Below are 65,083 nucleotides of genomic sequence, written 5' to 3'. Positions count from 1 at the left end.
AATGTATTTGTAGGAGCTATTTCTCCATTATTTTCAGTTTTAAAGTTTAGAATGTAGATTATTTAGTTTATTTTTTGTTTTATAGTTGATTTATAATTAGAATGTTTATTTTGTTGTTTCTAAATAAGTTTTTGGTTAGTAATTCACTTAATTAGTTAATTGATTTCAGTTTGGGAAGTGGGTGTGTTTCACAGTATAAATACGTAGAGTTTAGATGAGTCTTTAGGCACATGGGTGGTCATATGGTTTTTTACCTGTCTGTCCGTCAGTCATAGTCAGTGTTATCAGTGAGAACAGGTGCAGGAGTTAGGATAGGTTTATCCGAAGCCTGTAACTTGTTTTAGCAAAAGATTGAATAAAAGTAAACTAAGAGCATTTTGACTGTTTGACCTTTGTTGGACTGCGTAAACCAGAACCCATGATGCCCAGTATTGACTGTTTGAGTTTATTTCATTTTGTTTTGATCACTTTTGAGATTTGAATTTTTTCGATTTTGGAATTAAGTTTTCGGGACAAATAGTCAATACACTTCAAGTAAAAAACCCGACCTTGGCATTTTTGATACGACAACAAGTAAGAAAGACGATCCTGGAGTTTAATCAACCGTCTCAAGTTGGGCGGATGGCTCCGTAAAGTTTGGAGGAACCACTTCCTTTGTTCTCTGGACGCCGAAAGCTGGAGGGGAAGCGGCCACGCCCACAAGCCATGAAGGTGCTTCACCTCCAAGCTCTAAACGCTCACGTCTTTCTTCAGTGACAGCGGTATGTACAATGATTGCTAATGCTGTAAAGGAAAACGGCCAAACGACAGGAGTTTGATGATAGCGATCAACGTTACCGTACAAGTTTGTCAACATGATGAATGAAAGACTGAGTTAAAGCGCTGCACCTTTACGCACAGCCAGTGACTTTAAAGAAAAAGGAAAGTTATAGACAAAACTGCAAGCAGTTCAAAGTGTTTGGCTAAAATGTCTGATGTATTGAAAGCACAGTCAACCAAGAGTGATTCGGAGATTTCATCTAAACGAAGTATTAAAATGACTGAGAAAGGCTTGATGTCTTATAAAAATGTGCCAAGATAAAAGAATGCTAAATTGAAGCAAGCAAGACGAATAATGGACGATTTAAATTTTGATGGAGTCAAATGATAAAGCTGACTCAGTGAATTCTCTTCTTGCTACATTTATTCAATGTTCTCAGGATGCAGAGGCGTCTCATAAAACTTAGCAAGTTTGCCACTCCCCTATGATGAACTCATGAAACAAAACGAACATTTCCAGAATAAAATGAGTTCTTACCACGAGTTTACTGAGCTTGTCAGGGGCTGGTTATGTGAACGGGAGAAGCCCTTTGTGCAGCCCAGTGCAGATGATTACGATCAAGACAAGAATGATGTTAACGCAATTAATCCTGAAGACAGCGCTTCCAATGTGCGCTCTGTAAAGTCTAAGTCAGGCTCTCAGGTGTCCCGTGTCTCCTCTACATCTTCGGCTCGCATTAAAGCGGAGGCCGAGAGAGCGGCGCTGCTGGAGCGCGCTGCAGGACTCAAAAAGAAACATCAGTTGGAAGCGCAGGAGGAAAAGCTAAAACAAGAAAAAGAGCAACTAGAACTTGAGACTGAGTTAGCGGCTGCTAACGCGAAACTTCGTGTGTTGGAAATAAATTCACAGTGTGGCTCAAAATGTTCTGATGGCATGAATTCGTATATTGAAAAGCGCAATTCCAACAGCGCTTGATCCTTGTGCCAAAGTATTCGTTCCAGAGAGAAATATGGACGATTTTAAAATGGCTTCTGCCATCGCTGAGAAACCAGTTGTTAGGCTGAAACAAAAGCCACCAATTCAAAGTGTTGATAAGCCACAAAGTGTCTGTGATGAATTAACTGTTCAACAAATCAGTATTATTGACATCATGCAGCGGCAAAATGACATCACTGCCATGTTGGTTCAGCAAAACCAAAACTCTGTCTTGCCACCAAGAAACATCCCTGTTTTCGATGGTGATCCTCTTCAATATGATCATTTATAAGAGCGTTTGAGAACAGCGTGGAGGCCAAAACGTCTAATTTGAGTGACTGTTTGCACTTTTTAGAACAATACACTAGGGGGCAGCCTAGAGACCTTGTGCATAGTTGCCAGCATTTGCCGTCAGAACTGGGCTATCCTAGAGCTAAAAGTCTTCTTTCTGAACATTTTGGAAACGAATATAAAATTGCGCAGGCCTACATGGACAAAATTAACAACTGGCCAGCTATTAAAAATGAGGACATTAAATCACTGCAAGCATTTTCTCTGTTTCTTAAGGGATGCTCAAATTTAACAGAATATGTTACTCATTTGAAAGAATTGGACTTGCCATCAAATATGAGGAGCATAATCCTAAAGCTTCCCTATAAAATGAGAGAGAGCTGGAGAAATGTAGCCTGTGACCTGCAGGAACACAGGGGTCAGAGGGCATTATTCATTGATTTGGTTGTTTTTATTGAAAAACAAGTTAAAGTTGTATCTGATCCACTGTTTGGTAACATTATAGATCTTCAACAGCTCAACTCTAAAAACACCCACAGCAGCTTTACCAAACAGAAGAAAAGGGGGAATAGTTTTGCTACAAATGTTCTTGCAGTAAAAAATGAAGATCCATCTGAAAATAAGAACAAGTCCTCAAAGGGTTATAGCTGTTTGTATTGTCTCCTAAGTAATCATACAATTGACAAATGCTTTAAGTTTAAAGACAAGTCACATAAAGATAAAGTGAACTTTATTAAGGAAAAGGGAATGTGTTTTGGCTGCTTAAAGGTGGGTCACATAAGCAGAGAATGCAGAGGTCGCTTGGTCTGTTCTGTTTGTCACCAGCAGCATCCCAGTGTCCTGCACATCGACAAGGAGAGTACAGAGGTTTTCTCCAGACATCACAGAATCCTCCAAGTACCACCTCCACAATGACTCAGACTGTGGTCATGTCAGGGTCTGTGATGAAGATAACTCAAACCTTTCTATTGTTGCAGTTCAAGTCAGGAGTCCAAAAACGAACATCACTGTGCAGACATATGCATTTTTGGACCCAGGAAGCACAGGAACATTCTGCACTGAAAGTTTGGCCTGGAAGCTGCAACTGAAAGGTAAAAGAACAAGCATCCAACTGCAAACAATGGGACATAAAGATATTGTGAGTACAAACATATCTCTGGACTTCAAGTGGCAGCACTTGATAGAAATGATTTCATTGACCTTCCAGATGTCATGACACAGAAATTAATGCCTGTTTCAAAGCAAAATGTTCCACAACAGGAGGACATCGACAAGTGGCCATACCTGCAAAGCATCAAGCTCCATGACATAGATGCTGATGTAGATCTGCTCATTGGCACAGACGCACCTAAAGTAATGGAGCCATGGGAGCTGATCAACAGTCAGGAGGAAGGCCCATATGCAGTTTGGACCCGAGTTGGATGGGTCATCAATGGTCCACTCCGGAGTGAAGGAACAAAACAGGCTATCATGCTTTCACTGTAAACAAGATTTCTGTTAAACATCTGGAAACAATGTTGATTGAACAATACAATCATGATTTCAATGAAAAAACATCCCAAGAGCAAATTGAAATGTCTAGAGAAGACATCAAGTTCATGAATATCATGAATAATTCGGCACAATTAAAAAATGGACATTATTGTTGATTTGCCTTTTAAGTCTGAAAGTTCCGTCTTGCCTATTAATCGTTGTGTTGCAGAACAACGTCTTCTGAGCCTGAAAAGAAAGTTTAACATGAACAGCACCTTTAAGAAAGATTACATTGCATTTATGAATGACATGCTATGTAATGGATATGCTGAAATTGTACCTGATGATCAATTAATGGGCAATGAGGGCAAGGTGTGGTACATACCCCACCACGGTGTTTATCACCCCCGAAAAGGCAAATTAAGAGTTGTTTTTGACTGTGCCGCAACATTCAAGGGAACCTCACTGAACTGCCAGCTGCTACAAGGACCTGATCTGACTAACTCAGTTGTGGGAGTTCTTCTGCGTTTCAGACAAGAGCCAATAGCAGTTATGGCAGATATTCAAGCTATGTTCCACCAGGTTCATGTTCCAGAGAAACACAGAGACTGTCTTCGCTTCCTCTGGTGGCCCAATGGTGACACATCGCAAGTTCCACAGGAATATCGGATGACAGTACATCTGTTTGGAGCAGTGTCCTCCCCAAGCTGTGCAAATTATGCATTAAGAAGAACAGCAGAAGATAATGCTCAGCAGTTTCCAGCTGAAGTGGTCAGTACAATCAAGCATAATTTTTATGTGGATGACTGCTTAAAATCTTTGCCTACAGAAGTGGAAGCAATAAAGTTTGTTCAAGATTTGACATCTCTTTGCAATAAAGGAGGATTTAAGCTCTCAAAGTGGCTCAGTAACAGTCCCGCCATTCTGCAAATGGTTTCGGGCAACACCAAAGCAAAAGAAATGTTAGAAATGGATTTGGAGCTTCCAATGGAACGTGCACTTGGATTGCAGTGGTGCCTTCAAAGTGACTCCTTTAAATTTAAAGCTTCCCTTCCAGACGGTCTCGCACAAGAAGAGGAATACTGTCAGTGGTGAGTTCACTGTACGATCCCTTGGGGTTTCTTGCTCCCTTCATCATCACTGCTAAATTTCTTTTACAAGAGCTCTGCAGGAGAAACTTGGGCTGGGATGATGCAGTTCACCATCATTTTTCCAAACAATGGACGACTGGCTGGATGACCTGAAGAGGATCTCAAAGTTTGAAGTGAGTCGCTGCATTAAACCTAAAAATTTTTGTCCTGTTACAGCACAACTCCACCATTTCTCCGATGCCAGCCAAGTGGGGTATGGTACAGTGTCGTATATAAGATTTCAAAGTGAGCATCATGTGCATCTGGCATTCCTCCTAGGAAAGGCCAGAGTGCTCCCCTCAAGCAGACAACCATCCCTCGACTGGAGCTCACTGCAGCCGTCCTTGCTGTACGACTGGACCAACTGCTTCATAGAGAACTGCATCTTCTCTGTGAAGATGTAATTCTGGAGGCATCTGTTTTTTGGACAGACAGCACCACTGTCCTAAAATACATTTGTAGTGAAGCAAAGAGGTTTCATACTTTGTTGCAAACAGAGTGTCAATCATTAGAGAAGCTACATTAGCTAACCAGTGGAGATATGTGAGTTCCAAAGACAATCCAGCAGATGAAGCATCAAGAGGGATGAGAGCAGAGGACTTCTTGGAGCACAGCAAGTGGATTGATGGTCCTGAGTTTCTGTACGACTCTGAAAACAAATGGCCTAAGTTGGGTGTAAAGTATGACTCACTTCCTGTTGCTGATGCTGAAATAAAAAAGGATGTGACTGTTAATGCTGTTGTTGAGGAGGCTAAAAACCCTACCAGTTTTTTCATCTCCTACTTCTCATCCTGGATGAAGCTAAAAACATCTGTAGCCTGGGTTTTAAAGCTTAAAGAACTCCTTCTTCAACTGTCTCAGAAAAGAAAAGAGTTTTCTGACATGATGCATGAGTCTGCAGAAGACGCAAACATTAAAGAGCAAAAGGTGTTGCAAAAGATGCAGCAGTTTAAAACTATGCTAAAAATCCAGTGTTTAACATCTGAAGATTTGACTGCAGCAGAGCATTTCATTATTCTCTTCGAACAACATCACAGGTTTGAGCCAGAGATCAGCGCACTCAGAGCCAACAAGACAGTCTCCAAAGACAGCCAGCTGTATCGACTCGATCCAGTGATCGATGATGGAGTCCTCAGAGTGGGCGGACGTCTTAAAAAAGCTGCTATGCCATTTGAAATTAAGCATCCAGTCATCCTGTGTAAAAACATGCATGTGGCAACGTTAATTCTGCGTTACATTCACCATCTGCATGAAAGACAAAAATGGATGAGACGGAAAAGAAACATCTCTCCTGGAGACATTGTCCTGATCGCAGATGCTACTGCACCTCGAGGATGTTGGCAGATGGGGAGAGTCCTGGCAGTCAAAGCTGATGGAGGAGGACTGGTTCGTTCAGTGCAACTGCAGACCAAAACCAGTGTGTTGGAGAGGCCAGTGACGAAGCTCTGTCTGCTCCTGGAGGCATCTGCAGACTAAAGACATTCTTATTCTTTCTACTCTATCCTATTCTATTCTTTCTTTTTTCTCTTGCAGGTTCGTCATTATGGAAATGAAGGATAAAGAAGAATTTATGTCTTTGCATTAATGTAGGACAATATTGAGGTTGTTAGAATAGCTCCTTTAATTAGAGATTTAATTGTGATTTAATGCACAATTAGGGGCTGGAGTGTAGGAGCTATTTCTCCATTATTTTCAGTTAAAGTTTAGAATGTAGATTATTTAGTTTATTTTTTTGTTTTATAGTTGATTTATAATTAGAATGTTTATTTTGTTGTTTCTAAATAAGTTTTGGTTAGTAATTCACTTAATTAGTTAATTGATTTCAGTTTGGGAAGTGGGTGTGTTTCACAGTATAAATACGTAGAGTTTAGATGAGTCTTTAGGCACATGGGTGGTCATATGGTTTTTTACCTGTCTGTCCGTCAGTCAGTTAGTCAGTGTTATCAGTGAGAACAGGTGCAGGAGTTAGGATAGGTTTATCCGAAGCCTGTAACTTGTTTTAGCAAAAGATTGAATAAAAGTAAACTAAGAGCATTTTGACTGTTTGACCTTTGTTGACTGCGTAAACCAGAACCCATGATGCCCAGTATTGACTGTTTGAGTTTATTTCATTTTGTTTTGATCACTTTTGAGATTTGAATTTTTTCGATTTTGGAATTAAGTTTTCGGGACAAATAGTCAATACAGTATTTATTGAACTGCACTTTATAGAAAACTTTGAAAATCTACTTAAGGTTTTTATGATTTATTTAAAGTAGAAGGGAGACATTTGCAGTTGTATATTTGCACTACTGCGTATAAGGGGCCATTGTAGATGGAGAGTAAATTACTGCTGAGGAAATGGGGAAAATTTCCTGAGTTTCAAGCGCAGAAGGAAAGAAAACCAACTTTTGAAACTTGGAAATCTCTAAATTGTAATTTTTTGTAGAAAATTTGAGAATAATTGCAAAATTTCTGGGGGTTTTTTGGTAGTTTTTGTATTCCTCATTTTAATTTTTTTTTTCTAAATGCAGTTGTTAATAGTTTTGCTGGAGGTGGAGGAAACTGAGAGGATGAAGACCGCAGTTTTGTCTGAAGCAGAAGAAATAAGATTAATGGAAAAAACTCAGAGGAAAGTGGAGCACATCTACTCTCAGCTGCAGCAACACAACGCTCCGTAAGTCTTTTAACAATGCAACACCAGAAAAAATTATTTTTTTGTTTATTAAACTTATAAATTTGTGTTTTAGAGATTCAGGAGACGAGTTTCTTCCTTTCTTGAGTGTCTCGAAGGGCCAAAAGCTTCTCGCTCGTCTGCTGCCCTTCCTGAAGAACGATTCAGCGCTGAAGATCTTGCACATCGTCACCATCCAACCTTCCTACGTCTGATAAGCAGAGACACCGAGGAGGTGAGTCGGGGTTAAAGGTTACAGGCATCTGAGAGTTACTGAGGGGGTTTTTTCCCTAAAATTTTTGGTTTTTGAAGATTTAATTTTTGAAAAATCTGGATTTTCTTTTTTCTTTTGCCATTAAACTCTTTGGGTTGCCATAGTTTAGTTGATGTCAGCACACTCAAGGTGGCCATCTTGGTTTTGCAGCTATTTATTTGGACTTTGAATTCAAGTAAACAAAAGAAATATTAGGGCTAAGATTTTTTTTATTTTACTATATGTTTAAATTGGTTCTAAAATTAAAAAATAATCATCTGAAAATGGTTGCAATATAAGAATAAAGTGTTAATATTACCAGAATAGGTTGTAATTTCAATCATCTTGTGAAGTTCTGACAAGTTTTACTTAATCTAAATATTAATCAGATTTTTAATAGCAGGACTTTGAAACAATATTTCCAAAGATCCACACAAACTGAGGTGCTGATTTCCTTTAAAAGACTTCATTTTTTTTTGATTAATCTGAAATTTTCTTGAGGAAACTTGGAAATTTCTGCATTTCAAAAGTAAAATATTGTCAACTTTTGAAACAGAAATGTCAAATTTTCTTCTAGAAAATGTCCCAAATATTTTACGTTTGGAGCTCAAATGTCTTTTTTTTTTTTTCTCAAATAATTTTGAGATCTCAAATCTTTTTTTTAACTGCCCTGATGTTCTGTTGTAGGTCATGTAAATATCCTGAGCACCAAGCTTTTTTAATAGCATTTTTAATCTGCTATGTTCACGTAGTTAAAAAAATGTTGTAGCTGGGCCCTAATTCTCCATTTCACAAGTCAGAGAAGGGATGATTGAAGTTTCTGAAGACCTTTCAGACAAGAAAACGGGCAAAAAAAAATCAGAAGTTTTATTTTTAAGGCGCATCGCCCGGCACTAGCTGAAGGTCTAATTTTAGTCTTTAAACTCAATGAGATATCAAAAGTTTTGTTTATGTTTTGAAAATTTCAGTTTCTTGTGTTTCAGGAGCCTTCCAGTTCTTTACCCGTCACTTCCGAAATGTGATCGGCGTTCTGACGTTCAGTCAGCTCATCAACGTTCTCAAAGACCTGACGTCTTCAGAGTCTCTGTCGACCTTCGAGTGGCCTCTCCCTGACCTGTCAGAACAAGGTTTGTAGCATCAATGATGAGTAACGGACGCTGACGTTTCATTACGCTTTGAGTGTCTTCAGAGCAATTTTCTGTGCTGAACACACTATAAGTGTTATTTAAAAAAAGAATCTGTTTGCTACGACTGGCGTGTTAGGATCACTGTACATAGAATGACATTGAGAGGAATCTAAAAACTTGGAAATTTTTGTAGGAAAGAAATGTGGAATTTTCTTCAAAAGTTGAAAATTTGACTTTTGGAGCTTAGAAATCCCGTTCTGGAAATTTTCTATCTCAATTTGTTTTTTTGTTTTTCTCTAGCAAATTTTAAAAAAACTTTTGAAACTAAGAACTTGAGATTGCAAAAAAAAATCCCACTTTTGTTTTCCCCCAATATTTTTTTTTTTTTTGGCAATAACTTATTTATATTTTTATTTGAAAAAATGTTTATGAAGCTCAGAAACTTTCTGTTTTTGGAAAACTTTTGAATCTCCATTTGAGTCATTTCTTCCACTTTTAAAAATAAAATTTTCAGTTTTTTTAAATTTTGTTTTCCTAGAAAGTTTCTGAGATTAATCTCAACATTTAAGGCTTTTCTTTCTAGCAAATTTGACTTCTCAAGCTCACATTTTGAGATTCATCACAAATGTTCCAGAAAAAAATATATAATTTTTTTAAAACTAGTATAGTGGCTCCAATACTCAGTCACAGAATTTATTTCTTCTAAAGGTAATACTACCAAAATAAGAGCCCAGATGTTGAAATAAAACACAGGTACTACAAATATTAAATAAGCAACCATAAAAAAACTATTTAAATGCTTTTGGATGTATTATTGGTCCTTTACAGTTTGTTGTTGCTCTTCAGCTGGAACTGATTTGTTTCGGATTATTTTTCGTTGCGTTCAGTTTGGACTCAGCTTGCTGTACCGCTCTTCTTTCCCCGGAGAGAAACTTCTTTCTTCAGGCGTTCCTCTTGAGCCCAGCATTGGCGACTTTGAGACCTGGTGAGGAAAACAAAGTTTAATTCCTCTAAGTCAGAGTTGTTTAGGCATGTTCTGACATTTCCTCATCCCCGTTTTCATTAATTTTTTTTAGGACTGACATGATTTTCCAGGTAGGCGGGACAGCTGTCCAGTGTTCGCTGGTGGAGCCGCTCCTCCTCCCATCAAACCTGCTGACGCTCTTTTGCGAGATACCTCAGACAAGCGTACTGTGCATCAACTAAAAAGCAACTGGGAGTAAGTCCTGTTAAATATACCAACAGGTTTTAGCTTTAAATGCACGCAAATAAATACTTTTTAATTTCCAAACTTCTCTGTTAGGTCTGCAACCAGCTGCCTGGTTCTACCATCTTAAGGAAACTGGCTAAAGAGATGCCAGTTTAAACTCCAGGTTGTTGGAGGACCCGAAATGGAGGAAGCAGAGTCTTCAGTACCAAGTATAACAGAAGTTGTGTAATAGATTTGTTTTTTGTTTATAATCCTCACCCTCACTTAATCACATTTTGCATCTTAAACTGTTTCCCTTTTTTATTCCTTTGTTTGCTTTTTCCTCCCTTTAGCCTCCACAAAGCAGCTTAAACCCCATTTCTTTAACGTTTCTAACATTATCAGAACGATCAATTTAAGATGAGTTTCATAATTTATAATACTGGAACTATGTTAATTATATTGACCATATATACATATGGCCCACATTAGGTAATGCAGTTTTGTAAAATTGTAAAAAATGTGTTGTGTATGCATGTGTAATGCTAAATGGGATTTGTTTGACACAATTTTCAATCTTAAGTTTCATCTGTAAAAAATGTATTTATTTATTGTATTAATTTGGAAACTGAAACGATTTAAATTTCACACCTGTAGAGCACTTGCAATATGAATAAAAAAATTCTCAAATTTGATTAAGAGAACATGAAATATATTTTATTTGGTCACTGCACGTGTTGCTGCATCAAGTGAAACGGAAACAGGCCTGTTGGCCCAAAATGTTTTTGTTTTTAGTTCCGTCAGTTTAAGGGTTGACTCTGAGACTGGGTCAAGATTTACCTTTTTTTGTCTTTATTTTAGTGCCATTTTGGTTCCGTTGACTCCATTACAACCGTATATTTTTGGGGCTGTAATCCTGTGACTTTTAATTTTACAATGAGCACCAAAATGATGAAAGCCTCCATCTTTAAAAATGCAAGAAAACTAGTTTTAAATGGAATAATTGGCCATAAGTTACAACAGGCCCAATCATTTCAATGGGGATGAGATTCTATCATCTCTCAAATGCATAGAAATGAAGATATTAACCACCATCTCAACTATTCAGTAAAACTGATATGACGGCTGAGCTTGGTGCCAATTCAGGATAATTTAGAGTTTCTGGACATTGATTGCTTAAATGGATGAAAACAGAGACGTAGAGGCAAAAAATATTCATGTTTTTTTTTTCTGAAACTAGAAACTTCACTGCATATTCACAAAATTTAAGTATTTTTAGGTGGTTTCTAGTGCAAATATCTTGGTACACTTGAAATAAAACTTAAAAGCTTGTTTTAAAGTCAGTGATTCCTTAATATTGATAAATGATCAGTTCCACTAGATGATTCTTCTCTTTTTTCACCTAATGTGGAAAAATTTTCAAATCTGCGCAGTGGAAGCTAGTACTTTTATTGATCATTAAGAATTATTCACCTAAAACAAGCTCCTACAGTATATCTTGCTGAAAAGTTAAGTTTTATTTAAAGTGTACCAAGATATTTGCACTAGAAATGAGAAAACTTTGCTTCTCATGTGTAAAATTGAGTCTGGGCACAAAGTGCATCTCCAATGTGGAGATGAAGGTACTATTTTATAAATAAGCAAAAATCTCAAACTACTTAATGGAGTATTTGTGTGTAGAATATTGAGGACAGATTAATACAACTTGAGATGAGAATGAAACGCAGCACAAAATTGGGGGGAAAAGTGAAACCTTGTTCACTGAAAAAGTTTGAAATCACATCTTAAAGTTTAAAAGTTTGTATTACAGCGACTGAAGTATGTCCATGTTTACTATCAAATCAAAATTAAATGTAATATTTGTACCACTATCCATGTCCATACAAGTTAATTAGCTCAAAAGTGCCTTACATTCAACCAACTGCTCTCTTACAAACTGACCAGATGGTCGGGTCTGGTTAGATGCCAAGTAAGTGAGAGGTCCAGTTGGACAGGGAAGTGAGACATTGACCCCTGCTTGACCTCATAAGAACAGGATTTGGACTTCAGGTGAGGAATGTATGGTGAAAGGTGAGACATCTTTCTCTTTTATACCCACTTTTAGCTTTAAATGCACCAAAGGAAACTCAGTCTGTGTATTAAGCACCACAGAAAACCTACAGTCTGAAATAAATTGCTCTTTCCATCTGGTTTCATACATCACTGCCATGATTTGGTGACAAAAATACATAAATTTAGACTTTATTGGGTTCCGATAGGGTGCATGTTCAACTCGACATATTTGCTACATAATTGGTTTTCATGCATCTATTAAATTACCAATACTGGATCTAAACATATCAATATCAATGGTATTTAACTCAACTTCAAGTCCAATATAGAAAATATTTCTCAAATGTGTATAAATGTATCACAAGCATATGAGATTTTAATTTGTAAGCTAATATTAGCCTTATAGCACAGCTACCTGCTCCAGGAAACTAGAAAAGCACAGTTGAGATAAGTTTACATAAGCTACAATTAAGGTTTTATTGAGGGCAATATGACAAATGACAATTAGCTGCAAGCATTGTAGCATATTGTGGGTTTTCTCTGACCCATATTTAGCCTTTATGGGTCAAAATTATACATAAAGGCTAAAATATGCTTAATATTTGGCTAAATGTCCCTCAGCAATTTGCAGTGAAAGATGCTTTTTGTACTCATAAGGTGAGGTCTTGTAATTCTGACAGGATTTTTGACAGCTCCCCTTATTAGAATGGTAACATCCATTTAAACTAATTAGTTTAATGGCAAATATTAAACTTTTAAAACATAAGCAATATTTATATGTAGTCAACATCAGGGTGTTGTAGACAATGTTTGGTTTATTCTTTCCTCAATATCGTCTTTGTCACCATCAAGTATCAGTCATGCAGTTGCTATTGATGTTGCATTAAACACTGCAAAAACACAATCCTATCAAGAATTTTTGTCTAGTTTTCATGCACAAAAATAAAAGGTACACCAGAAGTAATACACAACTTAATGACTTTTTGGGAACATATAAGCTTTATAAATGAAAGAAATAAGGTTAGAATTATGCCGTAAGTTTGGATGACTAAATGTTTGGATGCCATAGAGTTTGCAAAAGATCCTTGTTCTGAGATACACTGGAGGCCAGAGAGCCCAGCAACCTTGCCTGCTGCTGGGTAGCATGGCAGCCTGATTGCAGGCAGCCCTCTAGGATGGTATCCAGGTGATACTGGTCTAGAACTAATTAGCAGTGGATGTAGTTTTATGCAGCCTTCCAGTTGTATTCAGAACTGGGAAATTTCTTACTTCCCAGACAGAAAAATCAACTTCTGGAATCTGATTCTCACTGGGAGCAACACTGACTGTCCCAGTTAAAACTTGTACAGCCGACTTCCGTTTCAATATGGCCGCCCTCTCGCTACAAACAGAACTACAGAATTAGTGAAAATGCGTATTTACATAGTACATGTAAGAGTTTGGTCTAAAATCAACGTCACATTTAGCGCTTGTGATTACAAATAAATTAAAAGTGGCGTTTGCTCACTGAAAGTAAAACTTGATGCTTGTAGAACTAATGCAAACAAGATCTATCGAAGTAGCCATCGGCTGCAGGAAATACGGCTGCCATCTTGGGAGCGGTCGTCCTAACCCACTTGGCTAAGCTAACAGCTGAAGATGCCTCAGCACTCTGCGGGATATTTTTTGTTCAAAATCGACGGACTATTGACGTGAGGGGCTCGGCGGATAACTTTCACAAGTGAGATGAATATATTATTGTATTTTATGAATAGAATATTACTGATAGCTGGTATTTTGTCCGCTAGCAACATACCAGCTAATATTTGCTACAAGCTATATTAGCTGGTATCTAACATTACATAATGTTTGGTGTAATTCCGATGTTCGGGACCCGGTTATAAAAGCTAACCGAAATTCTGTAAATCTTAAAAGAAATGTTGTTCCCTAACATCAGAGGTGAGTAGAGTACCTAAACATTGTACTCAAGTAGGAAGTCTTTGCACTCAAAAATAAAAAATAGTCGTCCAAGAAATTACTGTAGTAAAAAATGTATTTGGTAAAACGTCTACTCAATACTGAGTAACTGATCAAATTATCAATAATTTAATATTAAAAATGACATAATCAGATGGACCAAAAATCTAAAGTCAAGTGGAAATTTTGGTATTTTAAGAACTAAAATTACAATAATTCATTTAAGTTAAAATATAACAAAATCAGGCAAAAGAAAATTTTTCAGTTTCTTATAATTTGAAACTTGCTGACCTTTAACAAAAATTGCAGATCTGTGTCTGGTGAATTAGTTTTTCATTCAGTGGGGAGAGAATCCAGAAATTTTACTCTAGTAAGACGAGCAAATACTTCATAACTAAATTACTCAAGTAAAAGTGAAAAGTACAGCGTAGTAAAAATACTCCTACAAGTTCATTTTTTCCTAAATGTTAACTGGGATTATGAGAGTTGGGCAGCAACTCTGACACTACCCAACACAAAATGCAAACATTATGAAAATTTACAGAACACAATTACGCTACTGTAAAAATAAAACAAATATGATTCATAACATTCACCAGCAAGTTTTACACAAGTTCTCAAATACTTTATTATTGACATGTAATTCTTTCAAACTAATACAGCAAACAATCAGTCCTCAGTTCTTCAGTGAAGTGGGTGACGGATTTGAAGTAGAGTAATTACCCAATGTCTGTTCTCCTTGGATGCATCTCACAACAAGCAGGGGAGGATCTGGAGAGGACGGACTCCCCAGACTGAATACTAGCCGCTAACCGACCCGGGAACCTCTCCCACTTTTCCTCCACCTTTAATCTCCTGCTGGGGTCTAAACCCGGGTTTCTTTTCCAGGTCCAACATGGTGGGACGGCTTGTCCCTTCAGGGAGTTCTGGTTCTTTGTTTGGTGGCAGGCGGCACACACAGGCGGTGAGTTTCTAAAGATTGCACTTATGAAAATCTGTTTTTATCAACTAACCAGACAATAGAAATAACATTTGTTTCTCAATGGGGAAATTTAGGTTATCGGCTTCATCTACAACGGTTTAGTAGGGCACATTGTAGGTAGAAAAAACGGGAGTAAAGTTCCACTAAAACACTCAAAAAGTTTCAGATTGATTTCAGAAATTTTCTATAAAAAACAAGGACATTTCTGAGGTCCAAAAGTAAAAAAAATGGCGAGGAAAAAAACTCATAAATTTTGAGATTAATTTCAGAATTTTTCTAGAAAAAAACAACTGAGCTCAAAGATGAACATTTTTGACTACTGGAACTTTTCAGTTTCCAAAGTAGAAAATTTGCAACTTTTGAAGTTCAGAAATCTTTGGGTTTTTTCAAGAAAATTTTAGATCAATTAGTATTATTTTGTTGAAATTTACTTTTCCTTGTTTTTATTTGTAGATTCACATGTTTTGCCTATGACTTAGTTTTTGAGAAATGCAATAAAATTCTAATTTATATATATATAAATATACAATAATTACATTGAATTTAATTGCACTTTCCTAAAAAATTAAGTCTTCTGAAGATTATTTCCAAATGTTTTGACTAAAAAAACCTTGTAATTCAGTCACATATATTTTTCAGTTTCTTCAGTCATTCTGACAATTTGTTTGTCTCGTGATATTTTACAGGTAGTTTTCTAAGAATGTCTTTTTGCTTTTTAATTCTTCAAAACCTCTTGCTACCTTCTAATTTTAACACGTTTTTAAACATATTGATTTAAAAACTATGCCTTGTTACATTTCTGTGTTTTTCTTGTGAATTAAAACGGAGATTTAATGTTTTTGGATGGTTTTTTAACCCTTCGATTCACTCTTCTGTTAGTTTCACCATCAAATTATACAACAAAACTATTGTCTAAATTGCTTAAGATGTAGTAAAAGTAGCATTTAATGTCCAACTTTATGCATTCAGTGACATTTTTGTATATAAATTCACTGGTTTTATGAGTTTACTAACAATGCTGTTAGTTTTTTTTAAATAATGCCAAGGTGACAAATGAAAACCACGAAACCTGAAGCTGTTTGCTCAGATGTTCAGCAGAGGAACTGGGGTCAGATTTTCACCAGCCTGTCAAAGTAACTGGGAAATTTCCAGCTGAATGGATTATAGTCTGAGGGTGAAATATGTCTGCAGATGTTTTTACACGTCTGCTCCGCTGTAGCGGGAAGGTGAAATCCTCAGAGCGAGTTAAGAGGTTGGAGGCTGATGGGGTCGATGGTTCTGTTGGACTTTGTGTTGGTTTGTCAAGTAAAATCCCAGTAAAATAAATCAGAATATGAAATATGATTTACAAAAAGTAAAAAATCTGACTTTTAAGTCAGAATTCAGACTTTTTTTGTAAAATTCAGATTTTTTGATAAAATTTTGACTTTTTCTTAGAATTTTGTCGTAGAATTCTGACTTTTCCTCAGAACTCTAATTTTTTTGTAAAATTCTGACTTTTTGGGGGGGAATTCTGACTTATCACATGCTTTCACCTATAACATGGGAAAAATTTCTTAGTGAAATAATCTGCCATTGGAACTAGTATTTTTTTTATCAGTCTTAAGGACTTGTTTACTTAAAACAAGTTCTTATTTCTTGCTGAAAAGTTACTTTTAGTTTTGCATTAATTCAAGTGTTCTAAGTTATTTGCACTAGAAACTAGACAAAAATACTTGGTAAATTTTGTGTTTTTGCAGTGAGCTGGTCGAGTTTGTCTGTCAAATTTCAAACAGCCGTGTGAAATTGAAATCTCAGAACGACGATGTGCAAATGAACCAACCTCTGTACGGTTCCTGCGTTAGTCGTGACAGTGGGGAGTGGCCGTAAATCTTCCGGGTTTAGTTTGTGCAATCAAAGCCAGTTTTCAGGTGGCAGCAAGCGGTCTAAATGTAGCATCTGTTTGTGAGAGGAGGACGGTTTTACTGCACTTAGACAGTCACTCCAATACTTTCAAGGATTCCTAAAAATCTTAGACAAAGAAATGACTCTAGAACGTAAATTTAACTTAATTTTTCACTAATCAGCAAATTCCTTAAAAGGGGAAACTGCAAGCTTTGGTTTTTAATCACAAACTGGATATGCAAATTTAGGCCTTTAACTGTAAATCCTGTTATTTAAAAGCACAAGCAGATAAGAAAACATGTAATTTTTACAGAGAAAGATCCTCACCAGCATTATTGCAGTTAATATTTGGGTTCCCGCAAATATTGGTGCTTTTCCAGAATAAATTTCCAGGTTGTTTTGTCAGTTTTGGACACTTTAGTACAAAACATTTTAAATTGGAGAAATTGTTGTGCATAATTCCTCCAATTATATATTCTCTAAGGCATATGTAAAATTACTTAAAGAGATAATGAATGTTTGCTAGAATAAAGTGTTAAAATAATAGATGTTTAAAAGAATTATTCAGAAATATTGGTGAGAAAGGACTTTTTGTATTATAATGAAAGTTTATTGAAACTTTACACTAAAAAGGCAAAATTTGTTTGACAACCCAAAATATTTGTATTTTTATTTCTACATGTATTAATTTTATGTCACTCGGCCTGTAATATTTGGCTTGGGGACAAACAATGGAAATCAACTTTGGCTGGAATTTTTATTGATGATTTTCAAAACTGTTCTTAATGCACAATGTCCCAAATCAAATAAATGAAATTAAATAAAATGTGAGAGAAAAATGTAGCTTTTTTGTCGACAGTAAAAACACATCAATGCACATCGACATTCTAAATGACTGAAAAGTGAATAAAATAGAAGAGGTTAAAATGTTCGTTCATCTCTAGAAATCATAAATTTTTAGGTACATTCTCAAACATTTATATCCATCTATCTTCGCTACATCAGGCTGAACTTGTAAATTTTATTAAATATCAGATTTTAACAGATTTATTTTGTGATGTTGAAGGTTATAGTTCTTCTTATGGACCTTCTATGGGACAAGGACCTCGACCTAATGGTGATCCCTTCAGATTCTTTGATGTTAAAATAGATAATCTCTTCTTTTGATTTGTTTTGGAACAGATCACAGCTTCTTTTCAGTTAATTATGATTCCTAACTCTTCCAGGAAATGTACTTCAGAATGGCGGCAGGGCTGCATCATTCCTGATCCCATCGAAAGGTAAAGCAAAACCACTTGATTCAGCTTCAAACTCATATTTTTCACTTATTTAAGACATTTTGTTTTGAATAAGGCGTTGGCCAGTCATTGGGACAAAGGAATGGGTCAGTGTGAAAACTAAATAACACTGCAGGTTGAAATGCTCATATTTTATTTGAAGTTTAAACCTGAAAAATCAAAGTATAGACAAAAAAATAATAATTGTAATTTATTTCCCTTGCTAATTTTAGCATCAATTGTCTCACCACATTTTTTTTTTTTTTCAATTAAAAGGTTATGGAGCTGGGATGAACAAAGGAGTAGGAATAAATGGTAAGTTTATTTTTGTTCATTTTGTAAGCAAATTTGGAGAAATCGACTCGCTCGCCTCGCTCTTTGGTTGCCTAGCAACTCACTCATTCTTCGGTTACCTAGCAACAACCTGTTGCGTAACTGGTAGCAGTTTAAGATTCCGCTACTGAGCGAAGTGAAAACTGGATAACATGGGAAAGGCCACACCTGTAGTTTGGCAGTATTTCAGATGTTTAAAACAAAAATCTAATTAATTATTGATATCCACCAATTTGAAAGTTCGATCCAAGACTTGGACTGACTAGTTATGACAACTTTATCCATTACTTTTAACAAATAAGGCTGTTTTGTCTCTTAAAATGGAAAAATACGACCTTAGTGAATCAAATTCAAATGTATTTTTATACACATTTCAGCAGTTGAAAGTTCTTTACATCATAAAAACATTATACAATCACAAGTTATGAAACAAGAAATAAACATTACATCTGTTGATCAATGTTTTACTTACTAAAAGGTGGGTTTTCAGCCTTGATTTAAAGAAATTCAGTGTTTCGGCAGTTTTGTGGTTTGCTAAAGAAACTCTTGAATCTTTCATGGAAATGACTAAACTAGATTAAATGATGTTGATTTTTTATAATTCAAATGAGAAGCACTGCTTTTTTGTGTTATTTGGATTTGTTTTCACTCCAGGAGGAAGAACCGGAGCCGCTAACGGTAATACAGATTGTGTCTCTTCTTGTGAAAATAGTTAGTTTAGTTTTCAATATTCTCTTATTGTTTCTGCAGGATATGGAGCTGGACCAGCAAATCTACAAAAAATGAAAGGTGGTGCGACTCGCTTTAACAAAGTCGCATTTTAACAGAAAAACATTGATTTAAATGTTTTGTTTCTATCTCAGGTTTTGGTGCTCAAGCTGGTGGATACGGCAGACAAGCATCTAAAGGTAAGGGTATTTTTGGAAAGACAGTTGGTTAAATGTTGGGTCTTAAAAGTGAATTCTAGTGTTTATAACATTCATGAGTGATGAGTAGTTGTCTGTTTTAGGCAATGGTGCTGCAGCTGCTTCACGAAGTGGATTTGGAAGTAAAGGCAATGGTACGGCAAACACTTGAATTATAAATAACTAAATATGAGTTAGAAAAGTGTTAAAGTATATTTGGGCTTTAACAATTTTGAGTGCAAGAGGTTGCAAGTATCAGCAGAGACAAATATTTCAAGCAAAAATACTTTTGGAAAAGTACTTCCTAAGATTTCTGTGGGATTTTTTCTTTTTAATCGGGTCAGTTGAGATAACTCAAGACTTGTTTTAGGACAACTTTACCAGAATTAGTTTTACTTCTGTAAATGCTGCAGATTAAACTTGTCATTCCAAACAGTAAAGCCGTTTGTCTTGTGGTAGTTATTTCCTTACCAAGGAACAAATATTTTGTGTTATTCTCTGTTTCATTTGTTTCTACTATAAGAGGAAATGTTATTGGATACATATTTCAGCTTTTTATTGTTTTGACTGTATTCAGACATTAAAATCATTGTGTTTTTTGTTGCAGGGTATGGAGTTATATCTGGACCAACCACTCTACAACAAATCAAAGGTTGTATAACTTATTAAATTCACACACAGAGGCATTAAGGAACCTCTATTTAATTAGTTGTTACTCCTGTTGCAGGCTTCCAGGCTCCAGCTGGTCGATATTTAGGACAAGCAACCAAAGGCAACGGTATTTCAACTTGTGTTGATGCATAATCCAAGATTTATTAAGAGTAGACATAATTTTTGCACAATTTTTTTTGCCTCTTTTTCTGAGAATAGAAAACACATTTCTTTCTTCCACTCATATTTACTTGCGTTTGTTCTTTTTAAATCATGATACAAACAGAAACGTTCAATGACATGGAGGTCAGGAGACCGAGAAACTCCATGGAAACATTTTCCTAATTTATTTGATGTATTTTGGATTGTTGTTTTCTTGAAAACGCACGTCCCACCCCTTAGCTCAGCTTCCAGGTTAATGAGCAAAAGCATAAACCATCCATGTCAATGTTTAGGTTGGGTTGGTAAACGGTAAATCTACCTTTTATGATTGAGGTTACATTTTGGTTTAATTATTCTGAATAAATTTACCGTTTTTAAACCTGATATTTTTTTTTCTTTTCTTTTTTATATTTATTTATATTATATAGTTTTCTCTTCTTGGTTAGAGTTTGGATGTGGTTGGTTGGCATTTTTAAAGAGTTGGAAATATTTGTTTTAACAGGTTATGATGCTCATGCTGCAGCGTATGGTGAGCAAGGAGATAAAGGCAATGGTATAAAATATGTATTTGATTGTATTTAAATGTTTTTGTAATAATAAAAAGCACCAAATGTCCTCTTACATTGAAGAATGCGACTGTTTCAGGTTACGGAGCTCAAGCCGGTGGATATGGAGGGCAAGGCACTAAAGGCAATGGTATTTTAGTTAGCACTGAGTATAAATATAACCTTTACAGTATTGAGAGTGTTTGTATTACAAAAGTTTAAAATAGTTTGGAAGTTAAATATAAATACTGTTAAATGTTAAATACACCAATCATTCCTCAGGTCAAAGACTTACAGGTGGAGCGTCGAGTAGCAATGAAGGAAGGCCAAATGGTAAGAAAAATACATAAAATGTGGTCATAAACATGTTTTTATGGAGCTGAAATGATTAATCGTGATTAATTGATTCTTGAAATAATCGTTAATTAATGTAACAATCAATTAACTATTAACTGATTCAAATTCAGACTCAAAAAAGGTAATTTTCTGAAAGAACAACGCATTCAGTGGAGTAATTGAGCCACAGCTAAAAAAAAACAAAAAACATTCAATGTGCATTTAAGATAAAAAAAAAAACACCTTTGTGCCAGTTTTAGCTTTACCAGGTCCAAACTCTGTAAAAAATAGATTAAAAAAAGCACCTATTGTTATCCAGTCATTAATTGGTTAATCTAAAAGTAATCACCAGATCAGCCCTACACTTCACTTTTCACATGTTGATATTAGGATTATCTTTTTAGACAATTTGTACCTTTTGCTACAAATGATGAAGCCTACACTAAAGGAGTGCTGAGTTTTTGCCTTTTAGGAAGTAAAATGTTTTTTCTTATTTATGAAAGGAATTCTTCACATGTTTTGATGTATTTCCAATGTTTAAAAAAAGGCTTACATGAAAAATCTGAAGAATGTGCCAGTTTGTTTATCCGATTAATCATCAGAATAATTGATTATTCATCAGAATAATTGATTAATCTATAGCTCAGTTGCAGCCCTCGTTCATTTTGTCTGCCATGTGTTTACCTTCATCTTTGACCCTTGTTTCACAGGTCAGAGACATGGAGGGAACCACCTGAAGGGATTTGGCCGCCCTCATTATATTCCAGGTAATGTTGTCTAATTCTTTGTCCAAGAACTCAAAACTCTTTGACTAAACCTTTACATATGTTTGTTCCTCTGCCCAGCTGTGGGAATGGGACAATTCAGAGGCCCCCATCCTGCCAGAGACCAAGGGAATGGTGAATAGTTAATTACTAAGTGCTGAGTCAACCAAAATAACACACTTATTAAAATGTTTGTTTCTTTTTGCAGTGTATGGTGGTAATGGTTACAGAACTCATCCAACTAAAGGTGCATATTGATCCTTCACCTAGAATCCCAATGAAATCCCAATAAAATCCATAACAATATGTGAAAAACAAGGAGTATAAATCATTCACTAAGGTACTTTTTGTGTCTAAAACATGTTTAAAGGTTTCAATGGAGGTTATGGTGGAGCCGGTTTGAGTCTGGGATCTCTGTATGGAAATGGCGTAAAGGGACCAATGAAAGGTTGTTGATTCTGTTGAGCAAAAACTATTTTTTTCAACTGTTTACATGTTTTTCTAAACAGCACAGTTTAAAAATGTTAATATTGTAGGTTACAGTGCTTCAGCTGGTGTATCCAATGGACAAGGTTCACAATCCAATGGTAAATATCATTTATAGCAAAACAATTACAAACAGTGACACATTTTCAACACTTTAATCGTTATCTTGCAAAAGGTCGTGCTGGAGTCAGATCACCAAATGGTGAGTTACTTTATTTACTAGTATTATTAGATATACGCGGTGAATTTAATAACACTTATTGTTGGTTTGTAACTATTTAGGGTTTGGAAAGTCAAGAACTGGACCTGCCAAGGCTGCGAAAGCAGGTGATTATTCAGCCACAGTGAAATATATGCAGTTTTATTTATACAAAGAAGCAGTACAGCTGTAAATTAAGAATTTCTTTCATAATTTTTATTTGACTCGTTTTTCATGTGTTTCACTCATGATTATTTATATTTTTCTTTTTAAAGGATTTTGTTACCCAATAGTAACAACATTCCTTATATATCACAATAATATCAACTTGAATTAAGATATTTTCACAAACTATAAATTTAATTCTTCAGTGCCTGATGTTAGAACATAATAGACTTTTCCTGTTTTAGATTATATTACCAAATTTTACCAAAATAAGATTTATGTGCAAATAGATTGTTTGTTACCACTTTACAAAAAGGCTCCCCTTATAGATGGTTAATAAATAGTTTCTATTTATATAGTTTCTAATTTAATAATTCATTTATAAACGCTTTATAAATCACAATCTGTTTATTATGCATTAAATAAGGATCAGAAGGAGACTATGTGCTAAATAATTACATTTACAAATGCCTATTTTGCTTACAAAGTAGCCTGAAATGCTAAATATAACAACTCTAAATATAATATATAGGCCTTCTCACTCTTAATTAATGTATAATAAACAGTTATTAATGATTCATAAAGTGCTTAGAGATTAATTGATAACATATCTATTAACTATTGAGCAAAGTTGTTTTTTTAAATCAATCATACTGTAATTTGATTTCATTTGATAATTGAAGGATATGGAAGTATCAGAGGAGCTGCTTTAGGACCCCAAATAGGTAACTCAAGTTTCAAACATTTAATGAAAGTTAAAACTATTTTGAGTGTTGCTTTATTTATGCGTTTGATCTTTAGGGTATGCAAATGGAGCAACTCCCAATGGGTTTGGATCCAACCGTGAAGGTACCAGATTTTGTTTTAATCCAATTGAGACCTAAACATTCATGTTTTACAGTGTCGTACATTTACTAACTGTGTGTGTTTAACCCAAGGTTATGGAGCTTTGAAAGGATTTGGTCCTCAAATGAATGGTAATTACCACCAAAAATACATTTTTTGAACATTTTTACACTTCAATTTGGGTCTTAATTGGTTCTAAAAACATTCTAGGTGCTTAAAAAAATAACACCCAGCAAAAATTATTAGCTTTTTTTTTTTTTTTTGCAAATAATTACAAAAAATAAATAAATTGCAATTATTTTTGCTATTTTTTTAATAGCAAAAATAAAAATTTATTGCCAATTTTTTTTTTATTGGCAATAAAAAATTATTGCCAGTTTTTTTTGGCAATAAATTAATGTTTTTTGTTGTCTGGAAAATGAGCTGTTTCTAAAACCCCCCAAACAGTAAGTCACAGTGGACAGGCACTGCACCGTTGCCTAGCAACCTCAGCCAAGCCCAGCCGTCACCTAGCAACCCCAGCGGAACTCTAGAAGATTTAGTCACCAGGTTTTACTGCTACTGGATTTAAAGTGACAGAGTCCTAAAACCATCTCATTCTAAAAGGGAAGCAATGCCCCCTTAGGATCCTCACAGTTTACCTCTTTTTTTTGTTTTTGTAAAATAATTTTTGACAATAATAATAATTTTTTTAACCTTACTGCGTGTTAATTTCTTCCATGAGGCCGTGGAGTTGGACGTGTTGCTGCGCTGGGGGGTTACCAACACCAACCTGAGGGTACGTCTTCTTTATCCAATAGCAAATGAGGTAATTCAGGTAAATCCCACTGAGATAAGTATGCAGAAACTACAGCCATCTGTAAAAATATTTTTCTGACTGAAATTGTTGTTTTCTGGTTTAAATTTTGTACATAATCCATGACAAGCAAAAAAAAAATGGAGTCATTAGACAGCTAAAATTATTCTACTGCATTCCCACCACTGTCTTTGTATAGAACAAAATTGGTGTCAATCGTTTATGGAGCAAAATGTTTTGTTTGTGCCACTATTGTTTTAAAGATATTAATAAATGCTTAAATGTTTTCCAGAACAAAAGCAGCACAAATGAAAATTGTTGCTGCACACACACAGCAAACATTTGATGCCGATCTGTTTTGATTTGGGTAATGCGGGAGGGGCCTTGTTGACCTTTAAACTTTTATTAATATATTCAAAACAAAAGCAGCACAAACATAGAGTTGATTGACATAAATTTAGTTTCATTTGAAGAGCGTGTGGCGGCTGATTGACCTTTCATCACCTCTTGAAACATTTGATGCCGATCTGTTTTGATTTGGGTAATGCGGGAGGGGCCTTGTTGACCTTTAAACTTTTATTAATATATTCAAAACAAAAGCAGCACAAACATAGAGTTGATTGACATAAATTTAGTTTGATTTGAAGAGCGTGTGGCGGCTGATTGACCTTTCATCACCTCTTGAAACATTTCGTAATCTTTTAAAATTATTGCTGCACAAACACAACAAACGTTTGACACCAATTTAATTAGATTTGACGGTGGGAAGGCCAACATCTCACCTCTTATTCACATCAAATATCATCAGTAAAGTGGCTCTATTGCTTATTTCTGGTTTCCAGGTTTCGGGTCGGTGACTGGAAAAGGTCAAGCTGCAAGAGGAGCAGCTTCATCGGGTGGAAACGGCCTGAAAGGCGGAGTCCTGCCGACTCAGCAACAGGCTGCAGCTTCCAGTCCCACCGCTGGCTTTCACTACCTGGGGCCAAACGAGAAGCACCAGAACCTGGCTTCACCTGCGTCACAAGATAAAACGTACAAACAGAACCGGCTGCACCTGGGCTCCGGTCCAGAATCGGCTCCAGCTTTACACAGATACCCAGAGCCTCAGCACGGACTCGAACCGGCAACTTTGGGTCAAAAAAGAACCAAATATGAAACAGAACCAGGAGCAGTTCTTTCTCCAGGCAAGCACCTTTAATTTAATTTATTTCATCATTAATGTCTTCTTTAATGCTGGAGTATTTGGGTGGATAATTTTTATTTTGCAGTTTTTTGGCAATAAAGTGATTATTTTTCCCCTCTCAATAATCCTTTTCTCCTGGATTTTTATTTTATATAAAATATACATATATATATTTTTGCAATACATATATTAATGTATATAACATGGAATTATTTTTTTACATCTTTCAAATAAAAATAATCCCTTTAAAGGATATCTAAACCTTGATATGGAAGTATAACAATTTCTACATGTTCAGTTTTAGATATTAATAGTTTTAAATATATTTTTAAAGAAAAAAATATGTATATTAAAAATAGCAAAAATATAAGATTAAGTTAAAATTTTCTGATTTTATTATTTTAAATCTTTTTCTTAAAAAAAACAATTTACATTCAAAATATATTAGTCTGATTTTAAAAAAAATCAAGATATAAAATTTATGAAAAAAATTCCCATTTTTATTCCTAAATATTTTATGCATTATTTTTTATTTTAAAAAATATATTGAAGTTTAAGATTAAAAATTTGAAAATATTATTGATAGTATATAAAAAAGATAATGCCTTTTGAAGTAATTTACATGAAAAATATAGAAAACTCTTAAAATGTTTACAATATGATTAAAGATTTTCACACATTGAATTGCAAATGTTATTCTAAATAAATATTTGTATTCCCTTAATTAATATTTTAAAAATCAAATTTCTGTTAAAATGGAAAAAATGTTGAAAATAATAGTTTTCTTTTATAAACTGAAAACTTCCCCGTCATTGATTTTATTGTTACTTTTCAAAGATTGAAAGCACTAATGTGACTAGATTCTGAAGCTGCATATTGAACATTTTAACTCGTATAAATCACTTTTTTTAATTCTAACTTTTTATTAACAGCTAAACAAATTATACTTTTTAACTTCCCATAAAAATTTAAATTGTTAAATGATATGCTGATGACTTTGTGGTGACGTTTACATGTTTGCAGTGCATCATAAGACATAATGTCTCGTTTTCTTCTTAAATTTGGAATAATGAAAGTTAAAAAATACTTTTGTTTTAAGCTCAATCTACCCACGGACTGTTAACTCACTGAGTTTGAGGCTTTTACAGTAATTTATACTTTTTTAAAGAAGCTTTTTGTGGTAAATGTGTAAATCCAAAAGGTAATGTTTTACGACTGGAGTTCCTGATCAAAACTCTGCAGAATCAGATGTTGTTTTTGGTGAAGACGGAACCGCTGACCCCGACAGAACCAGATCCATAAAAACCAAAGCCGCCGCTGCTGGTTCAGAGGCAGAAAACATCCGTCCTGATGCAACACCGAGCGCGTCTGCAGCAAAGGAGACGGGCAGCAAGAGCGCCCCTAGTGGGGAAACTGGTAAACGGAGTCCGGAGTCGGACTGCATGCGTCAGAAACGGAAACAAAGAATGAAGGATTGGCTGAGCTGCACGACGTCGGTCTAATCCGCCTGTTATAATCTAGAAAAATCCTGCTCAAATCGACTTTATGTGTCGCACCAAACCAAGTGGTTTCTCTCTTTTATTTATTTAGTTCACAGATAATCATAACATCTTTTTGTTCTTTTGCATTTGGTGCATGAGTTGAATTGCCAGTTTAACTCACTGAATGGATATAATCCTTGTAAACAATGACAGAGACGCTCTGAATGGATTGTTTTGGAAAATATTCTGAATTTTCTGTCCTTTTGTTTTCAGAAAATGGGAGAATTCAAGGAGCCAAAGCAGCCAAACCCGGTGACCATTTGTCCATTTCCCTCTTAATCTCAGCTTAACACCATCTAGTTTTGTCGTATGAATAAACTGGACGCAGGTAGCATGTTATTATAGTTTAGGTTGGCTAAAACCACAGATTAGTTTCTTTATTTGAAAAAAAAAAATACTTTTTTTTGTGTTTTAGTCAAAAAATTTTAAATATTTTTATTAGAAAAACTTAACTTTATTTTTTGTCTTTATTTTTTATTTTCTTAGGTTAGTTAAAACAAAGAATTAACTTGTTTATTTGAAAAAAATTTCTTAGTGTTTTGGTTCTAATTTTTAATATACTTTTCATTTTTCTAGTTTGGTTAAAACCCAGAATGTGTTTCTTTAATTGGAAAAAAAAGCTTTTTCAGTGTTTTGGTTGTAATTTTTCTAATATTTGTATTGTTTTAGGTTTGTTAAAACCAAGAATTTGTTTATTTACCTGAAAAACGTTTTTAATGTTTTGGTCCAAATTTTTAAAATGTGTGTATGATAAACATTTGTTTTGGTTTGCAGACTGTGGACCAACAGGACAATGGATGAAGAGGCTAAAATCTGGTAACTTTACTGTGTTAGTGAGCATTTTAGTGTGTTTGTATCAGTGTGAGATGCTGATTTACTGAGGAATTCAGTAAAATATTAAATGGAAATTCATACAGAGATCCAACACTCAGGATTCCTTGACTTACACCATTTTAGGGTTATAAAAGTTTATTTTTATTTGAAAATTAACACTAATTTGCGTTTCTATTTGAAAGTTTTTTATCTTATAAAACTTCTGTTACATATTTTACATAAGCTGTTAGGACATAAAATGTTCTTTTTTAAAGAGGGATGTTCTTTTAATTCAAATTGAAAGTAGGATTTCTTTAAACTTTTTGTTGATTTGTTTAGAAGACGCTAAATAAAATTTTAGATAAATATTTTCTCTCTTTAGGGAGTGGAGGCGGTGCTAAAGCAAACAAACCTGGTATGGAGGCCAGCAAATGTTTCCTTATTTCTGCTTTTTTATGCATTAACTTTTCTTATTTTTTGTTCTGATCTTTATTTTTGTTTTCCTTTTATGTTTTTTCTTATTCTGTCTTCTTGTCCTTTTTGTTTTCCATGTAATTTTACCTAATTTCTTTATCCTTTTAATTTTTTTATTGTTTTCTTTTTTGTCTTGTCTTTATTATTTTTATTTTTATGTAATTTTACTTGATTCTTTTTATATTATTATTTTTTTATAATCCATTTCAAATGTTCTTTTTTCTCTACAGATATCTCTCTTGCTGTAAAATAATTAATCTTGTTCTTCATTTGGTTTATTTACCTGTATTTTTATAACAAATCATGACATTTTGATTATTATGTGATTTGAGCTTTAGTAAAATAAACCCTGATGGAAAAAGGAACCAGTTATTCTCCATGCGTGCAGCAGGTTGATCCGTTACCAGTTTCTCAACTGAATCTGAATAAAATTATATTAATTTTTAGGAGGATTCAACTTTCTAGGACTCAGTAATGGACATGGAGCAGGTAAATTTCCTTAGTTAGACTTGTCCATGTCATTTATTTTTGATTGCTATAAATGGATTTGTATCATCAGTTCTTGCATATCCCTACAGAGGAAGCATTGCTCAGCCTGGTAAATGCTTTTATTTTGTAGGAGTTTGGGGGAAAATTATGATTTTAAAAATGTGGGCCGCACTTTTGTAAACTGATCTGTTTGGGTGCAGATTTCGGACAAGGCGTCTACCCTGCAGCTGGATACGGAAACCAATATGGAGGTTTGACCCTAAATACGACTCCTTACATGTTCAGAACCATATTCTCTGTCTTCATGTTCAGTTTTTTTAAGATTGGTGTCTTTAAATGAAAATGTAAGTAGGAGAATATTTGAACATCTTGTGCAGAAAATCAGTTTTGGTTTATTTTGAAGTTTTCTTCTTTTTGCAGCTCTTGGTCAGATTTTGCCTGCTGCTGAACAGTCGGGTATGAACAACGTGACAACAGAGAAGATATTTAGCTAAAAATGTCACTAAATGTATGAAAATAATCCATCGATGCCTGTTTTACAGGTGGAACCACTCAGGTTTCATTTGGTGAAGCTCCTGCTGGATTTGACGGTGAGATGTTTTATTTTTTTATTGAAATTAGGACAATGCATATTAATAACAGCAGTTAGTCAATGTAAATGTGCTTCATCCAGCAGATGAAATAACTGCTGGATGTTACAGTGAAATTTTAACTAATTTTAAGTTAGTTTAGCAAGTAGAAGATTGCGATCGATTGCTTTAAAAGCACATTTCAGGTACAAAACAACATGACTGCTCTTCTTCTGTGCATGGTGCAGCAGTTCCTCACATTCGTTTTGCATTAACTCATAAAGGAATAAGTCAGTTGGACGCTCAGCCTGCAGGCCTTCTTCCAAACGGAGCGCCTCCTGGTGGTCAGACGCTCGGACTGACTGCGGAGAAATCGAACTCCAAATACGGTGAGCTTCATGCAGCAGCAGAGCATCTCTAACATGTGATGTGTCCAGTCAGACGTGTCGGTCTGTCCGTGCTGCTCCAGGTGTTGGCGGGCTGCAGTTTGGGGAACCTGTCCATCTGGGAACCAACGGGGCGGGAAACTACGGTATGTGTGCGACAGCTGCAAGGTTTCACCTCCGTTACTGCATCGTGATTTGTCTCATGTCTGTTCAGGTTACGGAGTTAACCTGCATCTGCCTGCAGGCGACGGTAAAGCAACTGGAAAATACGGTGAGAACTCGATTATTAAGAACGATTACTCATTTAAGGAAACAAACAAACAAATGTTTTATCTGTCGTCAGTATGGAAGCCCGTTACTGCCATGGAAGAAAAAATAAAAGCCCAACAGGAAGTCATGCTTGAGTTTGAACATCCAAATTTTGACTTTGATAGTCATAATTGAAATAAAGGGATAACTTTGACTTTTAAACTCATGATTGGTGTAAAAGGTTATATTTATGACATAGAAAGTCTTAATTTTGACTTTCAAAGTTATAATTATTACAGAAAGTCAGAATTTTGACTTTCAAAGTCAATTTTGAGATAGAAAGTCTCATAATTCTGAAATCTTCTCATAATTATGAGAAGTTCTGTCATAATTTTGACAGAAATTCAAAATTATGAGGTAGGAAGTCAACATTTCAACTTCTATAAGGAGGCTTGCTCCTTTGGAAGCCGGTGTCTAATAATTGTGACTTTGAATCTTGAAATTATGAATTTCCATGTACTTCTTACCTTTCAGATGAAAAGTGAAATTCAAACAAACCTGACAATTGAAATAGCAAACAAAGTGCAAATCATATTTTTTGATAATATTTGTCTGCAAAATACTGTTATTGTTAGAATAAAATTCTTTGTTTCCATTTTTACATTTAAATTAAACATAACCCAAAAAAAAACTGATTCCTTTTAGCAGAAAATGATTTTTATTAATTGTATTTTTCTTCTTTTTGTTCAGGATATGGAGGCGTCCTAAACGGTGGGCAGCTTTTAGGCCTGGGTAATCATGGAAATATTCCAGGTAAAAATGGTGGAAACTTGGGTCTGTTGTGATTTTAACAATTAAAACTGAAATGTCAATAATCGTTTCAGATTATGGGACTCTTCCTTATGAAGCTCAACCAGCTGGATTTACTCCGGAAGCGATTTCTGCCAGCCAATATGGTAAAAAGGAGAATGTTAAAACTATGACATACTAATGGGATAACCCTCAGACATAAAGTTGAGAAAATACTACAAATATCATGATAATTTGGAGGAGAAACATAAGCAAATTAAGGCCAATATACCAGGTAAAAGTTACCCAATTAAGCAAATTGGACCAATTAAGCAAATTAAGGCCAATGAAAATATAAACTCAAAACAATATACTTCTTTTTTTAATTTATGACTTACTCCACTAACTTTTATTTTTCTATTAATTTTAAAATGAATGACCATCTGGAACCGTCATTAAATGTGTAGTATGAATCTGAGAAAAAAAAAGAACTACATCATGTTTTTGCATGGATATAATCAGGTTCTATTAATTTTCTGTCATTCAGGCCTCATTGGATCGCCGTATCATCCTGCACCTTCTGGATCTGGATATAACGGGAAATCAGCTGCAAAATATGGTGAGATCGATCAAACACAACAAAAAGATGCATGAAAAGCCTTAAAATTGATTTAGTCAATTCAAAGTTTACAAATTGTAAAGTTTACAGGTTCCTGGGCTAAGCAACATTAGCATGTTTGCTCTGTTTTCATAGGACTTGTTGATAATTCAGCTACTTGCATATTTTGACACTGCAAAAACACCTGATTTTACCAAGTAGTTTTCATTTAGTTTCTAGTGCAAATATCTTAATACACTTGAAATAAGACAAAACTAACTTAGAAGTAACTTTTCAGCCAGATATAGGAGCTTCTTTTAAATAAAAATCCTTAATATTGATGAAAGAATACTAGTTTCTTCTGGAGACTATTTCACTTATAACATGGGAAAAATGTTTTATGAGTGAATTAATCTGCTAAGGACTTCTTCGTCAATATTAAGGTCTTACTGACTTAAAACAAGCTCCAATATCCTATACTTACTTGAGTACATTCTCAGTAAATTAAAGTAAAGTAAATGTTGGATTTTTCTGACATGTCCAGTGTAAGATTTTGCAGGTTTGGTTAATTTTGAGGTGTTTTGTTTGTTTTCCGATCTGCTTTATGGGGAACTCGCTGCAGGTGGTGGAGAGACTCCCTACGCGCCACAGATTCTTGGTTTGGGAGAAGCAAAATCAGGAAAATACGGTGTGTTTTATAAAGTGTTGTGGGTATATTCATATTATCTGTTGCTCTGCAGCTTTTAATTTAATTCAATCCCAGCAGGTAAACAGAAAGCTCACCAGTCTCAGCCTCTTGAATCTGCAGCTGGAGGTAGAAAACATGAATGAAGAATACATTATTAAAACTCCTACAATGGATTAAAAATGTGGTGCATGATTGGCTTTTGCAGAAACGACTGGTTTGATTTATGACCGTCAGCCTCCTCAGACAGAATTACCTTACGGTGTGGGAAGCAGTTTTTACTAAAATGAATAAATAAATGGATAAATAAAAGCAACTTCTGATTTATTTCATGTTTTTCTTGTAATCATCAGTATTTGCAGTCCAAGGTAAGACTAGGTCTGCAATATATGCTGAATTAACTAATGCAGCTCAGCTAATGCTGCAGGATGGAACTTTTAATTTATTTATTTTTGACGTATTTGTTGTTTTGACATCAAGGTAAGAGATAATCTGGGGGGAAAAAACTTGAGCTTCTCTTTCATTTTTCCAACGCTCCCAGTGCTATCTAGAAACAACCAATCAGAGCCAGGAGGCGGGTCTTAGCGCTGCCAGTCATCCTCCATACACTTCAGCTAGCTTAGCCTGTTGTAAATACTGAAGCTAGTTAGCATAGTGACAGGATAAACGGTTTTCCTGTAACTGTAAGTTGTTTTTCTGCCCTTAGCACATTTAGTAGTACATGAGGTTGATTGACAGCGCTAAGGCCCTCCTCCTGCCTCTGATTGGTTGAAGCAGTGGATTTATTTTCTCCAATACTAGCTCAGTGAGATCGGTATTTGTGCAGATTTTACAGTACATGTTGACAGTTGAAACCAACGTATTTTTTTTTTATATAAAAGTTACGTACCGCAGCTTTAATTGAACTCCTTTTCATTTGTTTTTTGTGATGATTAGAGAACGTGGGCTACTTAAAAGGACAAGTGAAGCCAGAAGGTAAATCAAACAACATAATTGAAACAAAGAGCTGTTAAAGCATAAATAAATATGTAAAGTTTAAATCTGAATACAAACCTTGTCGTCTGTAGCGGTTGCATTTCCCACTCCCAGTCCGTCCCTGGAGGACTCGCCAGACCTTGTAGGCTCCTTCACACTGGATGAAGGTGTGCAGGATTTATCTGACGGCACGGCGGGTTTACTGGACTCTTCACCTGCTACAGAGACGCAGGGCGAATCTCACCTGCCTGAGAATCCGGATGACCTGCAGCTGCCACGGCAGATACAAATTCAGCAGCAACTCAAGCTGCATTTCCACCCTCAAGGCAAGTCCTGGAGCTGCTACAATCTCCGCTGCAGGGCTTTGCAAAATTTTTCAGACAAGGAATGATTAATAGTTTGTTTTATTCAAATTAGTTCAGATAGATTGACTTTTAGACCTTATTTTAGTGTTGTAGTTTGGCCGCCATCCACCAGAGGGCGCCACTGGTAATCTGACTTGAAGCGCAGCCGTTCATAAGCGAATCAAAGATGGCGGAGCCATACCGTAACAGTAACAGTTCAAACAAGAGTTCGGTTTGGGATACAAAATGCACTTTATGCGGTTCTGTTTTGACATTTAAACACCCGACAAAACTCCTTTAGTTGTTTTTTAAAATAAATACTCGATAAGAGCCTTAATTCTCACCTTTTATAGCGATTATTCAGCCGTTCTTGGCGGCGGAGTAACGTAATTTTCTTAAGCAAACAGTATTAATGTGCTACGAAAGCGACGATGTGCTGGCAGAAAATTGCACGGTTGATTTTGAGGGCTGTCTAAGCTAAATAGTGTCAGATAACCTCAATTTTATGTTTTTTAAAAATATATTTATATGTTTGTTTTTATTTTTTTTTAAGGCAGCATATATTTAGTCCTTTGTGATAAAAAGGACTCTTGATAAAAACACTTTTTTAAAGAAAATGTTGACATTAATTAATCGTTATTCGACTGACAAGAGCAACCAACTTTAGAGTTACTTATTAATCGATAACTTGCAACATAATTCTCATTTAATAGCTGTTTCTTACAAAAGTAATCTTCAATATATTGGATTTTTTTATTTTTATTTTTGCTTCGGCAGATTTAAGTTTTACAGAATCGTCACATTAAAGATGTCTGGCATTTTTAAAAAACCCATTTTATGACGCTGCGTATTAAAATGCGCAGCGTTTTAATACGTTGCAGGAGCACAAATACTCCTGCAACGTCACCTTAAACTCGCATTCACAAAACATACTGCCTGCGTAAAGAAACAAGGGGTTTTGGAGTAACTCTAAATGTTTTATTTCTCCTGCTAAAACAAAAATATATATGAGGATAGGCAAAAATATACAAAAAACATTTGAAAATTGTTTTAGCAATTTACATCGTTCCTATTTTTGTGCCATTGAAACAAATTAATTAAATATTCAAAAAACATTTTACAAAAACTTGCATTTTTCAATTGTCGAAATATTTTCAAATCGGAAATATTTTTATGAAAATAATTGCAAAGCCATACAGTATCTTATTGTTTCTGCGTATTTTCACGTTTAGGAAGAAAGAAATATGACTTGAATGGATTCTTTGGGAACAGTGACCATCAAGGTAAGCATCATTTTACTCTAGATAGCTTTTTGAGTTTATTTAGTCTTTTTCCTTACTATTTTATTTCTTTTCTCGTAGATTGACTCAGCTGAGAAAACAACATGTTCCCTATTTTGTTGTTTTCAGTTTTGTGTCATATTTGTACATTATTTGTATGGATGTCGGCCATTTTTATGCAAAATCATCGTATGGTCCAGTTGACTTATGAAATTGCCAAACTGCAATATTCATTAGCCTCACAATAATGAATTTAGAAATCAGTTAATCTTGAATAATTAGTGTCTCTGCTACAATGTAAGGTTTTTGTCAGGCTTTTACATTTATGTTAATATCTTGTTTGTGAGATATTAAGATTTACATTGTTTTATTTTGGATAAATGCACCAGAACGTGTGTAAAATGCTAAAGGTTAAACAGTCGAAACATGGGCTTTCCATCTTTACTTTAAAACAAAAATATGACAAACTTTTCTGTAAGAAATACAATTTTGGGGTTATTTTCATGGGGTAATATTGCCATCTAACTGTTTTGGTTGTGTCTTTATTTTATTTTAAACCAGTTTTTATTTTTTATTTTGATCATTTGTGTATCAAAATCCCTCTTGAGTGAGTTACTATCCCAACATATGAAGTGAACAACACAGACACTTAATTATTTGAATTTATTCATCCACAAAACTAATAAAAACAATTTAGTTAAATTACAAAGTATATTTAATCATTATTTTTATTTGCATAATTGAAGGAAATTCTTATCAGAGCCAAGAATAAAACCATACACCATTGTTCAGGGAAGAGATAGTAGAAGAGGAACTGACCTGGAACCAGTTTTTATTGTCTATTTTATTTTTTTCTCTGATTATATGCAGATGAAATCTTCCACCATTATGTTCTGGTTCTGTTTTACTGTGTATATTTCCAGCAGCTCATTTAGTTGCTTTATTTGTACTGTTTCCCCATTCATGTTTAATAAAGCTGTTATTTTTAAATCTTTCCTCTACATACTGCGGCAGTGATTCAGTTTCATTTAAGAAAGTCGAACAGTTTCATAAATATTGTACAGTATTTGATTAAAACAACCAAATCCCAACTTCATGTCATTTGCTTTACACTTTCTCAACTTTTTTTCTTTTTTGTTTAAATTTTGGTCAAAACACAAAATCTTACCGAGTATTTTTGGTCTAGTTTCAACTTCAAATTTCTTTCAGAAAGATAGAAGTTTGTTTTAAATCAATAATTAGTAAATATTGATAAAGCACTGAGTCCATTGGCAGATTTATCTTAATTTATAATATATAAAAAATGTCTTTTTTGAGTTAAACTAGTGCTTTTTATCAATATTTACTTAACACTTTGTTTTTGCAGTGTAACTGTACTATTCCTCTTCACCACACTGCAAAAACATAAAATCTTACCAAGTATTTTTTGTCTAGTTTCTAGATAAAATATCTTAGCACCTTTGAAATAAGACTAAACTAACTTAAAAGTAACTCTTCAGCAATAAATAGGAGCTCGTTTTAAGCCAGTAATTTGTAAATATTGATGTTTTTAAAAAGTACTTACTCCACTAGTAGATGTTTTTTTAAATATAAATATATGGAATTTAGTACTTTTTTATGAATATTTACAAATTCTTCACTTAAAAAAACTCATATCTTTATGAAAAGTTAAAGTCAGCTTTGTCTTGTGTACTAGTATATTTTCACTATAGCCTATTCTACATGCACAACGAGCTGGGGAACTAAAATACTGGGAGATTTTGTGGTTTTGCAGTGTGGTGAAGACAAACAGTACAGCTGCACTGCAAAAACACAAATCTTACACATATTTCTGGTCTAGTTTCTAGTTAAAATGTCTTAGCACATTTGAAATAAGAAAAAAATAATTTAAAAGTAACTTTTCAGCAAAGATAATGGAGCTTGTTGAGTCAATAATTCCTTAATATTGATAAAAAGTACAAATTACACTGGCAGATTATTTCACTTTTAGATTAAATAATCTGCCTTTCTAAAAAGTACTTAGTAATATTTTGAGTTTTTGCAGTGTAGCTTCACCGTTTCTCTTTAAAGGAACTTCCGTGAAGTTAAAGCGCGAGTTAGTTATTAACAATGACAAGGAGAAGCTGCATCAGTGCACATGTTCTTTTGCAGGGATTACCCCAGATTAGGAATAAAAGCCGCCTGCTGATTGGCTCGGCTCGAGCCGTGCCACTTGCAGCTCAACAGGTTGCATGCTTGGACTTGCACCTGTCCGGCGATGGATCTCAGAGCGCCCGGGGTTTTCTGCAGCTCATGTGGGAGCCGTGGCTGAGCGGCCTGAGCGTTGGGATGTAACCGTAGAGGAAGTGGTAGATTCGCTGCCGTGCGGAGTCATGATGGCGCTTCACCGGGGTCCGCGGCTCTTGGACTTCACGAAGACGCCGCCGCACCTGCAGTTCAACAAGTACGTCCTGACGGGATACCGGCCCGTTTCCACTACGCCAGACTGCCTCAGGAGCCTCTTCTACATGCACAACGAGCTGGGGAACATCTATAGTCATGGTAAGATGTTAAAAAACTCTACTTAGAAAACTATGGAAGACCATGTCTGCCACTATGATGGAAAAAAGAAACAACTTCTGTCTCATATTTATAAATAATTATGAGATACAACATGAGGAACATCTTCACTCATAGCAGGTTCCTCAAGTTAATAAAAAAAAAACCTCAGTATTTCTATTTAGAAAGCTATGGAAGAACATTTCTGCCACTCTGATGAAAAAAACCCAACTTCTATCTCATAATATTTAATAATAATTGAGATACAGGCTGGGGAACCTTTCACTCATGGTAGGTTCCTCAAATTAACGAAAAAAAAACAAACTTTTCTGTTTAAGAATGTATAGAAGACTATTTCTGCCAGTCCCATAAAATAAAACTTGTATCATAATTATATTTAATATTAATTTTAAAATATTTTTATTATATATATTTATATGAACCTACTTGTGTCTTTAATAAAGGTGATGATGAGGAAGAGATTATCTCAGAATTATGACTTAATATCTCAAAATTATGAAATACTAAAACATAATTATGAAAAGGTATCTCATAATTTTGAGATAGCCATCATAATTATGACTTGGCTATCTCAATAATAATGAAATATTAAGTCATAATTTTGATATACTAAGTCGTATGACTTAGTATCGCAGAGTTATGAAACACTAATTATGAGGTAATCTCAAAAGTATGTGGTGTAAGTGTCATTAAAATGATTTATGTCATGAAAAAATGTATGTTTATTTCTAACAGTTAGGATAATGTGTTTTAAGTTGTTTGGTTCACGTTTTAAGATTTGTGTAAAAGGATTGTATTTTATTTCGTGTCAAATTATTTTTTGTTGAAAGTTATTGCGAGATTTGTGTGCATGTGAAAAGCTGCGAGACTTGAATAAACCGAGAAGGAGCAGAAACCTGGAGCAGAGCTACGTGTAGCTGCCTCGTGTCCTGTAGCTTTCAAGGTATTTTGTAGTTATGTTTGTAATATTTTGTAAATTTGTAATATTTTGTAATATTTTGACCTCCGAAGTGGCAGGCGGCCACGAGGTAACGTTTGTTAAAGCACGTGTCACCTGTCTGTCTGTAAATGTATCTATGTCTAAAGCTTTGTGTTTTATTTCTATAGTTTTCACGGCATTTAATAAAGAGCCCGTCTAAAGGAAGCCGTGCCAGTGTTGTCACTTTGGACCTACATGTGGTACTGTCTCATAATTTTGAATTTACTTTCCCTTTGGGATCAAAAAAAGTATTTTTGAATTTGAATTTCTCATTAGAGATTAGCAACATCATAATTATGAGATATAAAAAAAAAATTCTCTCCATCAATGTGGCATTAATGGTCTTCCATAGGAATATGGACCAAAGCTGAAGAAACTGTAAAAGCATCAGAATAAGTGGGGAAACTGCTTTAGCTAATTGGGATGTACTATAGAGGAAGAGCTCAGCTCAGCACATGGTCTGTACTTTCACTTACGCCGGTTACACGCATCCCTGAGGGAAGTGTAATGAGGATATGGGGTATTAGCTCTAATCTGCCCCAGGATGCCCAGAGTTGGAAATATCCGACGGTTAACTGGGTCCTTAAAGGTGACTCCTACTGGGGAACATCAGTCACCTGCAGACTGAGACAGAATATTACCCGTTTGGTTAGTTTTTCACTTTTTACTGGTAAAATTTTACATTTTGGGGGGTAAAAATAGTTGTTTTTTTCTTTTTGTCTCATTTCCAACCTGGCCTTAGGGTCATTAACAGTAACACTATTACTGAGAGGAAGTGAAGAGGTATTCGCATTAAAGTGCCCCATGTGTTGGAGCCGCTGCCACGTTGTATTATTTTTGTATTATTAAAAGATAAAGAGGAAGTACTTTGTTTATTTCCTGACTTCAGCTTCATCAGAGGACGTTTCTGTGTCACCATTGTGATTAAATGTCACTATAAAAAGTCAACAGTACTCAAAAATTTTACTCAAGTAATACTAGCACTACTTCAACAAATGTTTACTGAAGTAAAAGTAAAAAGACATTACAAGAGTAAAATGAATTTGGAAAAAAGGCATCTCAAGTAACTGATGGAAAAATTGAAAATAATTCATATAATCAGCATAATTACAAAATGACAAAATCATTCACATTTTGAAGTCAAAAATTTGACTTTTCAAATTGAAATTAATAAAAAAAAATTGTTTTAGAAAAACCATAGAAATTCCTGAGTTTCAAATAATGAAAATTGTTGAATTCTTAAGGAGATTTCTGAAATTGATCTAAAAATTTTAGGTTTTTTGGGCAGAAATTTCCTCTTCCTTTTATTATATAAACAATGGTTCTAATACTCCATGGTAGATACTTAATAAAGTTACTAGAGTAAAAGTTAAAGGTACAGCATAGTAAAAAATAATTGAAAATTGGCTAGAAAAATACACAGAAATTTTGAGATCATTCTCAACATTTTTTTAAAGAAAACTTTTCGAAATTTCTGGGTTTCAAAACTTGAACATTTCCAAAAAGGTATTTATTTTTTTACTTTTCAAACTCTGAAATTTTCCTGTTTTCTCTAGAAGATTTCTGAAATTAATCTCAAAATGTCTTTTTTTAGCCAGAAATTAACTTTTTCTTTCAACAACTAATACCCTAACCCTATTAACGTTACTCAAGTAAATGCAGCTAATTTCCCAACTCTGGCAGTATCTTCCTATATTACAGGATGTTTAGGATTTTTACCCAGGTTTTCTCCATTCCACCCCCCAGCCATCCCCTTCCTCCTGTTGCTGGTGCTGCTGCCGTACAGTATCCCCTGGATGGAGGTGGACAGCACCTGGATCTGTGTCGCCCACTACCTGGCCTGCCTCTGCCCCACCATTGGCTCAGTGCTCTACCATTTGTTCATGAACCACATCGGCGGTGAGCATGTGTACGACACTCTGCTCTCCATGGACATGGTTGGGGTCTGCCTCGTTAACACTCTGGGTAAGAATCCTGAAGGAAAGTTCATTTAATGTGTGTTAACTTTGCTTTTCAACACACAGCAACACACAGTAAGCAGGTATACCTGTCACAATAAACAATAAACCAATTAATCAGACGATAAATTAAAATGAACGCTATAATTTCCATTTAGACAGCAGCTGTTTAAGATTTTTATCCAAACATTTGACAGCCAGTGCTAAGTAGCTAGTTTGGGCTACTTGTCACTTTTTGTATGTTTTTTCTGTCAAAGCTGAATTATTATTTTTATTAAATATAATTTTGGCTACCAAGACTTTACAATCTATTTTAATTATTATATGTGTTATAATAATTTTATTTATTTTAGATATATAATTTGTTGAACTTAAAAGGGCCTCTTGTCGCTTTAAATCCAAATAAGCAGTTACTGCTGGCCACGCCCTGGAGCTTTGCTGGGGTTGCTAGGTGACTGGCTGGGGTTGCTAGGTAACCATGGAACTGGCTTCCTGGGAGTGGTTTTTTAAGGGCTTATTTCCTAGACAAAACGGCTGGGTGTTTTTTTATGTATTTATTTATTTATTAAAGGACTTGGGCAGTTTCTTAGAAGCAGTTTTTTTTTTAGAAGCAGTTGAGAATCAAATGGAAGCATTAAAAACATGGAAAATGTGAATTTGCATAATGTCTACTGCTAAAATCCTGTCTTTTTTATTATCTTTGTTGATAGTAAAAGGGATTGACAAAACAATAAAATCTATATTAACATAGAACTAAATAAATACAGCAAACACAAACAGATTGAAAAGTATACATATAAACCAAAGGCTAAGTCACAAAAAAATTTTTAATTTTCTTAATTGCTTTGATCTTTTGATTTTATCCATATATTTTTCAACTAATAAAATTAGGTTGATAAGTAAAAATGTTTGTTTTATTAGTGGTATAAAAGAAGAATCTGATATATGTCATATCGGTCTTCGTCCAGGAGCTCTTCCCATCATTTACATCACCCTCCTGTGCTACCCGGCCGTCCAGCAGGCCGCCATGTTGGCCTACATCCTCCTGTCAGCCTACGGGATCTACTGCGCCACCACGGCCCACACAAACTTCCTACGCCTGCGGGCATTTGTCTGGCAGGCCTTGTTCCGCGTCAGCCTCTTCCTGTTCCGGGTTTATGGCAACGGCGTGGGAAGCCCCGACTCGCTGCGGCTCTTCGTCATCATGGACGCCCTGGCTGTGCTGGGCGGGCTGGTCAACGTGATCCAGATCCCCGAGCGTTTCAGCCCCGGCCTGTTCGACAACTGGGGGAACAGCCACCAGATCATGCACGTCATGGTGGTCTGCTCCATCGTCTACCTGCACTGGGGAACCATGGAGGACTTGGCCTGGATTAAGACCTTCCAGTGTCCTGCTGGGTGAAGCTCTGACCCGGGATGCTTTAGGATATTTTCACACCTGATGGTCCGGTTGATTTGGTTCGATTGGGGACAAAAATTGCTGCTGCGGTTTGCTTCTACGGAAGCCAAGAGTGGATTTTTTCCCTATATACCTTTTCCCAATGGTTTTCTCAAGATAACTACCGTATTTTTCGGACTATAAGCCGCTACTTTTCCCCCCACGCTTTGAACCATGCAGCTTATAGCCCAGTGCTGCTTTTCTGTGGATTTTTCTTCAACCACCAGGGGGCTCTTTAGCAGGAAGTGAATCACTGGAAGTCAAAATGGGAAATCAAAGAAGAAAGTGTTCATTTTTATTTAAAACAAGCACATGCTAGCAGCGGGCACGACAGAGAAATGTTTTCAAACTCAGACCCGCTCATCATGGAAACCACACGAAGAAGTTTATATGATGCGGCTTTTAAGTTAAGGGCTCTCAATCTGGCAGTGCAGGGCGGAAATAGAGCCACTGCACGTATTAAGCTCGGCGTGAACGAATCCATGGTTCGGCGTTGGAGACGCAGGACTGCGTCCTTAGTAGCAGATTTATTAAGGACGCAGCTCTCTGCGACGGAAAACTGAGAGCTACGGAGATATCAGCGGTTTATAGCCAGGTGCAGCTTATAGTGAGGTGCGCTCTATAGTCCGGAAAATACGGTAGTTAATTTCTCCTTTGTTTTCTGAAGAAAACCAGTTGATTTTTCCTGTGGTTTTCTGGAAAAAAGTCAATTTCTTGACATAGTTATTTAATTTCCAAATAGTTTTCTCAAGACAACAAGCTAAACATTGTTTTCGAACAAACTTGTTCAAACTTGAAGAATGGAATCAGGTTGAACAAACGCATCATCTCGTGATCTCAAGAAAACAAACTTTTCTCCAGATTATCTCGTTATTTGGAGAAAAGCCATCTCAAAACGTACATACAGAAAATGTCCACTCTTGGCTTCCGTAGCTTTCACACTGCGCCATGTCAGACAAACCAAACCCTTTGAAGAACCTGTTCCCCTCCTCGCCTGTGGCGGCGCTGCACCAAAAACCACTGAAGGAAACGACATGAAGACCTCCTTCTTTGCAAAGCGTAAACAAAAATGGCATAGCATCAAATTTTTGTGGTTGTAGAATTTCTTTTTATCAAAACACCAACATCTCATTTCTCTCTAGTGCTAGACTCGCTTGTTTGTTTAGATTGTATTTACCCAGAATGCTCTGTGCTGCAGTTCACTTCCTGCTTTTGGAGCGTATGAATTCAAACCACACCAGAGTTCATTTCAACCAAAACGAGACCGAAGTTTGTAAGTGGACCAGAATTAACTTTTTTTTTGTCTGCATTAGAGTTTGTTTACACATTCACACCTCCCCAAACGAACTAGAGATCTATTAAACCGGACTACACAGAGCTGCTGTGAACAAACCCTTAAAATGCACTTTAGTTCTTTAGCTGCTCAAACTCTTTTCAGCAGAAGTTTTTAATGCCAGAGAAGAAGAGGAACCAACCACAATGTTACTGAACTCTGATATCGCTGTATCAGATGAAAATCCTGAATTACTTGATTCATAGTTTACTGGGTCTTGACCCATAATAACAAAAGAGTCTATAAAGTTGTAATGCACAATAAAGATTATATTTTTATATCTTGGGCTGATGTGTTTACACATAACCTGCATCTTAACTCGAGTCGAGCAAATCTCAATCTCGTTGTAATCTGTTGATGACAATGACAAATAAATCTTATCTTATTTCTTATCTTTATTTCATGCATGATAGGAAGTGAAATGAGTCTCAGCAGCATGGTTCTCCTGTTTAATCTCAAAGAAAAATTAGCTGTATATACACTTCAAAAACAAAAGGAAAACCTCTGAAATTAAATCTGGATTTGGCAACAACTGGATTATTATTTTCTAGCTCCTGCAGCTTTTCAAATCAAAAGCAACAATCCACTCTAAACTGCATTCGGTTAGGTAGAAATATGGCCACTCAGAGAAACGCGTCACTTCGGTTTTACAGAAGTGGAAAAACGTTTGCTACTTCTGCTGATTTGTTCCAACGATACAGAATCACTGCAAAGCTGTGGATCGGGTCAGTCTTCGCCTGAGCTGCTGTCGTCTTCGGCGTCCGACAGGTCGGCGATGGGAAACCGCAAGATGGCGGCGACTCCGCTCAGCTGGGTCAGTTCTGAGGAAACAGTTCAGGATATTCATGACTCAAAAACACCAAGAGATTCCATAAAAATAAATAAAAATGGAGTCAGATTATCAAACAGCACATTTATCTTAAAGATGAAATGGTATAATTGCTTTTCTTTTTACTTTGCATTGCATTAAAAAATATAAAATTATGATGACGTAGTAAAATTCAAACATTTTCATGGTAAATTTTCAAACTTTTCCAGCACTTTGGAGATAAAAACAATACAAACAAACTAGAAAACACACTTTCAATTCATTATTACATATAATTTACTACTGTTAGTAAAAAGAATTAAGATGGCCGCCATCAAAATGTTAACATTCAGAATTATTTAGTGAATAAATGCTGTTTAAATGTGAAAAATAAGTGAAACTGATGTGACTGTAGCATTTATTATGTAGACAAAATATTTGCAACTTACGTTCACCAGAGACATGAAGGCTTGAGAATATCCTGCATGGGAAAAAAACCCAAAAATGGACAAATCAACTGATTGATAAATATAAATAATGTCAAATATCTTAGTAACATACAAATAAAGGGTTAAATATATACAGTATTTAAATCTTCATGTTAGTTACCGGACGTTTCCTCCATTGTCTTTCACGTTGTCCACCAGCCGGACGTATCGACTGCGTGTCTGAATGTCCTGATGTCTGAACGCAGAACAAAAACAAAACGGAGACGAGAGAAATAAAGAGAGTGAGAAACAAACAGATGCATGGATGAATGATTGGTTGGTCTGATAGATGAATAGAAAAATGGATGGATGAATGGAAATATTGACTTAATGGATGGGTGTACAGTTGGATGAACAGGCAGATGGATGGATGGATAATTTTCATGTTGAAACCAGCAGAAAATGTGTATCAGTTGCAGCTAATGCTAATATTTTTAGCAGCAACCAGTTCATTCTGTGAACTCATGACCCCATCTGACCCGTATGATCCTCTGTCCTCACCTGAACAACTTGTCGCTGATCAGCAGCGTGTCGATGGCCAGCGCGTCCGCGGCTCTTTCTACGTGAGCGATTCTGTACAAAAGGGAAAACAGACAAATGAGCGACAGGAGCTGCTGCTGGTCCAAACTGCTGGTTCTGGTTCCTGACCCATAGAAGGCTCTGTCGGGCTCGTGCTGCAGCATCTTGTAGAAATCTTCCAGGGCTTTCACTTCTCCAGCCGCCTGGATGTCAAACACAAAAACTGATAAAAACTCCTTGATTACAGGAGGAAATCGGGTGAACCCGGAGCAGAAACTCACCTTGGTATCAGACAGCCTGCTGGTCACGGCCGGGTCACACAGGATTTCTGCAAAACAAACAACTAGTTAGGCCTCTAGCTGCTAGTTAGGGATGCTAGTTATCAATTAATCGGTTAATCTAAAGACTAACTACTGACGATGAATTGATAAGTGGCCATTTTTTAAAAAACTTCAGTTTTCTCTTGTCTCAAGATGGCCGACCATCATAACGTAAAGAGGGTTTTTTTTCATAATCTACCAAATTTAAAAAAAAATCATTCCAACATTATTTTGGGTCAGCTGTATTAAATACCAACTGAATAAACAGAAAATTGTGGTTCTAAACAACAGAGTATTAGGGTCATGCTAAGAAAATAAAAAAATAAAATGACAAGAATATTAAAATTATGACTATTCTGGTAATACTATTAACTTTTCTCTTATTTACTTTATTCTCATATTATTTCGACTATTCTAATAAAACTATTCTCGTAATATTATGCCTTTGTCCTCTGAATTGTATTGACCTTTTTTTTGTATAGTCCAAATACTCTCATATTAACTTACACATATTTATAAAAAATAACAAACATTAACCTCTTAGGTGGCCGAATGGAGAAATAAAATACAAAAAAAATAAAATATGTTAATCAGTGAGTTCCCCACGAACAGAAGTACCGTCTGGAGTTACTCTTGAAAGAATGATAAAATTTTGTTAAGTTTTATCAACAGCCCTTAAAATCAATTTTGCTTATTGGCGCCATGTTTTTTACATTATTTCTCCAGTTATCTCCCCCACGTTTTTATCATCACGTCTTTGCCTTTGTTGCGCATCAGTAATCTTTCAGGAAGAAAGTGACGCTGCTCCGTCATGCAGCTCGGCTAAATGAGCGCTACTAGAGAGAAACTTAAGGATTTTGTCCACTGTTTAAATTTCACAACAGAACCGCATAAAGTGCATTTTGCAGCCAGACTCTTGTTTTGACCGTTACTCTTTCAGGCTCGGCCGCCATCTTTTATTCTGTATCACCGCTCAGTTCAGCGCCATACGGCACTGACTCAGCTTTATTACGCCCTCTGCTGGTCGGCGGCCAAACTACAACACTAAAACAAGGTCTAAGCGGAAGTTATTAGCTAATCGATTGGAATTATTTTAACCTGGTAAATAGTTCATTGACAATTAATAGTAAGTGGATTAATTGTTTGCATCCTTGTAGTGAAATCCAACTGTTTAATTCAAAACGTTGCAGCAGCTCCTGCCTACCTTTGAGTGAGTATTTGTGGCCAGATGACGAGTGGACCAGCATGAATTTAGGTCGGTTTTCCAGCAGGACCTTGTTGTCCTGTCGCACCGCCTCTTTGAAGACGTAGGCGAAAAACTGGTCCTTGACAAACCCGGGGCTGGCCACGAGGATGCACTTCACCACTAACAGCAACCAAAAAGAAAACCTTCATATGGATCAACAAATTAAAATAGAGAACTTGTAGTTCAGCTATTAGGGGGCGGTGCTTGTAGTTTAGCTATTGTCCTACCCTCAAAATTAATGTGACGAAGAATCGCCTGCATCACTGCCTCGTAGAACCGCTCCAGCGCCTGGAGAAAAGAAAAGAAAAAACTATTTCTGTAAGATTCATACGCTGTACTGCTGCTTACTTTGAAGTATATATTTATGATATTTATGGAAAAAATATATTTAATGAATATGTGTGACATATTTAGTCATTCTGATCAGTCATAAATGTGTAGTGAAAATGCAGCGGGTGAGGCAGAAAGTACCATGCCTCACTGACAGGGGGCGGTGCTGAGCCCCATAGACACAACAAGCAACAGGCGCTCTTCTTCTGAAAACAGTCGGAGAAGAAAAATACAGGGCCACTCTTTGGCTGCCACATTTTAGAAAATCAAAGGAAACTAGTAACAAGGACATTTTTTTACGACAGGAAGACAAAGATACGTGGAGAAGGATCAGAGTTGGAGTAAATTTTTTAAAAATGTACTTTTAGGTGTGTTTTTACTGTGCTGTCCTTTTTACTTTTACTTGAGTAATTTTATTATTAAGTATTGCTACTCTTGAGTAAAATTTCTGGATTTTGAACCCAGCGAGTGTCGTTATATTTATTGCTGTAATGTGACAACATGAAGAGAAACAAAACGCCTGGCAGCCACAGTCTGACGCAGCGCTGCAGCAGACTCACCTTCTCATGCTGGCTGCAGCTTCCCTTCCTCTTCCGAGGAATGGTGACCTCCACTTTGGCTCTCAGCAGGGTCATGGCGGGGGTCACCAGCACCACGTTGGCCAGGCCCTCCTGCATCACCACGGCCGCCACGTCTGCTCTCTGCGCCGGATCGCAGGCCTGCTCTGAAGCGGAGACCAGGACATGCTTAACGGACACTTCATGCAGGTTCAGGTCTTATTTATGTTTAAACTTTGAACCGAGGGCCAAAATCCCCAAACTGAAAGTATTCAGCGGCCAATTTTTTTTTTCTTCCCCCAATTAAAAACACATAAATATTATTGTAAATTTACCTGCACACTGATAAATAAAACGAGATAATTTACGTTTGCATTAATGTTAGTTTATTTCCAGCAACAAAAGTAAGTAAGTAATTTTCTTTTACGACTGTTACTGCAAACATGCTGGCTAATAATAATAATAATGATAATAAAAAGATAATTCAAGAAAAATTCTTTGTGTTGTACTTAATATTTTCCGCTTACGAAGATATAAACTTGCTTAAGAAGTGCTGGATGGCCAAATTTGTGCCATTATTGAATTCAGAGGCCACACAAAATTAATCCAAGGGCCAAAAATGGCCCACAGGCCGCACTTTGGACATCCCTGGTTTAAAAAGTTTTAAATAAAAAAGGTTCAACATGAACAGAATGAATAATTGTATAATTAAAAAGAGGCTTTTAATCTCAGTGTTTGTTTTTATCTTGGTAAATTAAACATTAAATTTAAAAATATGTTTTTTGTATTTATGTTACCGATCCGATCCAGAACCACGCTGTCCCAGCATTTCTTAGCCAGAGTGAACTTCCTGTTGAGCTCGAGCTCGATGGTGTGGTACGCCCCCATCTGGAGAAAAGACATCATGACAGCCACATTTTAGAGATACTACAGAAAAGAGAGGGAGGGATGGATGGAAAATAAAAAGAAAGAAAAACTAGAAGGAGAGAAAGCAAGATAGAAAGTCTAGAAAGAGAGGAAGAAAGTGTAAAAAAGACTAAAAAAGAAGCAGCAAAGAAAGAAAGAAAGAAAGAAAGGGAGGAAGAATGAAAGACTAAAAAATAAACTAGAAACAAACAAGGTGTAAAAAAGACTAGAGAAAGAAAGACTAGAAAGAAAAGTCTAGGAAAAAGAAAGAATAATGAAAGACTAGCAGTTTCTGTTTTTGCAGGTTGTTTCACCTGCATTGATCTAATTTCCTTGATATTTCTATCTATTAATGAAATACATTTACATACTGAAGAAACACTAAACTTTCTTTAAATCAATCAATCAATGAAATTTATTTGTATAGCACATTTCAGCAGCAAGGCATTTCAAAGTGCTTTACATCATATCAAACACAGAAACACAATGCAACATAGAATCAACAATCAAAACACGACATTAAGTCAGGTTCCATCAATAAATTTGTAATTGATTATGTTTCAAATACAATCTTAAACAGGTGGGTTTTTAGCCGAGTTTCATCCATAGAAGGTTTACCTGTTATACTCCTACTGTGTTATATGGAACAAAATACCTGTTGCTATTTTTATTCCCACTCACAATCACACAGTTTAAAACGATGTAGGCAGCATTTTCCTGGGCTTCTGGCACGAGGCTCCGTAAACCTCTTTCACAGAATTTCGAGCAGGGACTCCGCCGTCCTTCACGGATTTTTGTGCAATTCTATGGTGTAGTTAATAAATAGGTTTTGGGTAACGTGTCGGACCTTAACATACTGGTTCTCCTCTATGTTGGTGCCCTTCACTCTGAGCTGGCAGGCCTGCGAGTCGAAGTCGATGGTCTCCACGGACAGAGTCAGAGTGGTCCGAACCCTGGAGCTGCCCACGCTTCCTGTGGTCGACTCAGTCTGCACCTTCCTGTGGGAGACAGCAGACAGCAAAGGCTACGCTCACACTGCAGGCCTTCATGCTCAGTTCACCTTTTTTTTTGGTTAAATCAGATTTTTTCTTTCTTTTTTGGTTCACATTTCCCTACTTAAGCGACTTGTATGTGATCTCCAGTGTGAACTGCAAACGACCTGGAAGTGTCCCGCATGCACAGTAGAGGGCGCAATAACGTCACACAGAGAGCTTGCTCAGTGTTTTCCCAACCGCCATTAAAAAGAAGAAGAAGAAGAAGCTCAGTGTTTGCGGAAGTAAACATGGAAGCTAACGGTGCAGCACATCTTACAGTTTTGAAGTTGTTGTCCGACCGGAGTTCTGACTATCTGTGCTGCCTCATCAGGTTTTCCTAACGTACGTTACGTAGCATCGATACGTAGCATCGATACGTAGCATCGATACGTAGCATCAATACGTAGCATCGATACGTAGCATCGATACGTAGCATCGATACGTAGCATCGATACGTAGCATCGATACGTAGCATCGATACGTAGCATCAATACGTAGCATCGATACGTAGCATCGATACGTAGCATCGATACGTAGCATCGATACGTAGCATCGATACGTAGCATCGATACGTAGCATCGATGTGCGCATTACCACAAGGTAGGACGGATTAATGGGTAGCACAGACAGAACACCGGAGCCAGCACATTAACAACTTAATGGTGATTTTGATTTCTATATAACTATAAAGTTTCAGAAAAAATATTACAAATATTTCTCCCCTGAAGGAGACAGTAACGTCTCTGTTATTTTCATACAACAGATTAGAATCTACAAATGATTATTCAAAATTATGGTGGTTATGTAACGATTGTGGTGGTGAAACGTGGAAAACAGCAGGAAGGGGCGTGTTAATGCTTATCTAGTAATTACAGAAGTAATTACCATCTAATTATGTGTTGTGTTATCAATCCGCAGAGTTAAATTGTCACAGCATTTTTTATTAGATTGCTGTGCCCCAGTACTGATTTTTTCTTCTTTTTGTTATTTTCTCAGATCATCAAATAAATTTGTGCAAACCCTGAAAGCAGTTTTCAAATGGTGATTTTATGAAGGAAAGAAGGTCTCCCTACCAGGAATTAATCAACATTATTGAATTAATCATCAACTAATTCAGGATTCGACTAATTGCAGTAGAGCAGCTCTGTCAGGGCAGTAATTAAACCAAAACTGTACAAAAATATATTCATATGTTTCGCATTTAAGATAAAAAAAAAACCTTTATATTTAAATATGTTTTAGCCAAAACTCCCAAAGTGGCATTTTTTTCAAATTCACCGAGTTAAAATTCACTAGAGTAATGTTGTGTTTTTGCATTTTAGGTAATAAATGTTTATTTCTTTATCTAAAAAAAGAATTAAATTATTTATTTCCATCTTTTAATTAATTTCTAATATTGTATAGAAAAGGCTTAAGAAATTTAATTTTAAAAATCTGCAGAACGTGCCGAATTTTATTACCAGATTTTATTAAATAATTTAATTTTGGGTTTTTTAAGGTTTGATTTTTGGAAAATCTGGACTTTTTTAAAGAGACGTCATCTTTATGGCTCAATTTATCTGGACTTTGAATATATATATACTACATTTAAAATAAAAAATAACTTCCTTCTCTGTAAATATTTAATTAATAAATTTTTCCATTTTGTGATGTACAAAAAAAATCCTCATAGTCTTGAAATATCAGTCGAACTCTAAACATCAGTCCTCCGTTGGCCGGTTTCCTGTCTTGGTGTTATGGATATTAATGTTTACCTGATGGTTGAGGCTCTCAAACTGTCCCCCACTTGGAGCAGGTTATAGGTGTGCCACATGTCTTCTGCCTCCTCTGGCACCAGAGTCACCTGACTGAGGAAGAATAAACACATATTCAACAGTTTTGTTAATTAATTAAAATATGCTTATAATATAATATTATCTGGATGAATAATAAAATAAAATAAAACTATGGACAACCCTGACCATCTTCTTCATGAAAAACTGTCTCCAGTCAGAGACTTTATCAAATCTGTTCTAACACAGACTGCTACAGGAGATCTTTCTTGCCCACAGCCATCGCCATCTTTAATAGTTCTCTAATTAAATTTGTTACATTTTATTTCCTTTTGGGATCAATACTGCATTTTAAAATTTAATTTAATTAGAAAGGTACAAACACATTAAAGGACGAATGTTAATACAGTAATTACGGCGTAGATGAGTCATAACATAAATGTTGCTGCTTACTCATAGTTTTATGCTTAGTAATAGAAAAGTTATCATCTGGACACACCTTAGTAATGCTTTTATTTATTTTTACAAACCCCTTCGCCCCTTAAACCAGGAGTTGTTGCAGCTTACACATGCTCGTTTACGTCTTCGGTGACACAGTTACCAAATAGCATGCTTTTTTAGCTTGCTAACATTAGCACTCACCCGGCATTATCTTTCTCAATATCTTTATTGAGCAACTTCATGGTGAGACGATGGTAAAATATCAACACAAGTGTTAGCCTAAGCTATCGAGGTTCGCGTTTGACCAAGTTAGACACATTTTTATACCGACAGAAGCGCAAACTAAGAGAAAGCCATGTCTTAACTTCAGAATGAATCACTCAGTTCATGTTGCCAGGCGCTGAGGCATTACGTCACGAGAAAATACGTCTTTCCATGTGGGTCACTTCCGTGGGCGTCTCTATGGCAAGCTATCCTGTCATTTAATACTTACACATGCCGTTCAAAGCACGGATCGTTCTTCAGTTCCAGTTTTTATTCTAAAACTCTGTGCCAGTTTGCAGGAAATGTGTTGAGATGGGTAATATAGCTAATTGTATTTACTTATTTATACTTTAGTAACTATATGTGAAAAAAACTTTTAAATTTAAATTCAGAAATTCTTTATTAATACCGAAGAGCAACTAAATGTTATTGTAACTCATATTATCCAAGGCTCTTCAAATATATGTGGTAGATGCTGACGGCTGTGGGCTGTGGGCAGGAAAGATATCCTGTAGCAGTCTGTATTACAGTGTGTCAGAAAAGCATCTGACTGAAGACACACTGTTGTTGTATGACGATGCAGTATATACCTGCCAGTAATCATTTTTTCATTTAGTTGAAAGTTTTACCAATGCATAAAGTTCTTTGTAAACCATTGAACTTCTTTTTAGATGCTTGCCATTCTGTAGTTCTGTACTGAAATATAATTTTATTAAGGAAATGTAGACACTGAGGAAGTATTTCATTTTAGATATCTGTAATGCCGTAATAAAAAAGCAAAAAACTTTGTTGATCCCAAAGGGAAATTAAATGTTGGAGTAACTCCTATTATTCAATTTTACTCTAATTTAGTCATTAAAGTGATGTTACCTAATGCTGTTTGTAAAATAACTTAGATGTTTTTTCAAACCAATGTAATGGTTCCCACAAGAGTTCTGGGAACTGGGAACTTCTTACACATATTAAATTAAATTTTCAACTATAAAAAATTACCTTTCAGATCTGAATAAATGTTATTGTTTAAAACTAATACAATGATCAAAAATTTGTCATAAATGCTGTTTTGATTATATGACACCACAGCCTACCTTATATACCAAGAACGACTACTCGTTCTTTTTTTATTGTAACTTTAAGATAACCAAATGCTGACATACTTCGAATACAGCCAATCCAGGGGAGGAGAGAACGCACTAGATCCCGCCTACATGTGAAAACTAACCAATCGCAGCGCAAAAACAGTCTTACCACTTCCGTTCAACGTCGCTTTGAGCTAACGCTCTTCTAGCCTTTTTTTTGTCGATGGCATGCTGCTAGTAGCTGCGGCATAAACGGGGCTGTCACGGGAAAAATACTGACATTTAAAAGCTAATTGGAATATTTACTAAAAATATATTGACAATTTATTATTCTTGCAGCACATGTCAGCCATCACATCCTCATTAATTGAACTCCCGGCCTCAGACTTTGAGGTTGACAATTTTCCCCCAAGGTTAGTGAGCTAGCGCGCTAACGACAGCCGATTAAAGTAGTTAAGCTAACAGTAACTCGGTAGCCACTTTAAGCCGCCGCATCTTTATCTCATCGATTACTCCAAGATCCAAAAATAGGGTAATAAAATGGCGGAAGCCGACAAGTTGAACATCGACTCCATTATACAGCGCCTGCTCGAAGGTAAGACTCAGAATATACATTTATCCGCACATAGGTGCCATTTTAGCGAACAGGGAAGCCGCCAATGCTAGGCGAGTTGCTCATCTTTAGCGTCTTGCAAACGAAGCTGAACATTTAAATTGTGCAGCATCAGCTTGGTTTGATCATCCCCATTTCTAACATTTAAAACCTGTTTCCCCCCCTAACTTTGACACTTTAAGGAAAGAATCTCAGATTTGGCCAAAAATGCAAACTTTGAGCCGAGATAATGCCTCCCGTGTTCCAGTGTGTTTCTTGAAATGTTGAATTTGCTTGCATTTCTTCCCAAATCGTCTTTGATAATCTAAAAGGTGGGAATTTTGAATAGCTAAAATAAAAAATTAACAGTAATCAAAAAGTGTGCATAAATGTAGGCATATTAACAACATTTTTGAAACGCTTGTATTTGAAATGGTGTTTATTTTCACACAATTTGTAGGTTAGAAATGAGAGGTTAACATTTGAGTGATTCAAATGTTTGGTTTTCTTTGAGTTCTGACTCGTTGAGTTTAAATTTTGTTCTTTTATTTTTATTTTTTAAAAAGCATAATACATAAGAGACTCAAATGTGTCACTGGTTCTAAGATAGAGGTGGAAGATTTTATTTAATCTGAAAATTAATAAATTACAAGATTTGTTGAAGCAAATGTATCCAATCTAGCTGATTTTTTTTTTTAAATTAAACTACAAAAAGTTGATTGATTCTATCAGAATGTAAGATAAAAAATTATTAAACATGTTTAATAGTTGCTGATATTAGGCTGTTTGGAAGATTATGTTTAAGCAAATTAACTAATATCAAAAATATTTTTATATACTTTTGAATTGTATTGCAAAAATTGTGGGGGCTAAAATAAAAATCTAATTTATTTTTGCATATGAAAAAATGGATTTAGATTTTTTAAATAAATCCATTGGAAGATGAAGCAGTTTTGTTTTTTTACCTTAATTTTGTATAACAGCACCTTCTTTGTTGAACAATCGATTTTCCTGACGATTAATCGATTGTTCTAGCGATTAATCGGAATTTATAAATGGCACATTCTGTAGAGTTTTTATTTTACCACTTACGCCTTTTTTAAAGGACATTCACTACTTTCCTGTTATTATTTTGGCAATTTCTTCTCTAATATTTCTACTTCCACACATAAAATATCACAATGATTGATTGAGAAATCTGAAAATTGTCTTTTAAACAGACTAAAATATTAGCTGCATTCACAGTTCAGAAATTCTTGTAAAAAATTATCCCTAGATCCAGTATAAAACTGTAACTTTTAAAAGTACAGATGGAATAGTCAGTACCAATGGTTTGCACTTTTGGGCACAAAATGAATATTTAAATTCAGACGATTAAGAGTGATAATCATTGTTTTTCCTTTGATGTACTTTTTGTTCTGCTTTGTTTTATCTGCAAAGTGAAAGGATCCAGACCCGGTAAAAACGTTCAGCTGACAGAGAATGAAATCCGCGGCCTCTGCCTGAAGTCTCGGGAGATTTTCCTCAGTCAGCCAATCCTGCTAGAACTGGAGGCACCCCTCAAGATTTGCGGTGAGCCTCGGGGTCAAGGGTCATCTTCAAGTGTATTTTCACACACTTGAGTTTGGGAGGAGCTCTGTGGATTATTTTAACATTATGGTGAATTCTCTAAAGAGGTGGAAAACTGTTGCACAGCTGCAAATAACGATTATTTTAGTAGTTAATTAATCTGTCTATTATTCTGATGATTAATTGATTGTTTTGGTGATTAATCGATTAATCAGGGTTTAAAATGGCACTTTCTACATATTGTTCATTTAGCCACTTAAGTCTTTTTCTGTGCTGTTTTAGAAATAAATTAAAAGATGCAAATAAATAAATGAATTCCCTTTTAAATAAGAAAATAAATATTTTATTGCCTAAGATGCAGTAATTTAGCAATCCTTTAGTAAATCTGAACCGGATGAAGCTAAAACTGCCACCTGAGGAGTTTTGGCCAAAACATTTTTATAGTAAAAGGCATAAATATCTTAAATGCAAAATATATGCATTTTTATACAGTTTTGGTTTAACTTTTGCTCTCAATATGTTGATTCTTTCCCCAGTAAATGGTCTTTTTTTTTTTTGCCTGTATTCCAGTTAACGATTAATTGCAGACCGTTTCAATAATTGATTAATCATGACTAATTTGATTAATCATTTCAGCTCTAACAGTTGCAGGATTTAATAAGCGTTTGGATTTGACTTTCTCTTATTAAAAGCATGCAGAGATGTATTTATTTGTTGCCTTGCCGCTGTTGTTTTGCAGTGCGAGTCTCCTTGGACTTGTTCTCCTGAGTCGTTGTGCTGATGACACCATTCAGTGTTACTTCATAGGAACAGTGTGTGGAGTTCAGAAAGTGACCGAGTTTGCAGTAGTCTGCAGAAAACGGAGGGGAAAAAATCACTACAGTACGGCTGCAACTAATGATTATTTTAGTAATCACTTATTCTAATGATTAATTGATTAATCGTCTAGATAATGTGGATCTTTCTGCATATTTTTTATTTAACTTCTTAAGCTTTTTTTAATACAACATTAAAAATGCAATTAAACAAATTCATTAATTTTTACACAAGAAAATTAATAATTTATTGCTTAAAATGCAATAAATGGCTCATCAAATATGGGAGAACATGTTTACCGAGAAAATGTTTTCTTTATCTTAAATGCAAACTGTGTACAATTTTGTACAGTTATAGCTCTATTACAATTTTAACTGTTATTTCAGCCCTTTTTTATTAATGTATACTCCAGTTGATGATTAATCGATTACTAAATTAGTCAACGATTATTTCAACAATTTATTAATCACAATTAATCGTTTCTGCCCCACATTACAACACTAAATTCAGGCTCACATCTTGAGTTTTTTCTGCTGAAAATCAACTGATAATTGAATATTTTGTTAAATATTGGTTGGTGTGAAAAATGAATGCTTTTCCCAAACAAAGGGTTGAACCTTTAGCTTTTTTTAGTCAGACAGGATAATCACACTTTTAACCACTTTGCTGTTTGTTCTTTTAAACGTAAAGTTGTTTAATGTCCGTTGACCAATAATTACCGCTGCAGTATAGCCAGGAGTTTAATTTTACGTTTTGGCTGACAAGTAATAAGGATTTAATGTTTTTAGGTTTAAAAAGTGGCACAAAGTTTGGTTTCTCCATCTGTTCTAGGTTCACTACAGATTAAAGTTGGACATCCTTAAAGCAGTGGTGTCCAAACTTTCTGCCAAGGTACACAGTACTTTTTATTTTTAAAATTAAAATGGTTGTTTCTTGTACCTTTTTAAAATTTGTATCCACCTATTAATAAACTAAACATGCAAGATGTTATGGAAATGAACTAAAAAGTCTGAATTATTTTAGGAAAGGAAAATAACTGAGGATCCAAAACAGAAAAATAGGATTTAACTTTCCAAATTCTTTGGTTTAGTTTTTCTTATTTGGGCTATAAAAACATTTTTTTGTCTAAACTCTGCAACAAAAACGGGACACAAGGTCACTTGTTTTTTAAGCTGCTTTGAGTAAAAGCTGCTGCATGTTTGAGATTCTAATTACGACAGTATGCTAAAGAATGAAGAAACCTGCTTGATAAATTTGGTTCTATTTAACATTTTAAAAATTATTTTAAGATTTAGTCACCCTCAAAGATGAAAAACAAGCAGCCTATGTGCATCAACCATTTCTGCTTCCAGGACAAGTTTTTCGATAGAGAAAATGGAAAACTATCAATCCTGACAATAAGGACAGTTTCAGTTTTTTAAAAAACATTATTAGATTTTATTGTGACAGCAATAAATCAAAATTATTCTAATTCTTATAAGAAACTTATCACAATAACTTTTTATTGAAAAACATGAGTTGTTTTTTGTTTTTGTTTTTCAAAATTAGCAATAAGTAAATTTATTTTTGTAATTTCAGTCAACGCAATGAAAGCACAGATAATGTTAAAAGGGAGTTGTTTTTGTCTACGTGACCCCGTACTTGCTCAGCATGAAGTCTTGGCTTCCTCAGATGGAAATCTTTGAATTTTATGGATTAATTTTATTTTAGTAATTATATCTGTTTCTCTCTATCTGCCTCTGAATGACTGTTGTGAGTCAAAATTTAATTAAAGTCAAGCTCAGAACTATGGAGGACCAAAACTGACGTAATTAAAAATAAAAGCAGAAAATTGTTTTCGTCGGAGGCAAAACAAAATGTATAAATTTCTTGACAAAAAGGCACATATATAAAGAAAAGGCTACACAAAATGGATATATTTCTGTTTTTATTGTTGTCATTTTCGGTCTTCCATACGATCCTGCTCTTTCCATCTCTCCAGGCGATGTTCATGGGCAGTACTACGACCTTTTGAGGCTGTTTGAATATGGAGGCTTCCCACCAGAGAGCAACTACCTGTTCCTGGGCGACTATGTGGACAGAGGGAAGCAGTCGCTGGAGACCATCTGCCTCCTGCTGGCCTACAAGATCAAATACCCAGAAAACTTCTTCCTGCTGAGGGGAAACCACGAGTGCGCCTCCATTAACAGAATATACGGCTTCTATGATGAGTGTAAGTCAGAAAAAATTCTAACTGTATTTGTTTATCCACCGCTTAAGAAGACGCTTGGTTTGGTAGTGCTTATTGAAAGTATTCATTCCCCTTAAACTTTTTTTTACATTGTGTAGAAATAACTTTTTCAGACCAGTTGGTTGTAAAGGGTTTGTGTGCAAGAGTCACATTTCAAAACATAAAATTTTGTTATATTTTACTTTTTTGCCCTTGCTTTAGAATGTAAAATACAATCACAAGATGTGTTAATAATTGTAATAAATTATATTATATAATACTGTACAAAAACTGTTTTCTTTAGTTCATTTGTATTATTTTTTCTCTTCAAAGTGCGGTGCTGGAAAAGTACGAAAACTCAACTGAAAAGTGCTTGAATTTTTTTCTGTGGAAAAAGTGTATGGCCCAGTCAAAGTACAGACATAAATCCAGTTGTAAATGTGTGGCAAGGCTTCAAAATGTATTATTTTGTGAAGTTTAAAGTGCTCAGAAATGAACTGGCAGACTTGGAAGGTAAAGCTGAGAGCGTGGCTCATCCAATCAGACTTACTTTGAGCTGTTTTGCAAAGAAAAATGGCAAAAAGTTGATCATTTTTAAACTTTTTAGACCCAAAATTTGGAATTGTCAGATCCAGTTTCAGAAATCTGCAATCGGTGCACCTTGGTTCTGTTTCACAAACTATTAACTCTGTTTAGCTGAATGCAAATGCATGCCACACTTCTCAGATTTTATCTGCAAAAGAGAAAAGTGAAGATTACATAATTTTCCCTCCTCTTCTCCACGCAGTCCCACTGAAACGCGTTGTAGTTTGCAGCAATGAAATTATCCAACATTCAGGCTTTCTGATGTGTTTTTTTTTCTCACAGGTAAAAGGCGATACAACATAAAGCTGTGGAAGACCTTCACCGACTGCTTCAACTGTTTGCCCGTCGCAGCCATCGTTGACGAGAAGATCTTCTGTTGCCATGGAGGTATCCTCCTCTCCCCGTAACTCGTCTCTCATCTCTGCTGTGTTGTTTCCGTCGCAGCCAAACGAGCGTAAAATTCACTCTATTTATGTCCCGTTTTCAGAGAGTCAGTGTTTGGCTACTTAGGTTGATTTTTATCCTACTCTTATTAGGATTTACATTTGGAAAACATCTGATAAAACATTTAAGGATCTGGAGAATGTTGTAGGTAATTACTCAACATATCCGCTGAGAATAAATATTAGTGTTTCACAGCGAATATGTGTGTTTGTAGGTTTAGAGAAATTAAAAAGCATGTGAAAGTGGGCTCAGACAAAATGGCGGCGTCGAGTGAAAATATGTAAACACAGACTGCTGATCTGTAAACTGGTTACATAAGAGAGAGTGAACACATGAAGGAGCTTTACCTTGCAGAAGGACGACGATGGAGCTTAAATCTAAATCTGGTTTAATCTCTTTCTTAGTTTGCAGAATTAAATTCAAAAGTTAGCTTTGTTCTGGGTATATGCAGGAATTTCTTTCACATTTTTGCTCCTTTTGATGAAAAAATAATTATCGATCAATTGTACCTCTGATCTAGTCCAGAGGTCTTCAATGTGGGGGTCGCAACCCATAGGAGGGTCGTGGAGAAACTTCATGGCGGTCGTGCAATTTCTGATTGAGAATTTTTTTGTATATATTTTTTCTATTCAAAGTTAAGTCTTTAAATACACATTAACATGAATCCAACTTGAAACAAATATAAAAAATAGTAAAGATCAGTCAGAAATTCACAGATTTAATGATCAAAAATCAGTTTATGTAAACAGTTCTGGACTTCATGCTAAATAACAGCTTGTTGAATGGTTAGGGTCATTTGTCTGTATGCTCCATTTAATGGTTAATTACTAAAGTGGTGGACGATTACTTCCATAACCGATTAATCGCTTTAGCCTAAATAAATATATGCAAACAAAAGGTTGTTTTTTTTTATTTTAAATGTTAAACGTATGTATATATTATACAGTTTTGGCTGAGTTACTGCTCTGAAGATGACGTCTGGTCAGAAAATTACCCTTTTTTTTGAGTCTGTACACTTAATTGATTACAGAATCGGTTGACGATTGTTCCAATCATCGATTAATCGCGATTAATTCAATTAATCATTTTGGCCAATGCTTACATTTATAGAATTTTTTAAGTTTCCACTGATCTCTAGTGATTAAATAGTGTCATCGCTGTGGAACTGGTTCAGTTTCTTACACTTTAAATAAAAAATATTGGTATATTTTCTGCTGATTCTGCCGTTTTTAACCTTTGCGTTGTTGGTGTTTAGGCCTTTCCCCGGACCTCCAGTCCATGGAGCAGGTCAGGAGGGTCATGCGTCCCACCGACGTGCCCGACCAGGGCCTCCTCTGCGACCTGCTGTGGGCCGACCCGGACAAGGACGTGCTGGGCTGGGGCGAGAACGACCGCGGCGTCTCCTTCACCTTCGGCGCAGACGTGGTCACCAAGTTCCTCCACAGACACGACATGGACCTGATTTGTCGAGCCCATCAGGTCGGTGTGGAGAGTTAATTTTTTAATGAGAGATGTCAGCAAAAGCAAAACCAGAGCGACTTGTTCTTCAGCTAAATTGATTATTATTTGTATTCGGTTATAGAATAATCCGTTAGGACAAAGGAATGTTTTTATTCGAGGTGTGTTCAGCTTGTTGGAACCTGTTTCTGCAAGGCGAGGCTCTCGCTGCGCTCATGTTGTTCCTATCGGCTGGGAACTTCCTCTCTGAATTCTCAGCAAGCTAGTTGATGACTTTCAAATATTTTGTGGAAGTGCATCAGGTGGAACTTCTCAAAAAACAGCAATAAAAGCTGAAGCTCTGTTATACTTCTCTCCAAGTTGTAAATATTAGCTATTGATTTCTGTTAGTTTACGGTTGTAGATTGTACATAAATCTTATATTAATATTTCTATACTTGTATTTTTGTCTGATTTATTTTAATATCTTTACTGGTTTCCCTTCCTACCTACTCTCCAATTAAAAACATTTTCCTACCTTTATTAGGGCTTAATTAATCGGCTCGATCGTGATTAATCGGTTCAGTCGTGATTAATTGATTGTTAAAATAATGGTCAACTAATTTGGACTATACAGATATTTAAAAGTAAAACTGTACTATTTTATTTAAAAAAAAGAACAGCACAGTCAGAGCAACAATTAAGCCAAAACTGAACAAAAATATAAACATTAAGATGAAAAACTTTCTTTGTCTATAAATGTGTTCTACACAGAAATCCTAAAGTGGCGGATTTTGCTTCACCTGATTCAAACTCCTATTAAACACCTTTTTCTATCCAATTATTAATTAGTCCATCTAAAAAAATAATCAGCCCTACACTGTATTGATATTAAGTCAAGCAGAAAGGGCTGAACTTTTTACATGTTGATTTTATTTTATTTTTTAGTTTTTTTTGGCTGCAGATGCTACAGATGATCAAGAGTACACTAAAGGGATAATATGTTGCTGCATTATAGGTAATAAAATGTTTTTCTCATTTAGGAAAGGAATTGAATTATTTATTAGCATTTTTAATGTAGTTTTAATACTGTACATAATAAGCCAAAGCGGTTGAAAATTTGGTATAATGTGCAAATTTTTTACTTGATTAATCGTCGGAACAATTGATTTATCGTCAGAATAATCTATTAATCGACACAACAGTCAATTAATAGTAAGAATAATAAATTAATCGGTAGAACAATCGTTTATTTTTCTGAAAAATCGATTAATCGTTGGAATTGTTGATTAATCTTTGGGGAAATCGATTAATCATCTGTCAATAGAATAATCGATTACTCAGATAATTGTTAGCCGTATCCGAAGCATCGCTAATAGTATACAATTTTCTCTAGATCTTAAAATCTTTGTTGGAATCAGTGATAAACGTATGTTGGCGTCTTGAAGGAGCTGTCTAATTCCCACCTGAACTATTGAGAGTTTGGGGAGGAGAGAACAAATTTTATTTTTTTCAATTCTTTTTTATCAATTTCTTTCCTTTTTTTTGTGTATTATTATTTTTGTTTAAAAAACACATTTTTATTAGTTTTTATTTTTCCTGCCTCCCTCACTCTGCTGTGTTTTGACCGTCTCCTGCGTGTGTTTTCAGGTGGTTGAGGACGGTTATGAATTCTTTGCTAAGCGCCAGCTGGTGACGCTGTTTTCAGCCCCAAACTACTGCGGGGAGTTCGACAACGCAGGGGCCATGATGAGCGTAGACGAGACCCTCATGTGTTCATTCCAGGTGAGCATTACACCTGCATCTTTGAAAGTGATCACAGCGCTTAAAAAGTAAAATCTACAATATTTTCATACCTAACTCGATTTTCAATTTTAATAAATTTTTAGTCTCTTGTAAAGAAAGTACAAATGACAGACGGAGTATTAGGGCCACAAGAAATTTATGTTTAATGGTGAGAATGAAATCATAACAGGATGTCCTTAAAAAAAGCTTAAATTCACATATCTAAAAATTAGGCTTTAAAAGTAGTTTGGCCTTAAATCACAGGTCTCAAATTGTGTCTTTACAGAACTATTTAATTGTATATTCTATTTTTTTTCTAACGGGACTATTCTGTCAAGACATCTACATTGCAAGATGCAGGCTAGCTAACTAGCTAGCTTTTTTGCACACATCATTCATTAAAATTTAATGTTTTTTTATTTTTACAATGTGTTCTTGCATTATTATTATGTCTTTACCATCATATTACTTAAAAATTGTCTCAAACAACATTATCGTTATCGCAATAATTTCTGGAACAATTTATTGTCCAGCAAAATTTAGCATTGCAACCCTACCAATACCATCCATCCATCCATCCATCCATTTTCTGTTCACCCTTGTCCCTAATGGGGTCGGGAGGGTTGCTGGTGCCCATCTCCAGCTACGTTCCAGGCGAGAGGCGGGGTTCACCCTGGACAGGTCGCCAGTCTGTCGCAGGGCAACACAAAGACATACAGGACAAACAACCATTCACACACACACACACCCCTAGGGAGAATTTAGATAGACCAATTAATCTAACAGTCATGTTTTTGGACTGTGGGAGGAAGCCGGAGTACCCGGAGAGAACCCACGCATGCACAGGGAGAACATGCAAACTCCATGCAGAAAGACCCCGGCCGGGAATCGAACCCAGGACCTTCTTGCTGCAAGGAAACAGTGCTACCAACTGCGCCACTGTGCAGCCACTGCGCCACTGTGCAGCCCCTACCAATACCGATTTTGATATTTTTCTATTCCCAATATTGGGACTGATACAGATATTAATATCTATAGAAAACACATTACTTTCTCTGTTTATTAGTAGTTTCCTGATGTTTTTTTTCTGCAACAGATCCTGAAACCCGCCGATAAGAAGCTGTTCTACGGCGGCGGAGGCGGCTTGGGCTCCGGCCGCCCCGTCACTCCTCCCAGGAAAGCTAAGAAATGACAGCAGTAGTTTGCTTTTCGACCTCCGGCCCATCCCTCCTGCCCTCTCTACCTCTCTTCTCCTTTATTCCACCAAACAGCCAGAAATCAAACCTATACCCAGGGCTTTTTTTTTGTTTTGTTTTTCTTCCTTTTTTATCTGTACTTCTTAAAACATTTAATGTAATGGATTGTCTGAGTGAGTGCGTGCGTGCGTGCGTGCGCGGACTATAAACTTGTCTCGTCTGCAGGTGAGCATTAAAATCACATGTACATTTTTGCAAATTTATTGAAAGGTTTATACTTTCCCCTTGTTCTGACCGCGTTGAAACCACAGGGTCGGTCTCTATGGCAACCAGACTGAAATCGCAGGGTTTTTTTTGGGAGACAGGTTGCTGTCATGGCGGCTTTGGCAGCATACTTGTAGAGAGTAAGAGGAGGGAGGCGTGTTTTGTTTTCCCTGTTTCTGTACTGTAAAATCTCAAACACAGGTGTGTGTGTGTGTGTGTGTTTCGTGTCTTGCTTATTTTGCTGTGAGGAGTTGCATCATTTCCAAGCAAGAACACGGCGACACACACACGCACAAACACAAATGACTCGTCAGATTCATATGAGCCAGAGCTGTAAAAACCCCCCATACAGTTTAGGTTTGTACAGATTTGATTACTTGAAAGAGATTTTTTGTGAATTCGTTTTGTAGTCTTTCATCGAGTTGACCAATAAACCGAGAATCTGAACTGCCGTGTCTCCCTCTTCTTCTGTGTTTGTGTAATTATCAGTTTTACATTGAACCCACGCTTTGTTGCAGGAATTAAACTGTAAATTATTCACTGATTTGAGCATTTTTGTTTCTTCTAATATATTAAAGCAGGATTTCTGCGCATCCTTAAAAAGTCTTAATTTCATGTATCTAAAAGTAAAATGTCTTAAATTTATTAGAAAATTTTGAAATTTACCTTAAATACTGCTAATCACAGGTTTTGAATTTTGTCGTTTAATCTCAGTCTATATAGTTTATTTTTCTGTCAGGCAAATCTTTATTACATCCTGTGACTCGAGGTAATTGAGGCTACCGCTAAAATAACAGCTAGCTGTTAATTTATTAGCATTTAGAAATGTGCCAATAAACTGGCAGTTGAGGCTATTACTAATCTTAGCAGATAATTAGCTGCTAGTTAGCAGCTAATTGATTGCTAAAGTAGCTAACTAGCTACTGTCAGCTACTTAGCTGAAGGTAATTAGTTGCTGAAGTACTTTGACAAACTTCAAACTGCTTTCACAGTACTTTAAATTAGCAACTTTAGCAGCTAATCAGTTAGTGATACCAGTTTGATAGCACCTTATCAGTGCTAATAAACCCTTGTTGGCTGACTAGCTAGCTAGTTTTTTGTGCCCATCTTTGGTAAATGTAGTTTGTTGGCTGGACATTGTAGATCATCGCCACTGGATTATTTCTATTGCCGTATGATGCTATGTGCACTCTGCACAAAAAAAGCTTGGTACTACAACATAAAATATGCAATTTTCTTTTGCACAGGTCTTAAATTTCATTCATGTTTTGTCTGTCATGGCTAGAGTTTGTACATATAATACAAACAAATACAATATTGTTCAAAGGGATCAGTCAGGAGAAGGACTCCAAAAAATGCACGTCACAGAATAAAGTGAAGACAGATGTGAGTAAATTGATTAAATAAGTTATAGTAGTTACATTGGGAAACATGTTTCTTCATGATTCATCTCCCAGAAAAGGTGCAAATTGTTTTCAAACATGATTTACCCCAAAATTTTGACATCACAAAATGAAGAATCTAATGTTTAAGTGTTTTCTATTACTGTGTTTGTTTATTGGGTGTAAATAAAAAGCCACACTACAGTTT

General features: G+C 35.6%; 4 protein-coding genes and 4 long non-coding RNA genes across 8 annotated transcripts; 7 read left to right on the top strand and 1 right to left on the bottom strand.

Moving 5' to 3' along the window:
* Window positions 1-19,046: 19,046 nt before the first annotated feature.
* LOC116726811 (uncharacterized) lies at window positions 19,047-19,396 on the top strand. Its single transcript, XR_004340674.1, has 3 exons — window positions 19,047-19,124; window positions 19,199-19,243; window positions 19,345-19,396. It is a non-coding gene; the product is annotated as an uncharacterized LOC116726811 (long non-coding RNA).
* Window positions 19,397-20,720: 1,324 nt separating this feature from the next.
* On the top strand, window positions 20,721-22,512 carry LOC116726810 (uncharacterized). The gene is made up of 8 exons (XR_004340673.1): window positions 20,721-20,931; window positions 21,645-21,701; window positions 21,780-21,833; window positions 21,907-21,945; window positions 22,069-22,146; window positions 22,235-22,285; window positions 22,360-22,386; window positions 22,467-22,512. It is a non-coding gene; the product is annotated as an uncharacterized LOC116726810 (long non-coding RNA).
* Window positions 22,513-23,229: 717 nt separating this feature from the next.
* Window positions 23,230-24,171, top strand: LOC116726935 (uncharacterized). The gene is made up of 4 exons (XR_004340727.1): window positions 23,230-23,273; window positions 23,350-23,397; window positions 23,487-23,525; window positions 24,119-24,171. It is a non-coding gene; the product is annotated as an uncharacterized LOC116726935 (long non-coding RNA).
* A 563-nt stretch (window positions 24,172-24,734) lies between these two features.
* Window positions 24,735-33,640, top strand: LOC116727211 (uncharacterized). Its single transcript, XM_032574481.1, has 15 exons — window positions 24,735-24,750; window positions 25,033-25,254; window positions 26,616-26,789; window positions 28,891-28,941; window positions 29,233-29,280; window positions 29,544-29,648; window positions 29,729-29,791; window positions 29,860-29,916; window positions 30,645-30,707; window positions 30,779-30,850; window positions 31,231-31,302; window positions 31,904-31,969; window positions 32,045-32,095; window positions 32,903-32,941; window positions 33,034-33,640. Exons 1-15 carry the CDS (start codon window positions 24,735-24,737, stop codon window positions 33,330-33,332), a joined length of 1,398 nt encoding a protein of 465 aa, XP_032430372.1. The 3' UTR covers window positions 33,333-33,640.
* A 533-nt stretch (window positions 33,641-34,173) lies between these two features.
* Window positions 34,174-35,566, top strand: LOC116727510 (uncharacterized). The gene is made up of 2 exons (XR_004340811.1): window positions 34,174-34,568; window positions 34,647-35,566. It is a non-coding gene; the product is annotated as an uncharacterized LOC116727510 (long non-coding RNA).
* A 1,013-nt stretch (window positions 35,567-36,579) lies between these two features.
* LOC116726814 (progestin and adipoQ receptor family member 4-like) lies at window positions 36,580-41,708 on the top strand. The gene is made up of 3 exons (XM_032573688.1): window positions 36,580-37,106; window positions 39,850-40,068; window positions 41,030-41,708. The coding sequence occupies exons 1-3, from the start codon at window positions 36,797-36,799 to the stop codon at window positions 41,461-41,463; spliced, it is 963 nt and encodes a 320-aa protein (XP_032429579.1). The 5' UTR covers window positions 36,580-36,796; the 3' UTR covers window positions 41,464-41,708.
* A 1,556-nt stretch (window positions 41,709-43,264) lies between these two features.
* On the bottom strand, window positions 43,265-51,675 carry pelo (pelota mRNA surveillance and ribosome rescue factor). Its single transcript, XM_032575154.1, has 13 exons — window positions 51,455-51,675; window positions 50,795-50,887; window positions 48,854-49,004; window positions 47,898-47,988; window positions 47,104-47,267; window positions 46,441-46,501; window positions 46,172-46,333; window positions 44,929-44,975; window positions 44,777-44,850; window positions 44,630-44,701; window positions 44,250-44,324; window positions 44,090-44,121; window positions 43,265-43,653 (listed from the first exon to the last, which is right to left on the bottom strand). Exons 1-13 carry the CDS (start codon window positions 51,493-51,495, stop codon window positions 43,559-43,561), a joined length of 1,158 nt encoding a protein of 385 aa, XP_032431045.1. The 5' UTR covers window positions 51,496-51,675; the 3' UTR covers window positions 43,265-43,558.
* A 1,116-nt stretch (window positions 51,676-52,791) lies between these two features.
* LOC116727196 (serine/threonine-protein phosphatase alpha-2 isoform-like) lies at window positions 52,792-63,940 on the top strand. The gene is made up of 7 exons (XM_032574452.1): window positions 52,792-53,191; window positions 54,629-54,760; window positions 57,555-57,785; window positions 58,650-58,754; window positions 60,067-60,290; window positions 61,899-62,033; window positions 63,130-63,940. Exons 1-7 carry the CDS (start codon window positions 53,137-53,139, stop codon window positions 63,223-63,225), a joined length of 978 nt encoding a protein of 325 aa, XP_032430343.1. The 5' UTR covers window positions 52,792-53,136; the 3' UTR covers window positions 63,226-63,940.
* Window positions 63,941-65,083: the final 1,143 nt, after the last annotated feature.

This window comes from Xiphophorus hellerii, chromosome 10 (assembly GCF_003331165.1).
Source record: "Xiphophorus hellerii strain 12219 chromosome 10, Xiphophorus_hellerii-4.1, whole genome shotgun sequence".
NCBI lineage: Eukaryota > Metazoa > Chordata > Actinopteri > Cyprinodontiformes > Poeciliidae > Xiphophorus > Xiphophorus hellerii.
This window is presented reverse-complemented; position numbering and strand designations above follow the sequence as displayed.

Excerpts from the sequence above, each read along its gene's own strand:
- LOC116727211 (XM_032574481.1), top strand. Across the intron at positions 29,649-29,728 it reads GAAATCGAACTCCAAATACG|GTGTTGGCGGGCTGCAGTTT; the intron begins GTGAGCTTCATG and ends GTGCTGCTCCAG. Across the intron at positions 32,942-33,033 it reads AGGACAAGTGAAGCCAGAAG|CGGTTGCATTTCCCACTCCC; the intron begins GTAAATCAAACA and ends TGTCGTCTGTAG.
- LOC116726814 (XM_032573688.1), top strand. The coding sequence starts at position 36,797 with ATGCTTGGACTTGCACCTGTCCGGCGATGGATCTCAGAGCGCCCGGGG. Across the intron at positions 37,107-39,849 it reads GGGGAACATCTATAGTCATG|CCATCCCCTTCCTCCTGTTG; the intron begins GTAAGATGTTAA and ends TCCACCCCCCAG. Across the intron at positions 40,069-41,029 it reads CTGCCTCGTTAACACTCTGG|GAGCTCTTCCCATCATTTAC; the intron begins GTAAGAATCCTG and ends GTCTTCGTCCAG.
- pelo (XM_032575154.1), bottom strand. The coding sequence starts at position 51,495 with ATGAAGTTGCTCAATAAAGATATTGAGAAAGATAATGCCGG. Across the intron at positions 46,334-46,440 it reads TCGTCACATTAATTTTGAGG|TGGTGAAGTGCATCCTCGTG; the intron begins GTAGGACAATAG and ends GGTTGCTGTTAG. Across the intron at positions 44,325-44,629 it reads ATCAGCGACAAGTTGTTCAG|ACATCAGGACATTCAGACAC; the intron begins GTGAGGACAGAG and ends TTCTGCGTTCAG.
- LOC116727196 (XM_032574452.1), top strand. The coding sequence starts at position 53,137 with ATGGCGGAAGCCGACAAGTTGAACATCGACTCCATTATACAGCGCCTG. Across the intron at positions 53,192-54,628 it reads TATACAGCGCCTGCTCGAAG|TGAAAGGATCCAGACCCGGT; the intron begins GTAAGACTCAGA and ends TTATCTGCAAAG. Across the intron at positions 54,761-57,554 it reads GGCACCCCTCAAGATTTGCG|GCGATGTTCATGGGCAGTAC; the intron begins GTGAGCCTCGGG and ends CCATCTCTCCAG.